The following is a 57677-nucleotide window of genomic DNA, read 5'->3' as shown; positions in this document are numbered from 1 at the left end:
TAAATCTCCTTTCCCTGGTCCCCACTATACTGTCACTCTATCACAACCCAAACATAGCCCCACAGGAAAAAAAAAAAAAATCCACCTTACTCTATCCTTTCACTGTTCTAGAAAAAAAGTCTCCTATGTGTAGCATCTAACAGAGTTCTTGCTACTTTTCTCAAGCTTACTGTCCTACTATAATCAGATTCATTCTAATCTGCAATTCTGACTGACATTTCACTCACCTGTCTTTAGTTTTTTTGGTGCTTATTTGCAATACTCATGGATCACAGTAAGAGCAAGAAGATACAAGACCTCTGTAATATACCCTCTCTGAACAACCACATTGATATCTCATTTAATCAGGCTACATGTGTGTAGAATGCTACTTCGGGTTGGTAGCAAAGGCAACACATCTCCTGAAGCACATTGCTTAAACCACTGAGAATAGCTCTCATCATCGCTGTTAGCCTCATTCTCTAATATTTATTGAATGTTTACTGCATCTCTGGCACCGTTCCTCTAATCGTTTCTGTTATGGCAGCATTTGCTGCTACAGATGAAGTGGACAAATAGGATGTTGATGATGACAAGGAAGTTACTGCTATCAATGTGTGGGCCAAGGAAACCATGACTGTGCTAAAAGTCATGAGGCTGCCTCATTATCTCTGACTCTGGTCCTTTTCTTCTCAAAAGAAACTTGTGGGCAGGGAGCCTCAGTAAAGTTCACCATTTATCGGCTGGCAAATCAGCTGAGCATGACCTGGTTATCTGATCCCCTATTTCAGAGGACTGATGGGTTATGTTCTCAGAAGAGCATGACAATTCATCAGGGAAAGGAGCGAGCGGCGGTTCCCCGAAAATGCCTTACTCGTCATTTCGAGGTTTCCATTTCACCGGAACCAAATGTTAGCTCTGGTGGTCTGGGACAGCAAGAGGGATCGTGGCCCTTTTGAGAAAGAAATGGGCTTTTCATAATTTTGAAAGTCTGTTCATATAAAATAAAATAATCATAGCCCAGATGATTGGAATAATTCAGTATTTCAATGGGAAATGTTTAGAGCAAACCCAGATTATTCAGTGTACATTAACAGACAAACGCCCACCCTCCTCTCTAGGGCTAACCCCATCACTTCAAACATCTTCTCTACAGTTGTTGTGTTAAGAGCTTTTCCTGCTTCCCAAACCAGTTTGTGTGTATGTGTGTGTGTGTGTGTGTGTATATGTATATATATTATATATGTATATATATTATATATGTGTATATATATTATATATGTGTATATATATTATATATGTATATATATTATGTATGTGTATATATAATATATGTATATATGTGTGCTGTATATATACACATATATGAATATATAATGTACATATACATATGTATATATAATATACACATCTACACATATATATACATACTGTATATATACATATATACATACTGTATATATACATATATATACATACTGTATATATACATATATATACATACTGTATATATACATATATATACATACTGTATATATACATATATATACATAATGTATATATACATATATATACACACATATATGACAATTCTGTTGATAAAATATTTTATTTGATTTCTTTTCTAGAACCACAAAATTATTCAATGAATTGAAGACTTGGTAATAAACCTAGTGGCCTAGCCAATGTCTTGATTTGATTGCAAAATTGAGCACCCTAAGGAATGAACAGAGAGATGATTTGACAGAGTTTCATTCTTTTTTCCCCAGGAGATCAATTTCAGGCAAAAATGTGAAGAGTTTACCTCTCACACATTCCCATCTCTAAGCTTCCAATTTTATTGGTTCCTTCTCTCTCCTTTCCTCATAGTTACTTTCTTGGGAGTGGCTTTCATGCGTCCAGATTCCTCTTAGTTAACACAAATAAGATAATGTTGTTGTCTGCACTCTTCCTTCCAGTACAATCTGACATTTTATTGAAAACAACAATAATGATGAACAGAAAGCAGGAAAATCTAATAACAGCATCTTACACATTTATAGCAAGACAGTGGGGATGAAATTTTTCAGCAGGACTCTTCCAAGGATCTCTCACCTCATACCAGTAGGCCATCTCCTGATTTACTTGGTCTATGTGCATGATGCCATTTAGTTCACAATCTATTACACAACTTTGGGGTCATAATAGGAGAGATTAGTAAGCGCCGCAAAGAAAGCTCTGAAATCTTCCAAGGAATTAACAGATAATTGAAATGCAATTTACCATTCCATGTCAGAAGATATAGGAGATTTGTGGGAAAGTCTTCTCATTTTCCTTCTCTCTCTCTCTCTCTCTCTCTCTCTCTCTCTGTCTCTCTCTCTCTCTCTCTCTCTCTCTCTCACACACACACACACACACACAGAAAGAGAGAGACAAAGAGAGACTTTATGAAAGAGTAATTGGAGTAGAGAATACCGGTGCATACAGACAGCAAAGTATGTGTCATTATTTGTTCAGAAACATCCTTGTTCCTTACTTCATTATCAAGAATAGTGTCTAAGAAATGGTTAGCACATAGTAGCTGCTCAATCAGTGTTTGTTAAATGACTGAAAGGTGCTTGCATATACCAAGTATTTGAAAGCAGCCTGAAGACACACTTCTTTGCCCTGGGTGCCTAGTGAGTTAGGATCTAAGGAAACTGTCATCCAAAAAGTTTAAGTGTCAGGATACCCAGGATGTCAACAATGATTTCTTCTGTACATTGCTTTGTGTGTCATATTGATTCTTATTTCTCCACCTGAAGATAAGTAAATTTTAAAAATATAAGCCTACCCAAGAGAAATGAAAACTCATGTCCACACAGCATGTCCACCTGTACACAATGTTTTTAGTGGCTTCATTTGCATTCACCAAAAACTAGAAAAAAAAAATGTTCCTCATATGCAGAGTCAATTAACTAACCGTGGTACCTCCCAACATTGCAAGTACACTACGAAAATATGCAACAACATGGATGAACTCAAAAGCATTCCACCAAATAGAAGAAACCAGAGTTCAAAGGCTGCATATTATACGATGACCTTTATAACTCTTTTGCCAAGGCAGAGCTGTAGAGACAGAATTGCCTGTGATTGGGGGCAGGAGGAGACATTGACTAAAAGTGACGGGGGGATTTGGAGGGCGTCATAGACTTGTTCTGTGTCTCAATTATGTGTAATGGTTGCTCAACTGTAAACATTTGTGAAAAGTCATGCCAAAGCATGCACTAAAAAGAATGACTTGTAAATTATACCTTAATTTATTCTAACAAAAGGAAAAGTATAACACTTCTCTGCAGCTCAGTAAGGTAGATATTTTATAGGTATTCAATTTTTTATCTTGTTAAGATCCACGCTTTTTAAAATTTGGAGCCAGTAAAGGGAGTATCTCCTTTGAAACAGGAGTACTGTGGAAACCTGGTTACCACTGAAGGGACTTCTGTTTGGAGGCATTATTGAGAAGACCGAGAATCTAAGATTTTAATAACTTCTGTATCCCCGAATATTCTAATCCACAGTGATTATACCTGTTACCTGACAAGAGTGTTATAAGGATAAATTAGTTAATGTATGCCAAGAACTTTGAAGATGAAAAGGCTCAGACGAGTTTTTGAATACCACTGTTAGCACTAAGACCAGACTTAATGCAAAAGCATTTTTGAAGCAGGTACCTGGGCGGTTTTTCTATCACTCGGCCTCATTGATTTTCAGCTGGCTTCTACAACAGCTTTAGAACTGCAACAGAGACCTCTTGAAAAAGATGGCATCTGTGCAAATGCTGTAAAAACCATGGTAAGGTCGTAACTGGGCTAACAGGAAATTTCAAATCAAAGAATAAGAATCTAGAAGTCAATATCTTAGAAGTAAACAGAGCAAACCATATTTCCAGTGATGGAAACATCTCACCTCATGGAGTTGATGTGTTTCCAAAATGCACAGCATACAAAGACGTATTCTACCAAGAGTTTAAATGGTGAAATAAAGCATCTATCAGTAATCACAACTGAAAGTATGTGATGGTTAAGTTCAGAGTTTATAAATTAAATTATTTTTAAGACGGCCAGGGTCTTCATTGGTGAGGTCTGTAGCTATGGATTGATGCATGCAGATGCCGGCATTTGTGTCTCCTTTTGTAGTAACAACAACTGAACACAGGTAACTGCAATCTGCAGATCATCCAAACCCCCATGGCATGCTTATCCTCCCACATGGCTACACTCATTGTTTTGATCTTTATCGCTCTTTATTTCCCCATTCTTCTCTGGTCGAGGTTCAAAACCAAGGAGTTGAAGGAAAAAGGAAGTGAAAAAAGGGTCATGGCTAAGTATGTGGTAGGATACCCTAGCCTTGAGTCACTGAGACTTTCCACTACAAGAGTGCTACAGATGGCCAGGCGCAGTGGCTCATGCCTGTAATCCTAGCACTTTGGGAGGCCGAGGCGGGTGGATCACGAGGTCAGGAGTTAGAGACTATCCTGGCTAACATGGTGAAACCCCGTCTCTACTAAAAATAAAAATAAAAAATAAAATTAGCCAGGCATGGTGGCGGGCACCTGTGGTCCCAGCTACTCAGGAGGCTGAGGCAGGAGAAGGGCTTGAACCCAGGAAGTAGAGGTTGCAGTGAGCCCAGATCGTCTACTCCAGCCTGGGCGACAGAGCAAGACTCCGTCTCAAAAAAAAAAAAAAAAAGAAGAAGAAGAAAAAGTGCTGCAGATGAATCTCAGGTACACCATTTAATTGAAAAAGAAGAGCACAAGGATAATCAATTTTTTCTTCTTAAATGATCAACAAAATAATTGAAAGAAAGGGTACCTACACACTTCTGATGGGCAATATGATATAGTGCAAAATTATACTGGACCAAGTATTATGAGACCTGAATTCTGGTCCCAATTCTGCCATGAAAAAAACTGTTGAGGACATTGGATAAGGCATGTGGTCCTGCTGGAACTCACTTTCTTCATATGTGAAATGAGGTTATTGCCTGAGGTAAGCTCTAAGTTTTCTTCCAGTTCAGATTCTATTGTTCTTTTTTTAAGGCTAAAACAGCTATTTTTGAATATAGAAATAGCTCCAAGATTTGTCTTTCCATTTTCCAATTTATAGAGCAAGATAACAGGAAAGAACACCACTAGTGATACTGCAAATATTAGGTCTGTTCTTCTTATTTAGAAAGGGAATCTCAGACTGAGCTTAAACTAAACCTGTCATTGAAAGATGTTCCTGAGTTTCTGAGTACACTTGGAGAAATAATAAAATGGCAAAGAATAAAAAATCTGTTTGCATAATGGCTGAGGAGACTCTTGCAGGATGATTCTTCCTTGGGGAGAATAGAATCATCATGAAAGCACACTTAGCCCAATTACAAAGACTTTGTTTTAGAGGAGCAAGTGATTCTGACGCAACTTGGTGTCTGGTACTTGGATTTCCCTGCCATCTTTGGCCCTGTAAGACTCATAGTCAACCAATGGAATGTAGGATCTCAAGTAGAGAGAGGCATCCCATAGCATTGTGTGGTTTAAGCCCATTGAGAACATAAGTAGATCTGCAGGGGTAGAGAAAGGGAGGACTTGGTTGAACTGAGTGCCTGGAAGCCATATCCAGGCAGCCAACTGTCACATTGAAACCCAGCCTTGGTACACAACAGTATACACCGACTTACTCTACCAAGAGTTTAATTGGTGAAATAAAGCATCTATAAGTAAGCACAACTGAAAGTATGTGATGGTTAAGTTCAGAGTTTATAAATAAAATTTTTAAGAGGGCCAGGGTCTTCATTGGTGAGGTCTGCAGCTGTAGATTGTAACTGTAGCAGTGCCAGAGACCCAGTGAGCAAGATGTGCCCAGCCAAGGGACAGACTGAAGCTGAATTAAAGTAACCAATCTCCTGACTCCAAGGGAAGGGACACAGATGAGTTATGTTGTGTGTGCAGGTGCAATGTCCCCAGGAACTTCTAGTTATGGGGGGCAAGTGGGGAAGGGGAGAGGAGGTAATTGGTGCAGGGGTTTTTTAAGGAAATAGGAATACAATCCAACAAAATTCAGGTTGTAGTTGTGATTTTGTTTCAATTCACAATATTGCCATAAGACTATCAGGTTCACAGAAGAAACCATAGAGAAAAAGCTACAGGCCTCAATCAAATCCACTGTGTAGGTGTTGGAAAGAGGGAGGCATGCTTCATGTAAGTAAAGACTTGAAAGAAAATTACAGAATGTCTTTTCTATTTCTCAGATTGAATGCTAGCAATTCCCTTGCCTGTATTTAGAACCTGAGGACACTCTTAACCTTATTCTTTCTCACCTAATTTTTCCTCTACCCATCTATAGCATCCAATATAATGGCATTTGAATTTTTTTCTCTCGCAAATGGTAAACACAACTGTCTCCCATTCAATTAGTATTTGAGGGATTGAGGATTTGGGATAAACTTAGTCCCTAAATTCAAAAGTATTCTAAATTGTCTATTTTGGGGGAAAAAATCAATGACTGCAAAATATAGTTACAGACCTATTTATTATATTTACAGAGTAAAGAATCAGAGAAAACCCACTGTGCTTGCTTAGAAGGAAAATTAAATCATAAAATTAGGATTGTCATCCATACAGCTGTTGTGTTGTTTTAGAACTGTAGCTTCTGTGTGTGTGTGTGTGTGTGCGTGTGTATGTGTGTGTGTGTCTGCGTGTGTATGTGTGTGTGTCCCTCTTTTGCTGTCTCCACATCCTTCCACCCTCCCATTCTTTTATTCTCCTATATTCTATGTTTCTCCAGGAAAGTCTTTTCCTAATATCACCTGGCCACTCTAAAGACGACTTCTCAAAGATTCTGAGGCATCTGCGTGGCCCAGGCTACCTCTTTCATCCCTGCACTAAGTCACCTGGTTGCAAGAAACCCTCTGTCCTCAGGACCTGAAGTAAAAGTGCAATATAAATGTTCCCCTTCCTGCAGGGCCGTCTGAGATTCCCCCAGCCAGATGTCACAATCCTTTCTCTCATTCATTCCTTTGTATTTTATTCAATTTTTTTCCCAACAAATATTTTCAGCCCAACTGTTTATGAGACAAAATGGAAAGTACGCTGTAGTTTTCTTGTGGCTTTCACCATGGTCTACTCTATTGTCCTGGCTGGCCTTTACTGAGGTGCTACTGTGTGCCAAGAACTGGGCTGGGCACTTCATGTACAATTCATTTATTCCATCTTCACAACAAATCTGTGAAGCCTGGGTGTTATTCACTTTAAATAGATAAGCAAACAAGCTCAGAAGGATTAAGCAGCACCATAGTAAATAGAAGAGTTGTGTCTGACTCCAACACCTGTTATTTTTCTAGTACATAAAATAGATAACATCAGAGCTACTCTGATTGAAGCAAGATTGTGGAATCCAGAAACCACATAGATTACCATCCCTTACTCCTGAGGAAACTGTGTCCTTTCTAGATTCCACAATTTGAAACAATTTTACTACTATATTCCTTTAATCCCTGCATAATTTGAATTTCCTCAAAGACAAGAACAATACCTTATTGATTATACTAATTTCAACACCACTTTGCCCTGTGCCATGGACATGAAGGGTGCTCAGCAGAGATGAGCTGAATTCCTCAGCACTCCATCACATACAACATTATGCCAGAGAACAGCCAGCATCCTCTATGAATTCCCACAGCCACCAAGTTTTATCATTGCTGTCTATGAGCACAAGAAAACTCTCCTTCAGGTAAGATGTTAGGACATAACTTTCTTGGAGTAGGTCTTTACATCATTAGGGATTGCCAGGGGGCAAGTCTCTACAGGAATCTTTGTAATTATTCCAATAAATGGAATGTAGGAAGAGCTCATTTCTACTACTGCTATTTTGTAGTCATCTGGAAGGCCAGTGGGCACACAGTCATGCTCCACTAATACCTATTAGGGAAAGGCAAGCTGGCATAAGAAAAATAGCTATCAGGATAAGAGACAAAGGAAAAATTCTACCTGAATGGTTTTTGGAGTTTGGGGGAGTGTCTGAAGCCAGCTTGTATAGGGCGGACATCTGGTTTCAGGCAGCACATAATCCGGTTGTTGTCATGGGGCAGGGTAGACAACATCAGAGACTCTAATCTCCCTGGGGAACACACCCCAGGGATGTGTTCTGAAGATGGTAAGAGGCAGGAGTACAAGAAGCTTCTACGAATGAACAGGTTTGGGAAATGTTGCCTCCTTCATCTTCTCTTTGACATTCTCAATGCATTTTAAAAATTGTAAGTCCAAGAAGTCTCACCCATATTTACCAAATTTCCTTAACCACAGACACCTTTTTTGAGGAACACCAATTGCCACCTTGCAGAACACAGGCTTCCATGGGACTCATTTTGATGACTGTTAAGTAGCAAAATGCCACTCTTTAGTTATGGCTACACTTTTGTCATTGGTCTCAGTCGAGGAACATGGAAGCAGGCACAGGTCTAGTTGAGGCTTGGTGTGAGGCCAGAGTAATCTAAGACTGGGATGGGCAAACTGTGGCCCACAGGCCAAATCCAGGCTGCCTCATGGCATTATAAATGAAGTTTCATTGGAAAACTCCCATGTCCAAGCATACTGACTACATCTATTTCAGTGCTACATTGGCAGAGTTGAGTAGTTGTGACAGAGATCATAAGGCCTGCAAAGCCCTAAAAGAAGTGAATATCTATCCCTATACAGAAAATGTTTGTCACTCTAGCTATCTAGATGTCAAGTCTAGGATATCTCATTCCTATTTAAATCGTGTTACACAAAAAAAATTGAATTTTAAAAACCATGCTATGAACCTATTCTATCTTCTCTTTCTTAAGTTCAAACTCTCGCACATATTTATTTTTTGCCATATTTCCAATGTGAGATCCCACACACAAGTACTATGAAAATACTGGCTCTTACAACTCACAGATTTAGCTAAATAAATGACCCAATTCATATCATCTTCTTCTCCCTTTTCCTATGTCTACTTTTGTTGAGATCTTATTCTCCTTATTTCTAGTTAATACCCCTTACTCCCTAAGGCTTTTCAGTTCAAAGGAATATTCTAGAGAAACCTACTGATTTCCACCAGACCTGACACAAATAAGACCCTTTGCAGTGCCCTCCACCAATATGAAATGTGTGCTCCAAAGCCGCTTTCTCGATATGGGGAGAGAATGGCATGATAACGTCAGCCCAATGCTAGCACTACTTGCCCACTCTCTACTTTAATGTGCTGAGGCAAGACTTTAGCAAAATAAATACAAGTTGAATCCTAATGATGTTTTTTTCAATAGATCTCTTGGGACCATCTTTCTGTAGAAGAGAGTCCCAGGACGAGACTGTTCCTTTAAGGAAGTACATGTATTGTACTTTCTTTTTCCAATATTCAAAATTAAGCCCCTCCAAATGGCTTACAAACCGAAGTTTATAACGTCAGCCTACACAAGTTCAGTGCAAAAAGATCTACAGCCTGCAGGCAGAGCGAGGAAGCTCTTTAAAGATGAATCATTTTCATAAATGAGTGCAGAGGGAGGTCAGGCCAGGGAACAGGGAAGGTTACATGTGTGCCTGAGATAAGGCCTCATCCATCCTCCTCTTACTGTCAGGCCTTGATGGGTGAACACTGCCTTGAGCTCCCATAAAACATGTTGTTTGCAGAAAACTTGCAGGTGGTTCATAAAAAAGTCCAAACTGTTACCATGAAATTTATCTTCCACTGTGGGATCTGTTTATAATAGAAACGAAGGATCTCAAATAGAAATTAAGTATCTCAGACTGACTTATATTGGCTGGGAGGATTGAAAAATTCAACCTGCTTCCCAATCATCGCACTAAAAACGTCAAAGTATTTGTATTGATGACATCTTGACAAGATACGAGTATGTTCAAAAGAAAAATAATGTCCATTGTGTGCACAGTCCTTATCCCTGGGGTAAGAATAGGCTAGGTGAGATTTTATGGGGAGAATTTAATCAGACAACTGAACTCTTCATCACATTTTATTTCTGAAGAGTGTCAAGGATCTGTTATTTACAATTTTTCCATCTGTATGGTCAAAGTGAAAAGGGCATCTCAATTTTTTTAAGTTGTTAGGAGATGTTTATTATCTCAAAGCCAAAAAGAGATTGGGGGCAGCGGTAATATTGGCCGTAATTTGAGTTATCTCCATATAGAAATTGAAGGGGGGATGCTGGGACAATTCGTGTAGATAATTCAGACCCTAAAGCTTCCAGAACTAGAAATAAAGAGATAAGTGAGGAAGATGCACTAAATTTTGCTTGTCTTTGTTTTCCCAGAACTGTGCTTATAATTGACTCAATTTATCACATCACATACACATGCACCTGTATGGTGGTGTGAAGTTGCTGAAAAGAGTTGTAGTCATAAATTTTAAATTGATGAACTTTAGCGTCTACATGGAAGAATATTATGCAGAAAACAATTCATAGAATCCCAGCAAGTTCTAGCGGGAGGGACCTTGGATAGGACATAGCTCAGAATCTCAACCCCCAACCACAGACAAGAAAGACAAAAGTCTGCAACAATAAGGAGGACTCACAAGTGCTTCTACTACTGTGACAGTAGTTGTGATCCAGGTCTTCATTCCACCCGAATTCTTCTTCTCCATTCCTTCTCACCAGGGTGGATGTGTAAGGTCAGACTACAACGTGGGCTGAGAAGCACTGTATCTAATCCAATACCTTCAATTTAAATGAGACCTGGCTTTAAAAAATAGTGACAAGTCAGAGATGTCCCACTTCAGTACCTTCTTTGTCCTACTTTTTACCTGCCTCCAATCCTGCACCTTGGACACCCAAGCCACTCTTGGAGGAATCACTGTGGCCTTCCTTCATAAAAGGTCCTGTGTGCTCTACCCAAAAAGTATTCAACTCCTCCTCATTTAATTTAAAATTAGCACTTTATATCCATGCTCTCTTCCCCTCTCTCACTGTCAAGAAAAAATATGAAATGGTTTGGCTCAGTGTCCCCACCCACATCTCATCTCTAATTGTAATCCCTAGTGTTGGAGGAGGGACCTGGTGGGAAGTCACTGGGTCATGGGGGCAGTTTCTAATGGTCTAGCACCATCCCTCTAGTGCTGTCTAGTGATGGAGTTCTCACGAAATCTGGTTGTTTAAAAGGTGTAGCATTAGCAAACAATGGGCACACACAAAAAAAGGTGTGGAGCACCTCTCCTCATTCCTCTCTTCCTCCTGCTCTGGCATGTGAAGTGCCAACTTCCCCTTCACCTTTTGCCATGACTGAAGCTGGGCAGATGCTACCATGCTTCTTGTACAGCCTGCAGAACCATGAGCCAATTAAACCTTTTTTCTTTGTAAATTACCCAGTCCCAGGTATTTCTTTATAGCAGTGTGAGAACAGACTAAGACAAGTTGTCTAAGGACTGAATAGTTCTAAGACTTAATGTTGCCCTGTTTGTGATAACAGCAAGTCAAAGTGGGTAGATAATTCCAGTCAAGTATGTTGTTCGAAAATAATGGATTTATAACACTGGAGTTTTAGGCACCATGACAAGCAGAAGAAGAGTATATTTGGAAATAAGGTGGTGTTATGGACTGAATGTTTGTGACCCCCTCCCCAAAATTCATATGTTGAACCCCTAGCCTCCATAATGGGAGGGTATTAGGAGGTGGGACCTTTTGGAAGGTAATTAGGTCATGAGAGTGGAGACCTCATGACGGGATTAGTGTCCTTATAAGATGAGATACCAGAGAGCTTGGCCCTTCTCTCTGCTGTCCACCATATGAGGATACAGCAAGAAGGCAGCCATCTGCAAACCAGGAAGAGAGCCCTTGCTAGATGCAGGATCTGCCAGCACTTTGATTATGGATTTCCAGGCTCCACAACCGTGAGAAATAAACATTTGTTGTTTAGCCCTCCAAGTTTAGGGTAATCTGGTATAGCAGCACTAACTGACTTAGACAGGGAGCTTCTCAGCACTTTAGGGACCCATTTACATATATAGCTTTCCACATATTTTTGTCAGTTCTTGTTTTATATTTCAGGTGTTGAAGTTAAGTAGTAGCTTACAATTTAAAATATTGTGTTGGAGGAATTTAGCAAATGTCATGCCCCTAAGGTTATTTAATTAATATTCTCTGAAGTAGACAGCTTGAATATAAATAATATGCTAAGAGGCATTGTCTATACTATTGGACAACTGTTATTTGCAGTTTTAAATCATGAAATAGAAATGACTTCATCTGCCCTTCAGTCTTCTCTACTGTTCTAGCAGGATTCTGTGATGACTCAGACAAGTGAACTACTATCTTAATCCCAAAGACTTCAATGAAAAGATTCACCCCCTGTCTTTTCCTCTCATTTCAGTGTTTAATATCACTTGCCATCATGGAATGCTTTCCAATCTAAACCCTTCCCATGACAAGGTTTTAATAGTTACTAAGCACCACAGAAGGCCTTGACGTACTCATTTAATAAACAAAAATCACTTGAGCAATTTCTACATCTAAACAGCATATTAAATAGTAGAGATAAGGTGTCTCATGCATGTAGCGTACAACCAAACAAAGAAATTAAAAGGCAAATGTAACTACTCTTGTAAGTCATGGTATATATAATAGTTAAAACTTACATAATGCTGATTATCATAACAAAAACTACTATGCGAAGAAGTTTACTAAAAATAACTAATTTACTCCTACAACACTATAGAGTGTTATTATCCCTATTTTATAGATGAGAAAACTAAGACTTAGGTTAAGTTACTTACTCAAGGACACAGAAAATGGAAGAGCTGAGAGTTTATCAATTAAGTGAAATTTTAAGTTTTCTAAAATATTTTCAATATTTCTCACTTCCGTGACCTCATGGAACCAATAACACTTATTTAAAAGAAAAGAAATCTATTCTACATGTAAATGTGCCAAGCAAGTGTCTCCATTTGTTATCAAACTATCTTGGTCTTAGCTCAACTTCCAAAATGATAGTTTTAGAAAATAAAGTTAAGAAGATCACTAAACTGGATTATAGTACCACTATACCAAGCACCTTGGTGTTTTGCCAATTAAGCTTTAGTGTTGAATTGTTAATATACTAATCTTCTTTGACCTAAAACAAAACCATCAAAAAAAAAAAAAAAAAAAGAATCTCAAAAAGATACTCTTTCCTGCTCAACCCAATGTGCCATGAGCTATATTTCCTCCCATGGTCACCAGTAGGCACCAGAGCTAACATTCCTGAAATTTTTTGTCCATTTAGAATTATTTAGATAAAATTGGTTTAAGCGACTCTTTGTGCCCCTTTACTTACCATTCTCCAGGCTTTTGTTGAACACTAATTATTCAGTGCAAAGCAGAGTAGAAAATAGAGGAATAAGCCCTATGCCTACCTTGCCCTCAAACTGTTGTATAGTCAATAAAGGAGATAAGATATATACATAAATAAAAAAAGATAAAGTAAAAAGTGGGAGTAGCCGTAAGAGAATAAAACTTCCAATCTGGAGAAGATCAAATGAGGCTGCGTGGGAATGAGGCTTTTGAGTTAGACCTTGGAAGTGAAGAAAAAAAAAAAAAAAGAATGCACATTCTATTAAAGTTTAAGAAAGCAAAGAGAATATTTGATGTACAGAGAGAACAAAAAGCTGTTTGATTTAACCAAAAAGGTACGTCGTATAAGATCTTATGACTGTCACACAAAGACATTTGAATTTCGTTTTCTTAGAGGATGGAATTCGTGAAGGGATTTTTAACAGGAGGGGCAAACATTAAAGTTTTGGTTTAGTATGATTGGTTCATCCCGAGCCAGCTCTCAACACTTCTTGGAACAAGAACACATTCAATTCATATTTGAAGACTTGTTTAGTGTATACAGGTTGTTGAGAGGAGAGACTGTTAGGGCAATTCAAGTGATATTTTATTAGAGCCTAAACTAGGAAGCAGAAGTGCAGAGGAGTAACAGATGAGAATAATTTTGTAAAGACACAGTTGATATAATTTGACATCAGATATCAAGATGATGGAGAAGAATGGGAAAGAATCAAATATAAATTCACCACTATCATGAGGATAGTAGTAACATTATTCAAAGTACAAAATATTAGATATATTATTTCTAATTACTCGATAAATTTGTAAATATTGTTCTTAACCTTCTTGATCACAATTTGCACACATATTCCACTTGTAATAAAACATCATATGATACAATGAACTGAAATAGAGGCAAAGATGGCAGGACATGTTTTGCCAAGGACATTTTTACAGATCAGTATTAAAATTCTCCAGTGGTTAAAGATAATGATTTGTAGAATGAGGTAGAGAAAAAGCTTACAGAGCTATCAGCTTATTATTCAGAAAAATCACTTTGCTTTAGCAAGTTGCAATCATGCTATTGAGAAAAAATAAACAAAAAAAAGTAAAGAAGATTGTTAAAACAATATAAGATGATTGGGTAATTAGACTTAATTCTAGCCTAAGAATCATATATTCTAGAAGAATGTGGGAAATATAATTTCAAACAAAGATAACCTAGTCAAGATGGAATAAAGGCATTCAAATTTCCTTCTCACCTAAAACAATAAAAAACTTGACAAAATATATGAAATAATGGTCTGTGAGCCCTTGGATATAGGAAAATAAAGGGCAATTATTATTAAAATATGGGGAACAAATAAAACGAGCCTTAAAATTGTCCAAGCTTACTTCCTCGAGAGAGTTTGCAGGCCACAGTGGAGGGAAGGGTAACTCAGATCAAATTTGGCATATTCCATGAGTTGTGAAGATGGAATTAAGGGGAGTCAAGGCAGCTAGTATTTGAAGGATAAAGCATCAAATAGGAGACAGCTACACACAGAGCGAATGCCAGGATCTACAGTATTCCCCTCTGACATTCAACTTAGTTCTGATCAGCTTATGCATGTGAAGTCCAGGAAAAGCACCACCTGAAAGGATCAGGAGGTCACAGTGCCTGGCACTCACCCAAGGCTGGGAATAGTGTCTATTTCCAAGAGCCAGATTGGAAAGCCTTGATATTCACAGGGTCCTCAGTAGAGTACACAAATCGATCTCTCCTCAGTAGTGGAGAAGATTTAGTCCTAGAGTAAGCACTGCTCCAGTTCACCTACCAAATCTGAAAAGCAAGACCCAAAAAGGATCGAACTGTTTCTAAGTAACTTGTCTACATCCCAGAACAAAGCTTAAGAATACCCCTAGAAAAGAAAAATATCCAACACCTAATAAGGTGAGATTCACAATGTCTAGCATTCAATCAAAAAGTATCAGGCATGCAAAGAACACAGGAAAAAGCCATCAATCAGACCCATAACAGACACAGATATTAAAACTTGTAGCCGACAAGGACATTAAAACCATTGTTACAAATCAATTTCATTCATTCCAAAAGTTAAATAGAAAGATGAACGGTATAGAAAAGACTCAAGGCCAACTACTAGAAATGAAAAATCAATGTGTGTGAAAAGGAAATCTCACTAGATGGGATTAATGGCAGATTAGATATTATGGAAGAAAAAAGTAATAAACTCTACAACGTAACATTGGAAACGGTCCAAAACAAAACATAAAGAGAAAAAACAATTTTTAAAAAAAGATGTATCACTGAGCTATGAGAAAATTTCAAGCAATCAAATATATATATATCCTATTTGTAATTGGAGTCTCCAAAAGAGAAGAAGGGGAAGAAAATTAATTGAAGAAATAATGGCTGAAATTTTTGCACATTTAATGAAAACTATAAACTCGTAGATTGAAGAAGGTTAACAAATCCCAGATATTAGGAACATGTAGAAAACCACACCAAGGCACACGTATCAAATTATTCAAAACCAGTGCTAAAGAGAAAACCTTTAAAACAGCCAGAGGAAGAAAGACACATTACATACAAAAAAACAAAACAAAACAAAACAAAAAAAAACAAAGATACAGGTGGCAGCAGATTTCTTCTCAGAAACAATCCAGATAAGAAGACACACTTTGAAATATTGAAAGAAAACCAAAATTGACAAAGTAGAATTATTCACCAAACAAAAAAAAAATTCCTCTCAAAAGCAAAGGTAAAATGAATTCATCTGCAGCAGATCCACATTACATGAAATGTTGAAGTATGTCTTTCAGACAGAAGGAAAATAAAACCAGATGGAAATATAAATATATACAAGAGAATCTAGAGTACTGGAAAGATTAACACTAGGGCAGGTATATAAGATTTTTTCTTATTATTTAAATTTCTATCAAAGATAATCATCTAATTAAGCAAAAATAATATAAACGTAGCATAATAAACATAAAATACTATACAATTATAGCATAAAGATGGAGGAGGGAGAAACAGAAGTCTACTATTGTAGCATTCTTATACTTATGTATGTGGAGTGGTACATGATTACTTAAAGATAGACTTCAGTAAGTTAAAGATGCATACAATAAATCCTAAAGCAACTACTGAACAAGCACAAATAAAGAGATACAATCATACGTCCACAAGGGAGATAAAATAGAATCATAAAAAATATGTAATTAACCCAAAAGAAGGCAGAACAGGTGAAAGAGAGAGAGAGAGAAGAGATGGGACACATAGAAAATAAATTGCAAGGTAATGTATTTCAACCTAATCATATCAATAATAACATTAAATGCAAGTAGTGTAAATGTCCAATCTAAAGGCAGATATTATATAAGGTTAAATAAAAAACAAGACCCAACTGTGTGCTGCTTACTTTAAATATAGATAAGAAGTAAAAGGGTTGAAAAAGATATTTTATTCCAACAGTAATAAAATGAAATCTGGCTATATTAATATCAGACAAAGTGGATTTCAGAGAAAAGAATGTTACTGGGGATAAAGAAGGTAATTTCATAACGATAAAGGGATCAATTACTAAGAGGTCATAAAAATCCTAAATATTTATGCAGCTGAAAACAAGCAAAAACGGATAGAATTTCAAGGAGAAATAGACAAATCCATAAGTAAGAGAGTGACTAATTGTTAACACATTCATTCAACAAAAATATACTAAAATCCTCCAAACACAAGACATTGTGCCAGATGCGAAGGAGACTACAAATGACTTTAGACTCCTCAGGTACATAACAAAAAATTTGTGTGATAATCTCTACTCACTCTTCCAATTCTTCCATGATTTTGTTTTTTACAAGTTCACAAATCCTTATAAAAATAATAATAATAATTAATACCTCTCAAATTTGGCATGATCTAGGTGCCCAGGTGTGATACTCAGTTTTATGTATCAGCTTTCCTGGGCTACAGGATGCCCAGATAGCTGGCTAAACATTATTTCTGGATGTGTGTACCAAGGTGTTTCCAGAAGAGATTACAATTTGAATTGGTGGACTCAGTACAGCAGATCACCCTCACCAATGTGGGTAGGCATCATCCAAGGGATTTAGCTCTTGACTAAGACAAAAACAATAATAGAGAAAGGGAAGATATTCTCTCTCTCTCTCTCTCTCTCTCTCTCTCTCTCTCTCTCTCTCTCTCTCTCTCTCGACTGCTTGAGCTGTGGGATCAATCTCCTGCCCTCATGTTTCTTAGGCCTTCAGACCCAGACTGGAATCTATACTATAGTCTCCAGCTCTCAGGCCTTCAAACTACATCACCAAATTTCCTGGGTCTCCAACTTGCAGATGGCAGATCTTGGGACTTCTCAGCCTCCATAATCATGTGAGTTGATATCTCGTAATATATTCTAATGGTTCTGCTTCTCTGGAGAACCGTAATACACCAGGATACAAAATTCAAAGTACCAGATTTCTTTGCCTTAAATCTCTTTTGAATGTAGGCAGCTACAAGTAAATAACAATAAACAAAAACAGGGCCATGTGGTAAGTATCCTAACATGGGTATGTTAAAAGACCCAACTATGCCTAGGGAGGGGAGGTAAAACTACAGAAAAAAGGTGGCATAACCTGAATGTGGAGTTTGAGGGGAACCCCTTCCCATGGAAGAGGACCCTGGGGGAAAGAAGGCCAGCACTTCCAGAGCTCAGGAGCACCATAGAATATTCAGCAAATGTTAAGAATCCTAGTCCATCTTGAAAACTGGTGTACAAAGAAGTCTGAATTTCCAACAGGATCACCCATTCAATCATGAAGAGATTTCCAAGTCATGCGAAGTAACTGTTTTTCCAATCCATTAGTAATGGGGAACAATGAAAGGGTTTATTTTTATTATAAACATAATTTGTGCATTTATGGGAAATATTAAGTATAAAGTAATAGTTTCCCTTACGTATCTACTCAAACTTCCTCCTCTCATGATAGAATTTTAAGCAGAGGAGTAATAAGCATTTATTACATTAGCATTTTAAACATATCACTATGGTAGCCACATAGGTGGAGAGGAAAATCAAAACTGGAAACATACTTGGGGTTGTAAAATCGAGAGAGTCCCGGATTGCAAAAGGATTAAAATCAATTAGATGATATAGGGCCTATTTCAGGTAAGTTCTTTTGGAGGATATCAGAGGAGATTTTTTGCATATCAGAAATGACATTCAGCCAGGTTTGGTGGCTCACACCTGTAATCCTAGCACTTTGGGAGGCCAAGGTGAGAGGATTGCTTGAGCCTAGGAGTTCAAGACCAGCCTGGGCTACATAGTAAAACTCCATCTCTACAAAATTAAATTAAATTAAATTAAATTAAATTAAATTAAATTAGCTGAGTGTGGTGGTATGCACCTGTAGTCTCAGCCACTCAGGAGGCTGAGCTGGGACGATCACTTGAGCCAGGGAGGTCGAGGCTGCAATGAGCCATGATCTTGCCACTGCAATCCAGCCTGGGTGACAAAGCAAGACCCTGTGTCAAAAAAAGAAAAAAAAGGAAGAAAGGAAGAGAGAAAGAAAGAGGAAGGAAGGAAGGAAGGAAGGAAGGAAGGAAGGAAGGAAGGAAGGAAGGAAGGAAGGAAGGAAGGAAAGAAGAAAGAAAGAAAGAAAGAAAGAAAGAAAGAAAGAAAGAAAGAAAGAAAGAAAGAAAGAAAGAAAAGAAAGAAAGAAAGAGAAAGAAAGAGAAAGGAAGAAAAAAAGAATAAGAAGAAGGAAGGAAGGAAAGAAAGAAAGAGGAAGGAAGGAAGGACATTCAAGACGTGTTCACATGCTGAAATGGGAGAAAGAGTATTTTAGTTAAAAGGACTGGCATAAGAAATGATACAGAACAAGGAAGGTGCCACGCATATCTCAAAAGCAGCAACCACTCCAGTGGGGCTTGAATAAAGGGTCCTGGCTGGGCCATAATGAGAAAGAAGGCTGGGAAGGGGAATAGGAGGAAGTCCACAAAGAGCTTCAAACAGCAGTCTAAGCTGTAGGAATCCCTTGACCATGTCTGACCAGCAGATAGGACCTGTGGTTTAGGATGGGTTAGAAAGGAGGAGAAGGGAGCCTGGTTACGAAACCGCTCATTAATGAAGAACCAAGTTAACATGGCAGCACTAGGAGCACACAGGTGCAAGAGACGTCATGGAAGCAATGAGTTCGGGGAGGTGGAAGAAAAGTTGTAGAATTTCTGGAAAGCTAGAGAGCCTCAGGCTCCAAACTATTAAGGCCCTTTTCGAGTTTCCTCTTGTTATCCATGAGTTCCAGACTGGAGTTAGTAATCTGGGCTTATTCATGCCAACATGTCCCATAAAGATACAAAAGGAGATACACACATTCACAAATAGACATATACACAGATATAAAGATACACAGATAGACTGATACCAAGGTACATCGACTCATAGATCCAGGTACAACGTATAATTGGAAGGATACCTGTTTGTTATTCCAGATCTCAACTGTGCTTCGCAAAGAGCAAGAAAATGTTCCAAAGTTTGGCTCCAAACATTTCTAAAAACTGGGTGATAGGTCAGAGAGTAAGTGGGAAGAGCAAGAGTTCTCACTTTTTCCAAACCAGTTCTCCCATTTCTCTACCACATAACATTACCAGTATAACAGGTTTGCCGGTTGATTGAACATAAAAGCACTCCTACTCCTTCCCAAAATGCCCCAAGTCTGTTGAAGTGCACACAGGACCCTTAAATTTTAAGCTGTCTTCCTAAATACACACAAACAGTGCAGTGAGTGATATTACACTTGTTGAGTCAACCATGCTAGGGCTTTGAGCCTGGGTGAAGTTCCAGGTATTTCAAAACCTCAGGCTCAGGCCACTTAAACTAGCCCTAAGGCTTTTATAAGAGCTATAATCCCCAGCTAAACACAAGCAGCAAGAACTTGATTTTGCACATTTCATGAACGCTGATCACAAGTTAAGTCACCGGGCTCTGGGTGATGCAATGACTCTTGAATAACTAGGTAGCTGCTTTGGGTATGTTAGTTAATGCTACATGATAACATAGTAATAACAATTAACTCAATCACATTCTAAAGGAAGTGCTATAAGGATCCTACACTGTGGTTTAGAAAGCAGAGGTAATTACAGCTCTACCCTATAATTTTATGGTTTATCTAGCCCTATAAGCATGCCACTTGATGAGAACAAAAGAGGTGCTATGCAACTTTCATTGAGAAACCAGGGAGCCTTGTGAAACACTGAAGACTTACCCATAAAAATCTGAATTTTTAACTTGAAACAAGAAAGTTAAGATCTTATCCATCCCAGTTTTAATTAGAGAGATAAAAGGATGTGAAAAGAAACAATGCAATTGGCAATTAAAGCTCATCTATGAATAAAATTCTTTGTTCTCCAAATGTGGTTTAGAATTGAGTGAACAGCTTCCTGTTTAGAGACTCCCATACTGGAAGGCAGAGAAATGCCCTGTGTTCCAGTGGCCTCTGTCCCGTGGTATCTGGCTATCCGCCAAAACAACTACCTCTCCTGTTCTGCAGTTCTCACACAATGATGAAAGGTCTTGACTCTAGACTTACAACTTGGGTTTGCAAGCTACCTCCCTGCCAGCTCTATTAGGTTAAATAAATGACTTACCCCATCAACCTCAGGTTCCGCACCTGTAAATTGGGACTAATAATTTATGTGAAAGATTATTGGAAAAGCATGTAAAAATGCTTTGTAAAATCTAAATACTAAAAAAAAAAAATTATCACTATGCCATATATTGTTACCTGATACACTATGAGGGTGGAAATGCAACATATTATAGAAGAAACACTAAAATGTTTGTATTTAGAAGTTAGTGCAAATGAAAACACAGATGTAATACTTTCTAAACCAGCATATTTTTAAAATGTGCTACTATCCTTACTAAAGTAGCAGCATTTCAGTTGGATAGTAATGTAGATTCTATTAAGCAAGGACGTATGAAGAAAGAGTTGCATAGCTAAGTACAAAAATATTATGTAGTCAACCATGGTTACTGCCTAGATGATGAAACAAAATATGCCCAAACTGAAATAAAAACATCACTAGTGTTGTGTTCTATAATAACCTTTCATATCCCAGGAGAGGAAGTTAAATAGGATTCTCTCACTGGTCTTAAAATATTTGTCTATCAGGTGGAAATATTCGTAATAATGTGTGGAATACTTTCTGAATGTCATTTCCTGTTATAAAGAGACAAAACTAAGCCTTGATGTCCACTTTCCCCAAACATCTGACCAAAAAAAAAGATGTTTTAAGTTTATTAACAGAAACATGAAATGAAAACTTGCAATAAAGAAAATAATGAGAGCTATCTGGGGCTGAGACCCTTTAGAAATTCTCTTAGAGCTTTGGAGACAGTACCACTGTCTGCTCAGTCCTGACTCCAAACTGCACCTCTCCCACTCCTAAGCCGACATGGATGAAAACCAGCCCCACTTTAGGCCTGACTGTGTAAGACCCTGTATTGTCATTCCAGGGCATGTTTAAGTCCTTTTAATAGATTAGGTCAGGATGGTATCCTCATAATTTAGTGTTGTGAATAGTACAAATAAAGGCTTCAATGACATCTAATCAGAACATTTTCTTTCTCTTCTCTAAGACCCTTATTCCACAGAGGTCCAGATTTCCCCAGTCTGTCAGTCATTACAACGACAAGCTGTCTTAGCGCATTTGAAAGCCATTGAGTAGCTAATTTGCCAATATAGATTTAAAAGAGATGAGACAGCTTATGGTTGTGGTCTCCCTCTAGCTTCTCCCACACAAAGAAGTCTGGAGCACATGGGGGATTTCTTTTGCTGAAGGCAGACCATTGTTTAAACATTGATTGCCTCTTTTTTCTATCATTCACTTTTTCTCTCTCCCTGTACATGGCCGCCACCAGACACAGATTTCATTCATGGCCCATCGGCTGAAAGTTACCTGCTCAACACACTGATAAATGAGCCATTTACAGGTCAGAGTGATGGGAGAAAAAAAATAACACTCATATATATTAACTAAGCCTTGAGTGAATTTTTCTCATCTACTCAAAAGACTTACAAGCTTTTTATTATGCCAATGAACTCTGGCATATACAACAGAAAATGAACTAACTCTTGTTAAAGTAATTTCATAATGCAAAAGGAAAAAAAACACCTATGCAAATGCAGGGCATTTGAGAAATATATGGCACATCTCATTTGGGACTAAAGAGACCCTGGGACAATTTTTCCCAGGCTGCTTTACACAGAGCAAGTGCACGGTGATTCTGGTCCAGGGAAAAAGAACAGATTTTAGAATCAGACCTAAGGGCAAATCCTGACTTGAGTACTTATCAATGATCATGGAAAACTTACCCAATTTCTCTGGGCCTCAATTCCTTATTTGGGAAATGGGACACTATGACCTACCACACAGGGTTGTATTCTGTGAAAATCAGAAGCAGAGGTTGTTTTTCTGATAGTAAACAATGCAGAAAGAGCAATGATAATATTAAACATGTATATAATATTGATATGGTTTGGCTCTGTGTCCTCACCCAAATCTCATCACGAATTGTAATCTCCATGTGTCAAAGGAGGGACCGGGTGGGAGGTGATTGGATCATGGAGGCGGTTTCCCCCACGCCGTTCTAATGACAGTGAGGGAGTTCTCACGAGATCTGATGGATTTAAAAGTGGCAATTCCCCCTGCACTCTCTCTCTCTCTCCTGACACCCTGTGAAAAAGGTGCCTGCTTCCCCTTTACTTTCTGCCATGATTGTAAATTTCCTGAGGCCTCCCCAGCCATGGGGAAGTGTGAGTCTATTAAACCTCTTTTCTTTGTAAATTACCAGTCTCAGGTAGTTCTTTATAGCAGTGTGAAAATGAACTAATACAAATATTAACAATGTGTCATGAAGCATTCTATAATGAAATTGAGGCACAGAGAGATAAAGTGATTTGCCCAAGGTCACACAGATAATAAGTGTGGAATCTAGATTTAGACCCAGGCAGTTTGGCTGCATAATCTGTGGTGCTAATCATCACACTCTAAAATGAATATTTTCTAAGTCCAGGAATCTATTATACTGTAGCCCTCATGAATATAAAAAACAGAAAAACATTTGAATGAACCTGAATGAGAAGAGTTGATTGTAAGCCTAACAGAGACTCTTCAGGCCATGGAAGTTGGGTTCCCAGTCATGACTCAAAGAAGCAGAACTGGACAGTAGGTCTGAATTCCAGGCAATGGCTGGAGAACTTAACAGAAAGAGCTCTGGCTTTTCTTTAGGGCCAACCAGCCATGGAATAACCTTGCTCTAGGGACTCCACCCCTTTCTCCTGTTTCTGTCTTCTGGTGGGAACCTCCTACTCACTTTACTGAATTTTTGCATTCTGTTCCCACAATTCAATTCCTCTGTAATTCAATCTGAGATTCCAAGGGAAAAAAATCAGCTATGATGCCCTTGATGGGTGGTCTCCATCCCAGAACCAGCCAAGTCTGCCTGAAGAGGCAGAATCCATGCCACAAACATGGCTGCCTGATTCTTCTTCAGTAGAAACTTTAGAGAGAGGAAGTATCAATAGGCACTTCAAAATAGACCTTTCCCATTATGACCTTGCTGTCCTCTTATCCTTCCCATCCTGGGAGGCTGAGGAATGCAGAGCTTGAACTCAGCCTTTAGAATCAGTGAGCCTAAAAAATAAATCCTGTCTCTCCCATTGCTGGCTGTGTGACATTAGACAAGTTACTAAGCCTCTGCAGAACAGTTTCCCCTTGTGTAAAATGGCAAGAATAATAACTCCTTCATACATTTATTTTGAGTATTAAATGAGATATTATATATAAGATACTTTAACACAAATCTCGGCACATAGTAAGTGTTTAGTAAATGTTATTTATTTTTTAGCACCAGTCACAGCTCAAGAGGCTTCATCCATGTACTTACCCTTTTGAGTTTTAAGGCCACCAACTCCTTTGTCCTCTTTCCTCCCAAATCTTTGCTTTTTCTTTAACACCCAAGTAGAAAAGGCATCCAAGTAATCAGAAAGGACCAGGGATAAATGACCAGGCAGGGAAGCCACTAAGTAAGTAGGTATATGCAGTAGATACTGCTGCTCATCATCCTGTTTGGTTATTCCCTTAGTAACAGAATCTTGATATTATTTGTGTTGACATGGCACCTAACACTACAGCTGATACTACATTTTCCTGCCTCCCTTGCAGCAAAGTATGGCCTCACCTCCAACATCTGGCCAATGAGCTGCAATGAGATACTTTGTGGGTTTCCAGAAAGCTCCTTCAAGGAGCTGGCTACAGGTGCATCCCATGGCCCACCCATCTTTCTTCCCAACCTACAACATGGACATTTGGCTCCTGGTCCCAGAGCCACTTTAGGATATGGAAGCTGTCTGTTGAGGACAATTCAGTGGGGAGGGGTGGGGAAATAGAAGTAGCCTGAGTCTCGGAAATCTATAGAACCTCCTACCAGCTGTAAACTACCTACCTCCAGACTTCTATTTTGTGAGACAGAAACATGTATCTTGCTTAAGCCACTGTTACTTCAGGGTGTTTGTTGCAGAATATAATCCTAACTGACCACTTGCAACAACATGGATGAACCTGGAGGACATCATGCTAAGTGAAATAAGCCAGGCACAGAAAGACAAATATTGCATGATCTCACTTCTATGTGGAATCTAATAGTCAAACTCATAGAAACAGGGTAGAACAGTGGTTACCAGGCGTGGGGAGGAGAAGGAAGTGAGGAGAAGTAGTCCAAGGATACACACCTGCAGTTATGGAGGATGAGTCAGCCTAGAGTTCAGCTTGAGGACTAGAGTTAATAATAATGTACTGCATACCACAAATTCGCTCTCAGAGTGAATTTTAGGTGCTCTTACCCCACACGAAAAGGGTAACTGTGGAAGGTGGGTGGATAAGGTCATTTGCTTAGCTGTAGTAATCACTTCACTATCTACATGCATATCAAAAACATCATGTTATACACCTTAAATATATACAATTTAAGTATATATGTGTACAATTCTAACTGATGTAATGAATCTGGAAGTCCTCAATTAATATCAAATAATTAAAATATTAAAGATGATGCATTTATCAAGACAGAATGGGTACATGGAAATGATATAAAAGAAGAAAAGATATATGGAATACTTACAATCAGAAATAATATCCCTGAATAAAAACCTGTATACTACAGCAGAATTTTTTCTTTTTTTGAGATGAGATCTCACTCTGTCCCCCAGGCTGGAGTAGAGTGCCATTGACAATGATAGTTCGCTGCAGCCTCAACATCCTGGTCTAAAGCAATTCTCCAACCTCAGTCTGCCAAGTAGCTGGGACCGCAGGAGCGTACCATCATGCCTGGCTAATTTTTTTGTTATTTGTAGAGATGGGGTCTTGCTATGTTGCTCAGGCTGGTCTCAAACTTCTGGGCTCAAGCAATCCTCCTGCCTCAGCCTCCCAAAGTGCTGGGATTACAGGTGTGAGCCACTGCACCCAGCCAAGAAAAATTATTATGACCTGGTACTCCACACTTGGATACTTAGACACCTACCTGATCCACTAAACTTCTGAATAACCCTGACTGAATGACTTGAACTTTCTCTGTCTTAAGATTTTACTTTTCTGGATGGACATCATAAGCCTTACCTGACAGAGGTAATCCATGAATTACTTAGAACATCACTCACAATATTTTACTAACATAATCATACTTTTTCTTGGATCTCTGACCAACAAGTTTCTTTCAACCACAACTACCAAATTCTCAGGTAAGTGTATACAAATGTATTAATCATATCTTTGGAGGGCACTAAATCATTGATACCTGTACATAAAAGAATGGACAATAGTCCACAACCTTATTAAAGAAGTAACAATACTACCAACCTATGCTTTTTGTGGTTTTATATTTTCTTGGTCCACATTGCAAGATGTGAGCCCCTAGATTCACTTCCAGCTGCAGACCTCATCTCAGTTCCTTGTCTGTCCACTCCAAGCTTGCCCAAGAGTGGCCCCTGCATAGGTGGCATTTGCCCTTTGGGTAATAAGTTCTTCCATGTTACATTATTCTCATTAGGCCACAGGAATGCCCAAGGCAGCATTACTAGCTTGAACCAAAACTCTGGCAATTAACAGAAATCTGATGACAATAATAGTCACATGAAGACAGACCATGGCATAACCCACTCTTTTAGGAGTTTTCAGATTATCATCTTGCAAAATTCTCATGATACATAGGGTTTCATGCCATAAAGACAAAGGCTTTTGTTTTCCTTCTGCAAAAATTGGAATGTTATTCTTATGTCTGTTGGCTCTGCCTGGGGCCCTAATGCAAGTGTAGCCATTGCACATTAACATCAAGTTCCTGACAGTGGGCGCGAAGGTGTACGATGATTGCCTTGAGAAATATAAGCAGTGCACCCAAGTGTCCAATAGGTGTTGACTTGCCTTTCTAAGCCATAGGTTTCCATGATGTGTTTGGCCTAAATGGGAGCCTTACATGTATTACATTTTCTATATTTACTAAAGATCCTTTTCACTACAAACATCATTAGCATCGTATACAAATATTTATTGATGTTCACTTGCATCCAAGGCACTGAGACAAAACATAGAATTAATGGTTACTGCCTCTAATATGGTTACCGTATAGCTCAGAAGAGCAGAGGGTAAAAGGACACCGGTGATTTTTCCTAGTTCATTTTAAAACTGGAGACTCTGACACCAGGATGGTTGATTCACCTAAACTTACAAAAGCAGGGAAACGTATCAATTAAAAGAAATAAAAAGATCATGAAGAGCCTCCATGAGATTCTTGTTGCATTGGGAAGCTTTGGTAGCAACACATTGTCACTTCAGTGAAATAAACATAATATTGCATTAAAGATTATTTCCATAGAGAGCTGTTGTCATATACGTTACACACAATATTTGTTTTAAATTTGGCTTCCATTTTAAATATAGTTGAATATAAATAATTCAATGCTCTTGGGTAGTGGAATTAGAGGAGGGCATGGGGAAAATGTATTTGATTCTTTCTGTTATATGTGTGACCGCTCTCAACAATACCTTCTCATTACAGGGATTTCTTAATTTTATTTTAACAAAATGTTAAGTAAGGGAACTCAAGGTGACCATGAAAACAGCTCCGCCTGCAGTGGAGTCTGGAAATCAGCTTAAGTGTAACCAGTGAAAGAAAAGGGCTGAAAAAACTGACCAAATCTGACCTTATATTCCACGAAGACCTTGTTCAGGAAGAACAAACAGAATTATCAGACAAATCCTAATGTCCAGAATTCACTAAGTATTCAGAGAAGTTGCATAGAAGACAGTCCCATTGGCCCAAAAGCCAAAAATGATGGCATAAAATAGAAGAGAACAAAAAAAGGGGTCTTTAAACAAGATGCCACAGCAAAGCAAAGTTCCATCAGTGCTTCAGCCTCCCCAAGGGAATTTGATCACTTCTAATTCAACAATCATAAGAACTGCAAAAATGGCCTTAGAAGTAATAATCTTGTAAGTATTTGCATATGTGTACTTATAACACCTAAATTTTGAGTGTTGGTTGATAATTTATCCAAATCAACTTTTCTGAGATAAATTACAAGCACTTACCTTGCGTTGTTAACATTATTTGGCTCTTTACTTGTTTTACTCACTATTTTGGGGGATGTGCTTTTCATTTCTTTTACTTTCTTTTTTTTTTTTTTGATTTTGTTTCGCACTTGATTCTGACAACATTCTGATCATCAGGTGGGTAATAGCAAAAGTAATATAGGAAAGACAAGCTGTTGGGGGGCTGGGGCCATTGGGAATTCTTCAGGAAGGAGGCTTCAGTATTTGGATGTGGCTTTATTTCATTGCCAATGGAAAGAGCAAGTGAAAATTTGGCAACTTGCCCCATTCACCAAAATGAAGCCATTCTTTTTTCTTTAAAAAAAAAAATATCCACCTGCTTTACAGTTTGGAGATTTCTCAAAGAACCTAAAATAGAACTGCCATTCAATCTAGCAAGCCAACTACTGGTTATATACTCAAAGGAAAATAATCCATTCTATCAAAAAGACATATGCCCTTATATGTTCATTGCAGCACTATTCACAATAGCAAAGACACAGAATCAACCTAAATCCCCATCAACAGTGGACTGGATAAAGAAAGTGTGGTACATACATGCCATGAAATACTATGTACCCATAAAAAAGAACAAAATCATGCCCTTTGCAGCAATGGAGCTAGGTGCCATTATCCTGAGAAACCTATTGTGAAAACAGAACACCAAACAGGGCATGTTCTCACGGCATGTACTCACTAAACATTGAGGACACATAGACATCAAGATGGGAACAACAGACACTGGGGGTCACTGGATGGGGGTGAAGGGGCTGAGGAACCACCTGTTGGGTTCTATGCTCACCTCCTGGGTGACAGGATTGTTTGGACCCCAAACCTCAGCATCATGCAATTTACCCATGTAACAAACCTGCACGTGTATTTTAATCTAAAATAAAAGTTGAAATTAAAAATCTACCTGCTGTAATCAAATAGCTAGGTACCTTTATCTAAAAGATGAATACCAGTGCTTATATTGTTGCTTTTTGCTTATGATTTTAGTCCCCTAAATATCAGATATTGTAGAGTAAACATAGTTTCACACACTGGACTTTAAAAGACACATAACGTCCACAACTTTAATATAAATATGGTGTCATGTAGCCACGAGCAAACATCCACCTTAAGCTGCCAATGCTTCACACAGCTCAGTCCATCTCATTAACTCTCTCTGATCTGACACCTCCCTTGAACTGACTGACTTTCCTCCAACCCACGGAAAGAGCCCACCTAGCAATTGTCCATGCTGTATGTCTCAATCAGCTGAAATAGATATCACTACTGGTAGCAGAGATACACATTAAATAGACAAAGGAGGTTTTCTTTGCACGACTTGTAAATTGCCACCACTGTCACTGCTCCTTCTGCTCATTAAGTGGGTCTCCTTGGTTCGGTCCCTCCCACTATGCAGTCTCTCTGACAGTAAAAGTATCTTCTCCTCTCGCAGCTACCATTTGAAGGAACCTATTGGTCACCTGGGGCTTTATCTGCTCACTGATTCATTTTGGATCTTGCCTCCAAGGGCACTCTATTCCCCGCACTAATCACTTACTATTACCAAGATTCTTCTCTCACCTCTTCCTTGAAGCTGAATACAAAGTCCTGGTTTGTCCGTGAACCTGCAGATGTGAAGCTGCAGGTGCTTATCTGTACGGAGGTTACCAGAAGTCAGTGCAAATCAGGGCTGTCCCTCCAGCAACAAAAATTAATATGTAGCAGAGTTCCAGGCCCCAGCAATGCTTCTTCCCACTTGTATTTACTCATTTTTATAAGGTGTGATTTTAATTCCCCGTGTTTCATGATAAACTGTACCAACGCCGCTCGGTGTTCAAATGCAATTTGTGATTCCGTTACGTGAAGAGACACTATATTAAATAAAAATTAGTCTTAATATCAGGCCCCTCTGTTCTCTAAGCGGGAAACTCATTGCCGAGCAATTCTCATTTACAGTAACACATCTTTGCTTTGAAAACCATGATAGCAGAAAACTGCATAAGGGAGAAGGAGACTGTGCTTCAAAATGTCAAACAACATCTGTTTCCCATTTCTGAGAATTACGGAGCTTTCTGTAGCCCTTTAACCCCGTAGCCCACATTGTATCTGTCCCTTCATAGTTTATGGGCTTTATCTTCAGAAGCCTTTCAGTAAGTGAAACCTAATATAGAAAGTGAATCTCTTCTTCAGGTTCTTTCTGAGGATTAGGGACGAGATTTATTAGAACAACACTGCTCGTGCTACGATGCTTTAAGGTTGTGTCAACATTTCAATTATAAACCCCTGCTTCCAGGGGTGTGCACACAATCTGTTAGAAAAATAATTGTCTAGCTTCAAATTTGGAAAGTGGGGTAGTGATTTGAAGGTCCACATTCGGCTTATGAGACTTTTTAGAAGACACATAGGATTGCCCTTTCTAAGTGTAGAAAAGTCCATCCCAGAGACTATATTTTATACTTCAGACTGTGCCCCAAGGCCCAAGCAAGAATGTCATGCTGAGATTGTAAGTAAAATTGTCGGAGCTAAAAATTCAAATATGATCATGCTAGGAAAAGGCAAAATGGGTCGATGCTTTAACATTTCTTCTGAGAACAAGGCAGAAGTTATTTTGTCGTGCGTAGCAATAGGTCAGTCACATCCTTCTTTCGAATGTAACGTTAGATCAACTGGCCATCTAGGGTTTCTTTTAAGTGATCTGCAGCAAACCTTTCTGCCATCTAGACAAACAATGGCTGAGAGGTCTGACCGAAAAGCACTGGGGAATCAAGGACAGTCGACAACAAAGCTGGGAACGTATTTGAGATTATCTCATTTATCCTCCTCCTTAGTCCTGTCTCCTTTCTCCCTCCGCTCCGTGCCTTCAGGCCGCCCTCCTCGTACTGTGGCCTCAGTCTGTCCCCCCCATTCACTGCCTTGGTGCTAAGACTCCATCTCTTCACCATCCCTGCCACCTGGCATCACCCTCCATCCTGAGCACCTGATTGGTCCAGCACCACATATCACGTTGTAAAGAACCTGCTGGGTTCTTAGTGATTTCCCAGCAGCTGCTAATTTTTACATGGTTGTCTGTCCCAAAGATGTTTATAATCTTTTCAAGGAGCAAAGCTGATGGAATTTAGGGTATCCTACAAGCACAAGAAAAAGATGTTTTTAAGAACAGGTCCTGAAAGTATTCTTCAAAGAACACCACATATGAACAGTCACTAAAACGTTTAAACAATTTCTCAGTTGTTCTATACCCACGTGGAGACTCGGTCATAAACTACAAGTTCCATAAGAGCAGGGTTTTGTAGTTTTGTTTTCCACTAAACACCTGGCACATAAAACATTGTAGATACTCAATAAATATACAGTGAATGAAGGGATAAATTAATTAATGAGCATATCAAATACCTCTTGATCAACTCAAAGCCTTCATTATAAATCACCTACAGATACATTTCCTCAATGCAAAAAAAAATCTATTGTAGTAAAGAAATGACTGCTGATATGTTGGCATCTCAAGTGAGGTGATACAAAAGACAATTTCATAAGAAATAAGTGAGTAACTAAGAGAAATAGCCCAGAGCAATGATCACCCTTTTTTCTGGCTTCTAAGTACCACTGAAACCTTTACTATGTAGAATTTGAAACTGAAAGAAAATCTAACTTTTCTGTCACACTGAGAATCTCCTGTTTCTCAAATATGAAAAATATCTCAAATTGGTATTTTTTAAATATGCAGTGATTTGCCAATTCAGCCAAATAGATTGTAAGTGCTATGAAGGCAAGCTGATACAATTTTTTTTTACATACCTGCAAAGGTCCTAATGGTGGGCTGCCCCCAGAATGCATTAAATAAAGGCATATTATGTTGAATTGTGTCTTAAGAATCAAGACTCTCTCTCTTCACCCCTCCTCTGTAGCCAACATTGTATCTAAACTGCTAATGAGCCTCAGAATCTGCTTTGATTTTCATCTACTCTCCCTTCCTCTGCCAAGGTTCAGAACATGCAAGAAAAAGAGATAAAAGAAGACGACATGGAAAGAGAAACATCCTGACAGCCAGACCTTAGGTACTTAGATGATATAATAGGAGCATTTGAAGAAAGTTCATGTATGGCTTATCTATATTTTCTAAAATAAACCAGTATTACCTTCTTGAAGAAAATGGCATATTTATTCGTTATAATGAAGTCTCATGCCACTGTTGGTTGAGAAACATATCTTGGCCACTGAACCACTTCTGGTCTATTCCTTTGCTCCCTGTCCCTTAGAACAACAGGAGCAGAAGATCCCAAAGGCATTTCCACCATGGATGATATTCCAAGCTATTGCACCTATTTTTTTTTTTTAGATGAAGTCTTGCTCTGTTGCCAGGTTGGAGTGCACTGGCATGATCTCAGCTCACTGCAACCTCCACCTCCTGGGTTCAAGTGATTCTCCTGCCTCAGCCTCCCAAGTAGCTAAGACTACAGATGCATGCTACCACGCCCAGCTAATTTTTGTGTTTTTCAGTAGAGACGGGGTTTCTCCATGTTGGCCAGGATGGTCTCGATCTCTTGACCTCATGTTCCGCCAGCCTCAGCTTCCCAAAGTGCTGGGATTACAGGCGTGAGCCACCGCACCTGGCCTCTTCTGTTATTTCTATGTGGCCTTTCTGCAGAACTAAAAATACACTGAAGTTCCCCACTTCAACTCTCTCTCTAATTCTGTTTCAATTAGTAGACAGAGTTCTGATTCCTTCCATGGAAACTAAGGGTGTTCATCTCTTGGAAGTTGCATTCTGCTAGCGAATTGCGAAGAGGGACACCCTCTATGCAGCACAAAAAAAAATGCATTGTGCTTCTAAGTGTTTGTGCCTTTAGTATTAATAGCAATTTGTTCACAAGAACAAGAAAAAAAACCTCCATGCTCTGGCACAACCAGAGTCTGATTTCATTCCAGCAACTAACAACGACAACGACAACAACAAAAGCAAACCCTTTTTTTTTCGGTTTAATTAAATTCTTTCAAGCCATGTGGAGCAATACTGCTGGGTAGATCTTGTAAGAAGAGATAATTAAAACACAAACAAACTAGTTCTTTCATTTGCAATGGCAGCGACTGCACATGCTTAGGACAGCTAGCCCTAACAAAATCCCAAAGGATTCTTAGTATGCAAACCCAGTCGGCTTTAGAAACAGGTTCAGCAGTTTGTTATAGAGCTAGAAACCCCTTCACACTGGGAATCGGGCGGGATATCTTTGGAAAGTCAGACTTTTTCTGAGACATCACCAAGGAGCTGGGCAAATGAAATGATGCCTTTGGCAACGGGCTCTCAGCAGACTCATGGGTCTCAAAAAAGAGCTTTCTCATTCTGCAGTCTTGAGCCGAAGTCAAGCAATCACGAATCTCTAGGCCTTTTCAAAGGAGAATTAAAGTGAAAGGAGAGAAAAATGTTTTCATACTCATAAATGTATTTTCCCCCAAATGCTAGTAGAAGCTGTTTTCAGAATCCACATGTTATATGTTCTGATTGGAAGTGATATCTATATCTCGCCACACTGTCTGTGATGTTTCTAGGGGACTGTCCATAGAGTTGACAACCTTATTAAACGTAGTAAAGTGTATTGACCTTGTGAATTCTCTGTGGTAACTTTGAGATAACACAGCATTTGGAGTGAGATCCACCAAAATTAGAACCGTGCCTTCTCATGTGACCTTGGCAAAGTCACAGTACTTTCTGAGCATTCATCTTCTCTTGAAGGTAAGGACAAGGATAGCTGGTCTTAAAGCAGATGTTTGTCATTCCAAACTCCTGTGGTCCAACTGACTTCAGTGCAGCTGTGACAGACAGTTCTTGACTTGTTTAAAAGTGTCCTATCTTGAGCCTGACATGGTGGCTCACACCTATAATCCCAACACTTTAAGGGACAGAGTTGGGAGGATAGCTTGAGGCCAAGAGTTTGAGATCAGCCTGGACAACATAGTGAGACACACCCCCTATCTCAAAAAAAAAAAAATGGCCAGCATGATGGTTCACACCTGTAGTCCCACCTAGTTTGGAGGCTTAGGGGGGAAGATCCCTTGAACTCAGGAGTTGAAGGCTGCAGTGAGCCATGATCACACCACTGCAGTCCAGCCTGGGTAACAGTGTGAGACCCTATCTTGAAAAGAAAAAAAAAATGGTGTTCATCCTTGGACATAAGCCCTTCTATCTGTGACTTCTCTGCCTCCTGGCTTTCTCTGAAGGTTTTGGAGGCTACTCAGTTCACGCACAAGCACAGCCTATTCCCCCTATAGGGGCAACCTTGAACCAGCGCAGGACAGAAATCAGGGGACAAATGCCCTGCCTCCCTGTTCTCCGGTAGGACAATTCTGATGTGGTTTTTCAGTGGCTTTTTTTCCTGTACCTGTTCTATTCTATACTCCCTCACTTCCAATTCTTGGGATCAATTCCCAAGAGAATGAACTACTGGCACCCAAGGGTCTTGCTTTGTCACCCAGACCCAAGTGAGTTCTGTCATCCAGGCTGCAGTGGTGCAACCCTGGCTCACTGCAGCCTCAAACCCCTGAGCTCAAGCGATTCTCCCACCTTGGCCTCTTGTTTCAGATTCTACTTTAGAGGAGACAAACTGGGATGTTTCTTAGTCCTTTCTCCATACTTGTTGCGTGGGTTAAATAAGATAACAAGTGGAAAGACTTCTTTGCAGACTCTAAATGTATGGATAAATGTTAGTTAAAATATTAAAAGTGTTTCTAGCTATTGTTGGGATCTAAGGTTAAACTGAAAATACTGATTGTTACTATTTTGTGAGTTATTTCTATTACAACATGTTGTACTTGTCAGATTTATAATAAACATGTTTGGGGCACCGAAATATGTGGCAATATAGAAAAAAATGAGTGAACAACTTTGGTGGATGGAACTACCCACATCCTATCAGGCTTCTGTAACTTCATTCTTGTTTTTTTTGTTGTTGTTTGTTTTGTTTTGTTTTGTTTGTTTGTTTTTTGCGACAGAGTTTCACCCATGTCACCCAGGCTGGAGTGCAATGGCGTGATCTCGGCTCACTGCAACCTCCACCTCCCAGGTTCAAGCGATTTTCCTGCCTCAGCCTCCTGAGTAGCTGGGATTACAGGCACCCCCCACCATGCCCGGCTAATTTTTGTATTTTTAGTAGAGACGGAGTTTCAACATGTTGGCCAGACTGGTCTTGAACTCCTGACCTCATGCGAACCTCCCGCCTCAGCCTCCCAAAGTGCTGGGATTACAGGCATGAGCCACCATGCCCGGCCCTTCATTCTTGTGTGGCAGTACCTGCCACACACTTCATTCTTGTGTGGCAGGTCCCCAGAAAGTCTGTCCTGGCCTCATTCTCCCATCTAATTCCTACTTATCCTTCAACTCTCAACTCCTTCATTCATTCATTCATTCATTCATTTGCCAGTGTTTCTTGAGCATTGCTATATGCCAAATTTAAGTATGCTTGAGCTGGAGTGCAATGGTGCAATCTCAGCTCACTGCAACCTTCACCTCCTAGGTTCAACTGATTCTCCTGTCTCAGCCTCCAGAGTAGCTGGGATTACAGGAATGTGCCACCACGCCCGGCTAATTTTTTGTATTTTTAGTAGAGACAGGTTTTCACCATGTTAGTTAGGCTGGTCTCGAACTCCTCACCTCAGATGATCTGCCCCCTTCGGCCTCCCAAAGTGCTAGGATTGCAGGCGTGAGCCACAGTGCCCGGCCAAGTCATTATTTTTCTACCACCTTTATTGTGAACCCATCTAAACCATGCTTTTGGTGTACTGTCCTCATGTTTTTTTGGCACATAACAGAAGGCACTAAAAAATTTTAAGGTCAGTAATTTTAGCTATTACCTACAGCCTCACTCCTAGGCTAAAACGAAAGTAAGTCTGAGGCCATGGTCTGCCATATATGTGGTTACTTATTACATACTTTTTATTAGCAAGTATATTGTTTTACAGGGACTACCATCACAAAGTAACACAGACTGGGTGGCTTAAACAACAGAAATTTATTTTCTCACTGTTCTGGAGGCTGGAAGTCTTATTTTAAGGTGTCAGCAGGCTTGAATTCACTCTGAGTTCTCTCTCTTTGGCTTGGGGATGGCCACCTTCTCTCTGCGTACTCACAGGGTTGTCTCTGTGTCCTAATCTCTTCTTACAAGGACATCAATCCAATTGTTTATTTGGATATGACCTCACTTTGCCTTAATTACCTTTTAAATGCCTAATCTCTAAATACAGGCGCATTCTGAGTTCCTGGAGGTTAGGACTTCAATATATAAATTTGGGGGAGGGACACAATTTAGCCCAAAACAGCAAGTAGAAGAACAGTGTGGACGCTCTATTGTGTAAGTTTGCTGAGGACCTAACTCTCCATCCTTCTAGATGCTCTGACCTCACTGCTTGGAAGATCCATTGAGGGCTGACACAGAACCATTTCAAAGGCAGTCTGCTGTCACTCTTGTTGGCACCAGACAACCAGAAATCCTTTTAAAGAATGGAGTCTTAGAGAATGATTTAGGAACTTTAGGAGAACATTCCTAACGATAAAGTCTAGACTTCATTGGATTCTATAACTTATTCTCATAAGCGTGAAGGGCATCTAAAGCATTTTGGCAAATCCACATAACCTTAATTTCCCCAAGAGCCTGTTTCTAACATCCATCATGCTAATTACAAACCTACTCATTTCCCAATAAAACCCATCCCTGCTGTTTACTTGGCTCAATAGCAGAGCTCAGGTCCTGACTAAGATTTTTTTTGAAGACAGGGTCTCACTCTGTTGCCCAGGCAGGAGTGCAGTAGTTCTATCATAGCTCACAGCAGCTTTAAACCCCCGGGTTCAAGCAGTGCTCCTGCCACAGTCTCCCAAGTAGCTGGGACTCTAGGCATGGGCCAGCATGCCCAGCTAATTTTTTTTTTATTTTTTGTAGAGACAAGGTCTCACTCTGTTGCCCAGGCTGACTAAGATATTGATGGCTGAAGTACACCATACTGGCTTCCCATGGAGTATAGCTTTTCTGATTCAATAACCAGATTTCTGATTCTATAACCGATTCTAGCTAACCAGCCCCAAAGTGTGAATGTTTAATTACAGTGACCAACAGCCGCCAGAGTTGAAGTTTAAATGAACCAGCGCGTTCATAAGACCGAGTAGGCACGTCTTTGCATAGGTGCATCACAGAACACCACTCTTCAGGCATTCTTTCCGTCCTAAATTCTACCAATCTGCTGCGCATCTTGTCGTTTTTGACCATGCTGTCCCTCAACCTGGCAGACTTAGCTTTTCCCTGGTACTTACTCCTACACACCTTCCCAAGCCCAGCTAAAATATCTCTGAGTCAGAGATTCCATTCCTGAATCCGTGGCTAAATGAATTTGCCTGTTGTCCTCATTCATAGCACCCTGTACTTTTTCTCAGCATGCATAAGACAACTTCCAGCAATTATTTGTTTGTTAAATGTCAGTCAACCATGAGGGTTCATGAGAGCAGAAGCTATGTCAGTTTTTTTCACCATTGTAATCCCAGGGCCTGACATTTATTAATTCTCATAGTTGTCCACTAAGTCATTAGATGTTATTTGAGCACCTACTATGTGCCAGAAGTGAAAATACATGTCCCTGTCTTCATGGAACTTACTGTCTGCTAGAGAAGAGGACATCTAGACATGTATAAAGACTGCCTCTGACCTTATCCCGTGGGGTGGTCAGTCCTCTGACCCTCTTATCTAAATCATATCTATCACATTGTCTGGTGTTTATTTACTTACCTCTCTCCTCCACTGGACAGTAAGTTTGAAAGGGGAGACATTTTTGGGTTTGTTTCTTTGTCCCGACTATTTGGCTTGAATGCTAGACACTTGGTAGGTACTCAGTAGGTGTTTGTTAGATAAAATCCAGTCACATATCACAGTGCTGGGATATCTAGTCATTGCAATAAATCTATCAAGAAAACACTGAATTGCTGGGCACAGTGGCTCACGCCTGTAATCCCAGCACTTTGGATCACTTGAGGTCAGGATTTCGAGACCAGCTTGGCCAACTTGGTGAAACCCTGTCTCTACAAAAAAAAATACAATTAGCCGGGCATGGTGGCGGGCACCTGTAATCCCAGCTACTCAGGAGGCTGAGGCAGGAGAATCACTGGAACCAAGGAGGCAGAGGTTGCAGTGAGCCGAGATCACGCCACTGCACTCCAGCCTAGATGACAGAGTGAGTCTCAAATAAATAAGTAAATAAAAGCACTGAATTTAGGAATGATATGTCTCACCATCTTTTTTTTCTTTTTATTGACTTTTTTTTACATTTCCACTGGAAGTGTCCATTCACAAATGCAGACATAAGGAGTAAATTAATTTAAGTGAACCAAGACACTAACATTTGCAAAAGGCTTCCAAAAGTATCGTTTCCATTGGCAAATGCATCCTGACAGACTCTGAATGAAAAATTTGGACTGGGACATACTTAACTTCAACTGTAAAGAACGTCTCCTCTTAACAATTATATGAATTTCAACTAACGTTTGTGGACTTTTTGGAAACATTGGCACCAGGCCTTGGAGACACAACCTGTCTATAGCTTCAATCCACCATAAAGACATGAAGACATATTTTTAAATTGTTAGGGAAACATTTAAGCCCTTATGGAGATACTCATATTTCCTTCCTTCCTTCTTTCTTTCCTTCCTTCCTTCCTCTTTCTCTCTCTTTCTTTCTTTCTTCCAACATTTATGCCCTTATGGAGATACTCATATTTCCTTCCTTCCTTCCTTCTTTCTTTCCTTCCTTCCTTCCTCTCTTTCTTTCTTTTCTTTCTTTCTTTCTTTCTTTCTTTCTTTCTTTCTTTCTTTCTTTCTTTCTTTCTTTCTTTCTTCTTTCTCTTTCTTTCTTCCTCTCTTTCTTTCTTGCTTGCTTGCTTGCTTTCAGAGACGGGGCCTCGCTATGTTGCACAGTGACTATTCATGGGTACAATAACAGTGCATCGCAGCCTTGAACTCCTGGGCTTAAGTGGTCCTCTTGCCTCAGCCTCCTAAGTATCTGGGATGACAGGCACTCATATTTTCTGAATCTCTAGCCTGAAAACATAATCTATCAGTGGACTTTTGTCTCTTTGACATAGTTTTATTATAAGGCTTTGCACTTTAATTAATTTGATTGCAATTTTTTTTAAAATGGGAAATTCCTAGACATTGAGACTCTTTAAGAGAGAAATGAGATTGAATATTTAAGTAAATTCTGACTTGGAAAATAATGGCTTAAATAGTCACTATGACTTTAAACCACTAAGTGAATCCCTCACTGTAATTTTTTGTACCATCATAAAGTTTGCAAATACTTTTATTTTAATTTCAGGATGGCTTAGCAAATAGATCTGGAGTGGTTTTAGGGACAGGCGGTTTGCCCAACTGCCAAAACTTACCTGCCAGATCATTTGTTAATGCCTGAAATTATACCATTAAAAATTCATCCCTTTGGTCTAAGGCTCAGTTCCCTGCTAAAATGCAAATGTCCCTGGGAAAGACAACACTTAAAATAGTGAAGTTCATTTATCCCTAACTCTTGTCTCAATGTTTAAATAGAGAAAAGAAAAGATGTGCTACTCAAACTACATGAAAGAAAAGGCTCTAGTAAATAAAATAAATAAATAAATACAAAATCTGGATGTGCTAAATTGACAGGACACTTTTTCCTAAACTTTACGCTGAAGCAGATTTGGAACATATGATTGAGCTGGGCAATGCAATCTTACTAGGCCTACATGTGGAGAATAGGAAAAAAAAAAAAAAAAGACAAGAAAATCTTTCTTGAAACACTTCTTGACGTTTCTCTCATTACTGACCCAATCATAATAAACAGCTGATAATCTCAAAGTAAACCACTTCTGATATCTGTTGCTTAATAGTAAGCTGCTATAGTTAGCATTACTACATAAATCAATTTGTTCCTGGCCAACACTGGAATTACAGAACCCAAAAGGGCTATAGGAAATTCTCCTAGGTAATTGATACATTTAGCTGAGTCAGTGCTGAATTAAATACTTGATGATGAGATATAAAGCCTAGGAGCCAACCAACCACATATGACCAAAAGAGAATCACCTGTGATTGCCTCAGAAAATCAATGTACTGAATATCCTATTCAAATTGCATCTTGAGGCTTGAAGAAGAAAGCTGAGTATAAAGTCACTAAGGGCTGGGTGCAATGGCTCATGCTTGTAATCCTAGAACTTTGGGAGGCCAAGGTGGGAGAATCACTTGAGCTTAAAAAATTAGAGTCAAGCTTGGGCAAAACAGTGAGATATCATCTCCAAAACATTAAAAAATCAAAAAATTAGCCTGGCATGGTGGCATGCACCTGTAATCCCAGCTACTCGGGAGGCCAATGCAGGAGGATTTCATGAGCCCAGGAGTTAAAGACCAGCCTTGGCAACACAATGAGACCCCATCTCTATTTATTTTAAAAAAATTAATAAAGCCACTAAGATGATTAGAAAGGAAGTTACCTGTAACCTCATTAGAGGACTTTCCCTTGATTCCATTCCCTCCCCTAGCTAAAAAGGGACAATGTCATATTCCTTCCTACTCTTCCTATGCGTGTGTCTTTTCCTTCCCTTGCAGATAGAGATGGCCACCATGAACGCTGGGTGCTCTGCTGAACCTGCTCCACACCCAGTCTTCTCCAACCGAGGCCAAGTCTCCAGACTAAGGCTTCCTAGGGCACGACCATATGTCTGTGCCGCAAGGTAATGGTTAAACGGAGTATAGACCACACGAGTTATCAGCAGCATGGAACACGAGCACTAGATAGCCACTCTGCACCCTCAGTCTCTGTTGAACAAGAAATGCTTACTGTGGTGATGCCTCACAGTAAGGTAATACAGTTTTAAATTTTCTGCTCTCAAGACAAATTGATTGTTGGTGTAAAAGCTCCAGACTTTGAAGAGGCCATATTCATGAAAATCTATTATTTAAGGAATAAGGCTGAGAAACTATATTTCTGTATCATAAAAGCCTTGATTAAGATAAAGCTATTACTTAAACAAATAGCTTAGGCTTGAGAATAGAAAAATTAATATACACATTAGTGTCATTAATACACAGCAACCTGAGACTAAGCCTTCACAGCGGCGAATGAATTACATCAGGTCAAAGTGATCCAATTTGCCATTTTGCTATCATAATTCCAAGAGAATAGCAGGTCTCATGCTTCTAGGTGCCCACTAGGTATTTTGAACACTTATTTAAGCCAGTCACAAATTAGACCACTTAAGTTCTCATTCAAGTTTGATTTAACGACAGTTGAGTGGGAATGATTATAATTTCTTACTTCCCAAAACCATCAGGTCTAATAACATTCATAAATTGATTTTTTTACACTTTGTTAAGTAAATTCAGGCAACAGCCACTTAGTAATGACATCATAGCATTTTTAAGGTGGTAAAATCATTCTGTTCCAAAAGAAAAATAAAAGAGTAGCCCTCCTCCAGGTCCCAGGGGCCTTTCCTTCTGCCTTTTAATCCAGAGTAGTTCTACTTTCTAATGCCCAAAGCACCCACTTCTCACCTTCCTCCCATGGCCCCACCTCCCCATTGATGTTTTCATATTACCCCTGCCCTCTCCAATCAAAAGGAGAAACTTTAACAACCCAGGACTATTTTAGACCAAGACTAAGGTTTGTATGCCCTAATATGCCACTCCTTCTAGAATGTTTGGAGTTGAAAACACTCTGGACCCCACTGGCCATCTCCTGGTGGGAACTGGGGGGATTCATGGATACACAGGAATCCCATCACATGGCAGCCATTGCTAGAGGAGTGATATGGTTTTGCTGTGTCCCCACCCAAATCTCATCTGGAACTGTAGTTCCCATAATCACCACGTCTTGGGAGGGACCAGGTGGAGATAATTGAATCATGTGGGCAGTTTCCCCCATCCTGTTCTCGTGATAATGAGTAAGATATCACGAGATCTGATGGTTTTATAAGGGGCTTGCGTCTTTGGTGAGCTCTCATTCTTCTCCTTCCTGCCACCAAGTGAAGAAGTACATGTTTGCTTCCCCTTCTGCTATGATTGTAAGTTTCCTGAGGCCTCCCCAGCCATGCTGAACTGTGAGTCAATTAAACCTCTTTCCTTTATAAATTACCCGATCTCAGGTATGTCTTTATTAGCAGCATGAGAACGGACTAATACAAGGTGTTTTCACAGAGATCATTTCATCTAATACTCAAAATGACTCTTTTCAGTCACCCTGAACATCTCTCTTTTTGGAGGTTAAATAAATTTGCTAAAAACACATATCCAATAAATACCAGTTTCAGGACTCCAAACTGAATCTACCTGACTCTCACTCTACTGCTTACAGACTTTTTGTTATGCCAAGCTTAACTCCAGTGAATCTCTAATGGGAGAATGTTAGCCATGGTCCAAAAGAGTGAGTGATATTGTTGATAGATTGAGTCCCCTGAGTGGCAGTAAGTCACCACCCCTGAATCTCTGCTTGAGGCTATCTTTCCCTGCTTGTGTGTTTTCTTTACCACTTTCGAGCTTCAGTGCTTTTCCCATTCCAAGCTAGACCTGTGTTTTTTAAATCCATCATTATTCAGTCATTCTTTAGAGTGGAAATCCTCTCAAGACCTCAAGGCACCGTATAGAAAAATATTGCATAATGAACAATAAACATTTTGATTACCAGGAGGGCACACGTAAGAAAGCTGCGTTCTTTCTTTCTTCTAGTCCTAGGGGAAGAAGGGGAGTTTTAAGAAGCTGAAATGGGCTCTTTTCCCATAGCTCCCACCAGTCTCCCTCTCACTCCTACTGAATATGAAGCCTCCACTGGACAGATTTTCTTACTTGGTTCCCCCCGCTGCCAACCTAGTAAAATGTAGATCTATTGCTTTACCAACATCTAGAGGATATTCCCCTGTCCCCAACCATAAGTCTTCACTGCTTCTCCAAATTAATTTAAAACATCAAGGAAACAACACATGAGGCCTCCAGAAGGCAATTAATGTGTCTCGTTAGAGCAAGCTGTCTGATGCCACCTACCTGACTGTTTGAGTTGCCTTGTTGACTGTCTCTAGCCTGATCAGAGGCAAAGCAAGAAGGGACATTAAATCCAACATGGACCACAGTGCATAGAGACATAAGCATGAAGATGAGTGGAGTGAACAGTAGAGACGGTTCCAATGTGTCTTCAGTAACCAGGCATTATGTTTCAATTGTATCTCCCTCCCCACCCCATAAATATGGGTACACTAGAGTCCTAATCCCTAGTACCTTCATATGTGACCTTATCTAGAGACAGGGTGTCTCTACAGAAGTAATCAAGTGAAAACGTCGTCATTAAGGTGTCCACAATATGGACAATATGACCATCCCTATGATGCCTGTCCTTACAGAAAGGGAAAATTTGGACACAGAGACAGACATGCATAAAGAGAAGATGATGTGAACAGTCACAGGGAGAAAGAAGATAGCCATTTACAACCCAAGGAGAGACGCCTGGAACAGACCCATCCCTCACACCCCTCAGAAGGAACCAACCCTGCCAACACCTTGATCTTAGACCTCAGCCTCCAGAACCAAGAGACAATTACCTTCGGTTGCCTAAGCACCCCAAGCCCGTGGTACATTGTTACAGCAGCTCCAGCAAACTAATGTACCCAGACACTAAGTTAACATAACTGGACAGTCGGTGAGTGCTCTCAAACCCTGAAATTATATTATATTCCCAATGCAAAAAGAATAATGGAGGGTGAATCTTCCAGCCCATTAAATAGTGTTCCTATCCTAAGAGAATGGGGTAAAGAGTGTAATTTATCCCAAGATCACAAGTTAGATGTTAGCTCCCCTATTGGAGGGCAGGGGTATAACTATGGAAAAGAGTTTGGAAACCAAAATCCACTTAAAATAAAAGCTTGTACATTATAAGAAGCATATATTCCTACATCAATGCTATAGTTTGATTCCACGAGAGAGTGGGTGAGGGAAAGACAGGAGGAGGGAAGGGGATGTACTCAGACTGCTCATGGGGTCAAGACTTCCTAGAGGGCCCAGAAGACAGCAGCAGGTTGGTTTATAACCGGCCTGGGAATGGGAATCCCTCCAATGGCAATTTAATGTTTTTTTCTTCCTCTAAATTGTGTGTCACTTCAGTTAGTATCTAAGGTGGGCTGGTAGGAGGTGGGGCAGATAACCCAAGTAATGAATTCAAGTACCTTGGAGAAAATCTTTTACTGTTATTTTACCAGCAAATTATTCTTCATGTGGGTATCTCCTTTGGGAGCCAGAGTCTGCGGAGGAGAGAGGTAAAAAGGTAGCTCTGCTCTCTATGTGAGTCCCCAGGCCACTCTGTGGAAAGGTGCTCTGGGATTACAGTGTGGACTGAGAGTCACAGTCCCCAGTGTATTTGTTGGACAGTGACCTTCATTAGTTTCAGAACCTAGTCTGGAAGTTGCTTTATCTAACAAGGATGATATTATTGAGTTGTGTCTTAAGACCATTGGCTGCAAAGTAGGTTGTATGGAAAGTAATTGCTGGCTGGACACAGTGGCTCACATCTGTAATCCCAACACTCTGGGAGGCCAAGATGGGAGGTTCACTTGAGGCCAGGAGTTCAAGACCAGCCTGGGCAACAAAGTAAGACCCCCTTCTCTACAAAAAAAAAAATCAAAAAATTAGCTGGAGTGGTGGTGCACACCTGCAGTCCCAGCTACATGGCTGAAATGGGAGGATCTCCTGAGTCCAGGAGGTTGAGGCTGCAGTGAACCATGATCATACCACTGCACTCCAGCCCAGGCTGCAGAGTGAGACTCTGTCTCAAAAAAAAAAAAAATCAAATCAAAAACAAAAAAAAGTAAACAATAAACAAAAAATAAAACACAAAGTAATTGCTAAGCAAATAGCAAACAAAGAAACTCTGATGAATCCTTCCAGTTATTCCTCTTACATATTCACTTTACGTAAAGGGGTGTATTCACTTTACACAATGTGATACTTACCCCTCTCTCTGTTCTTATCCTTTGGGCCCTGTATTTGTTTCCTGGGGCTGCTATAACAAATTAGCACAAACTTGGTGGCTTGAAGTAACAGAAACGTATTATCTCATGGCTCTGGAAAACAGAAGTACCACATCAAGCTGCTGGCAGAAGCCCACTCCTTCCAGGGGCTCTAGGGGAGAATCACTTTGGGTGGCTGCAGGTGTCCTAGGCTCAAGGCCACATCACTCCAATCCCTGCCTCCATATGCACCTTGCCTTCTTCTATGTGTGGGTCTCTATCTAATCTCCCTCCACCTGTCTCATAAGGAAACACACAAGTACATTTAGAGTCCCCCGGATAATCCAATGCAAGCTCTTCTAAAGACCCTTATCTTCTGCTCAAGACCCACATCTTCTCAAGACCCTTATCTTCTATCTCAAGACCCTCATCTTCTGTTATATAAGGTGATATTCACTCTTTTGCCATATTCACAGGTTCTGAGAGTTAGGAATTGAATATAACCTTGAGAGACCTTTTCTTTTTTCTGCCTATTACAGGTCCAAACCACCAGTCTCTTAGGTTAACTTTTGGAAGCTTATCTTTTAAAGGTCATCAATGTAGTGTTTATTTCAACGCTAGTCCCAGACCTCATGCAAAACTGCATTTAAGACTTGAAAGATTGAGACTTCACTGTTGACTTGAGTCACAGCCCTCCTTTTTTTCCTGTTTGTTTATAATATTTAGCCAGCTTTTTTTTTTCAAAAAGTAAAAATATTGGTTCTCAACCATCTTGAGATCTGATAAGGGTAGTAAGAGAAACCAAGCCTTCAATCCTCATTTGTACTCTTTCTTTTAGATTAAGCAGGGTTCTGGTCAAGGATATAAAAGCACATTTATAAGATGGCTTAGCCTTAGAAAAATTTGTACAAAGCTGTGTATTTTTCTCCTCAGTTGCCAGGACTATAACTGAGCTCTACATGTAAGTGTGCACTTTCCATGTTTTCACATACCGAGGGGCTTTAATGTTCATATATTATTTTTCTCTGAAAACATTATTGTACACATTTTTCTCTCTTTTGCTATTTTTTTGTTGGCCTCAGTCACCCCAGTCCTTTTCTTTCTAAAATCACACAGCACCAGAGAACAAACTGAAGAGAAATAAGAACTTCTAAAAGTACTCTGGAAAAAAAAAATTAACTCAAAATTGATCTTACAGTCTTGCAAAAGGTGATATTTGGGGGAATGATAGTTACTTGATCTAATATTTGAATAAATACTATCTGGCATTGAGCATAATTTCAGATTTGTTACCAAGAAATGAATACATATGTATATTTTTTCTGGTAATTCAGAGAATGTTTTAAATATGATATAGATATGTAAATATATTTAGAAGTGTCGTTCAAGACCAAGAATCATTTGCTACACTTGGAGTGGCAAGGCTTTAGAAAGTCAGTGATGCTCAACCCTAACTGTATATTAAAATCTTCTCAGAGCTTTTTTAAAAAATACCAGTGCCTGGACTCCACCCCAAAACAATCGAATCAGAATTTCTGGGAGTAGGGGTGGTGTTGTTTCTGTTGTAATTCCAAATCCCGTAGATGATTCTAATTGTGGAGCGTATGTTGGGAATACAGATTCAGTATTCCTTGTACTGATGAGGAAATCAAGACCTACGGAATGAGGTGATCTGCCTACTTTCTGCCTGTGGATGTGACCAAGAATACCAAAAGAAAAGGCTGCAAATAAGCAGCAAGAAATAGTAAATAATTTAAGATAAAATTATTGTAGAGAGGAGCAAGGGAGACTGCCAGCAGCAGCAGAAATGGCTCTCTGGCTGCCAAGGGTGAGGATTGTGAAAATGTAAATCCTGCTTAAATCCTTTATCGCCCGACTGTGTGCATACCAGCAAGCCGGCTTTAGAAAAATATATCTATGAAACTGCTTCCTAAAAGTTTGAGGTTTGCGGGAAGCCCGGCAAGAGAGCAAACTCTGAAATTCCAGAACTGACTAGTTAAGGAAATAAAAGCTGAGGAATCTCCATAGAAAGTAATTTCACCGTGTGAACTATCTTTGTGCTTATTTGTATTGTTTTTAAGTATTACTGTAATTTGCATATATTCTTATGAGAGTTGGTGAGTTGAAATAGTTATTATCTGATGACAATTATTACAACTTTCCTGTCACCATTTTCCATAGTCTTATCGTCATCATTCCTGCAAACAAAAGAAAAAAACTAAAAATTATTTTAAATTGGTGAATGGCAATTTTGTTACACGAACTTTTTCCCTTGGATGGAACAAATCACTTGATTATTACTCGATTCATATCAAAATAAGCTGTAAATTCCAGTTTATTTTTCTTTTCCCAGGTTTCTCCCCGGCCCGCTATTCTCAGGAACTTTCATCCAAGGTTTTGATGTGCTAATTTGCTCATCAGTACCCACTAGCCTTCCTTGGTTTAATTAATAAATATTTCCTGTTGACAAAGGAAGGGGAAACTGAAGTCTAATTCATGAATTTGATCATTGTGTTTCTCCCCACTGTGACCCTCACTTGAAATTGGTCTTGAGTCTTATCAGCCGCTCCATTTTAGGCCTTGTCATTTGCATATCAAATATATCATTGTAAGCAGGCTGCTCGCAGCCCTGGCCTGCAGACAGTTACAGAACCAGCTGCCCACTGGAGGGGCAGGGAAACATCTGTAAACCCACTGTGAGTACAGGAGAAGAATGAGAACAGAGGATTGCCCTACTCTCCTCTTCAGAGTCTCTCCTCCAGAAATCCAGGTCTTCTGGTACCCTGTTGTCATACACTTGGCATACGTATTTATTTACTTACGGAATTTTTAATCTTCCGTATTTACTCTTCTGAAATTAGAATGATAACACAAGATGCTCTAAACCTTCAACTTGACTTTCTTGTCTTCAAAACCTCACCTAGCCACTAAGAATACTTTAGCAGATCCTAATAGGGACATAACTCAAAAGCATTATCATTACAGAGAATTAGGATACATCAGAATGATCTGACTTCACTATATTAGCTGACTTCAATATAGCTTCCCTTGAAACCATTTTGTTTTCTCTCAGTTAAGGACAGGCTGATGATGGCTACTCACTCAAATTAAGTCCCCCCGCCTCCTTTTTTTAAGAACTTAGGAAGCTGGTTTACAAAATTACTAGCAGCACCATAATTCTATTCCCATTCTTCATGTTTGACCTGCCCACATTTTTCAATCCACCCCCTCCCTAGAATTCACCTGTTATTGTTTACATATACAGTATGTAAGATTGTTTGTAAGATTCCTCAGATGTAATATGCAAACCTCTGGCAGGGTGAAAGATGTTTCAAAGATTTTAGAATTGTGTTCCTAAGCTGTTTTATTCATATGACCCACATATCTGAAGAGCGCTTTAGAGATGTGATCTCAGGCACTTGAAAACACAATAACCAACCAAGAGCCAGCCCTAAGGCTGATGTCTAGCTTTTTTCTTTTTTCATTTTTCTTCCTTTTTTTTTTTTTTTGTTGAGATGGAGTCTCACTCTGTTGCCCAGGCTGGAGTGCAGCGGCGTGATCTCGGCTCACTGCAACCTCCACCTCCCGGGTTCAAGCGATTCTCCGGACTCAGCCCCCTAAATAGCTGGGACTACAGGTACCCGCCACCACACCCGGCTAATTTTTGTATTTTCAGTAGAGACGCGGTTTCGCCATATTGGCCAGGTTGGTCTCAAACTCCTGACCTTGTGATCCACCTGCCTCGGCCTCCCAAAGTACTGGAATTACAGGCATGAGCCACCGCGGCTGGCCTGATGTCTAGCTTTTAAGAGGTCCATGCACAGCCCCAGAAGCAGGAGTAACAGGAAAATAATGCCATGGACTATATTGATTATTTGCTTAGAAGTGGCAATATTAGAGTGGAAAGATACACGTCAGTTCTATTCACTGTGCTGAATGAATTAGGCAGGAATATTGAAAAAAAAATACTGTGGTTCTTTATCTCAGGCACTATTATCTAGTGCATTATTATGTGGCATAGTGGCAAGAGCACTCCATTTGGAGGCTGAAGATCTGAGTTTTATTTCAATTTTGCCACCAATTAAACATCTGCCATTTGAGCAAGTTCCATTCTATGTGTGGACATCCATTTCTCCATCTGCAATATGAGACACTCAGATTACATGAACATGCATTAAACTGTGAACCTCAGACATGTTACCAAGTGCTCCTCAAAAAAGATTTACGGACCAAGAAGCAGCTTCTCTGCTCCTTCTGGAATCTCAGCCTGGTTCAGCCCGCCTGCTTCCACTCCTGCCTCCACCATATCCATCAGGGTGACCCAGAAGTCAGTCCTACAACGTGTCCACCTCTGGCCCCCAGACTTTCAGCAGCCGCTCCTACACAAGTGGGCCCAGTGCCCGCATCAGCTCCTTGAGCTTCTCCCGAGTGGGCATCAGCAGTTTCCAGGGTGGCCTGGGTGGAGGCTATGGTGTGGCCAGCGGCATGGGAGGCATCACGCCATCACAGTCAAACAGAGCCTGCTGAGCCCCCTTAATCTGGAGGTGGTCCCCAACATCCAGACAGTGCACACACACGAGAAGGAACAGATCAAGACCCTCAACAAGTTTGCCTCCTTCATCAACAAGGTACGGTTCCTGGAGCAGCAGAACAAGATGCGGGAGACCAAGTGGAGTCTCCTGCAGGAGCAGAAGATGGCTCAGAGCAACATGTACATGTTGGAGAGCTACATCAACAACCTTAGGCGGCAGCTGGAGACTCTAGGCCAGGAGAAGCTGAAGCTGGAGGCGGAGCTTGGCAACATGCAGGGGCTGGTGGAGGACTTCAAGAACAAGTATGAGGATGAGATCAATAAGGGTACAGAGCTGGAGAATGAATTTGTCCTCATCAAGAAGGATGTGGATGAAGCTTACATAAACAAGGTAGAGCTGGAGTCTCGCCTGGAAGGGCTGACTGAGATCAACTTCCTCAGGCAGCTGTATGAAGAGGAGATCCGGGATCTGCAGTCCCAGATTTCGGACACGTCTGTAGCTCTGTCCATGGACAACAGCCACTCCCTAGACATGGAAAGCATCATCGCCGAGGTCAAGATGCAGTACGAGGAGATCGCCAACCACAGCCGGGCTGAGGCTGAGAACATGGACCAAATCAAGTATAAGGAGCTGCAGACCCTGCCTGGGAAGCACGAGGATCACCTGCGGAGTACAAAGACTGAGATCTCCGAGATGAACCGGAACATCAGCCGGTCCCAGGCGGAGATTGAGGGCCTCAAAGGCCAGAAGGCTTCCCTGGAGGCCGCCATCGCAAATGCGGAGCAGCGTGGGGAGCTGGCCGTTAAGGAGGCCAACACCAAGGTGTCTGAGCTGGAGGCCGCCCTGCAGCGGGTCAAGCAGGACATGGCGCGGCAGCGGCGTGAGTACCAGGAGCTGATGAACGAACGTCAGGCTGGCCCTGGACATCGAGATCGCCACCTACAGGAAGCTGCTGGAGGGCGAGGAGAGCCGGTTGGAGTCTGGGATGCAGAAGGTGAGTATCCATAGGAAGACCACTAGCGGCTATGCAGGTGATCTGAGCTCAGCCTGCGGGGGCCTCACAAGCCCCGGCCTCAGCTACGCCATGGGCTGCAGCTTTGGCTCTGGCGCGGGCTCCAACTCCTTCAGCCGCACCAGCTCCCCGAGGGCCGTGGTTGTGAGGAAGATCGAGACCCGCGATGGGAAGCTGGTGTCCGAGTCCTCTGACGTCCTGCCCAAGTGAAAGGCTGTGGCAGCACCTCCCAGCCTGCCCCTCCTGCGGCTGCCCTAAAGCCCGGGAGGAAGGCCGCAGGGGAGCACAGGGAACGGGAGACCCACCTGAGGCTCAGCCCACCTGCGGGCGAGTTTACTGCCTGGTGACCCCCCTTGCCCGTGCCTCCAGCTACAAAACAATTCAATTGCTTTTCCACCCACCGCCCCGCCCCAAAATAAAACCTCAGCTAGCTCTGGGGGAAAGAAGAAAGAGAGAGAGAGAGGAAGGAAGGAAGGAAGGAAGGAAGGAAGGAAGGAAGGAAGGAAGGAAGGAAGGAAAAAAAGAAAAGAAAAAAACTGTGTGGCCAGAGAGTTTTTGAGGATCACAGTGTTACACACATATGTACGCTTTCTCAGAGATTCACAATAAACTTTAGCATACCAAATGCCTCCATGAGACATTCTAATAAAGCTTTACAACAAACACCAATTTAACTGTTTAGTGTTTCCCAAATATATTTTACCAAGAATCCTATGTGTGTTCTAAACAGCTTGGGCAGCACTGGACAAGATTTCCTAAGGGCCTTCCAGCTCTAATTGGACCCACCCCTGGTCAGGTTTGTCAGGGTTGTTTATCAGGGACCTAGAAGTTAGTAGTTCAAAGGGGACCTCAGGTGGGGTGCCATGGCTCATGCCTATAATCCCAGTGCTTTGGGAGGCCAAGGCAGAAGGATTGCTTGAGGCCAGGGGTTCAAGACCAACCTGGGCAACACAGCAAGACCCCATCTGTACAAAGAACTTAAAAAATTAGCTAAGCGTGGTGGTGCACCCTTGTAGTCCCAGCTACTTAGGAGGCTGAGGCAGGAGGATCACTGGAGCCCAGGAGTTCTAGGCTAGGCTACAGTAGCTAGGGTCCCACCAATGCACTCCAGCCTGGGCAATAAAGCAGGACTCTGTCTCCAAAAAAAAAGCAAAGGGGAACTCAGAAACCAGACAGCCTGGGTTCATATCCATGGTTTTCTACTATCTAGCTTTGCAAACTTAATCATGTAAAATTAATTTATCTGTACTTTAGTTCCTTCATCTATGAAATGGAGACAATAATATCATCTGTTTCACAGAGTCATTGTAAGAATTGAATGTGTTAACGCAACATATAAAATGCTTAGCGGATTACGTAGCAGCTTGTAAGTGCTGTGTATGTTAACATTTGCAACATCCAAAACGCTTATCTGATGCAACAGCCTAAGAGAAGAAAGAGCGAATGAAAAAAACTGACGTTTGCTGGGGATCTACTAGTTTTCATGCCAGATGCTTTACATACATAATCTCATTAAATCTTCACCATAAAACTAAGATCGAAATATAGTCTTTCATTTTACAGGTGAGTAAAACAAAGCTCTGAGGTATTCAAGAATCTGCCTGATATCACATGAAAAAATACTAAGACAAAAAATTGAGTCTCAAATTCAAGCATCCCTGACTTCAAAACTTAAGTTCGTTCTAACACATCACACTGCCTTCAAGAGTGAAAAGTAATAAACTTTCTACCATTTTATAGATGAAGAATGAGGCATATAAACTAAAATATTTCTCAGGATCACACAGTAAGGTTTGAATTAGAAAATAATCTACTTCATGTCATTCACCTCTATAATGTATTTATTACTGGATCCTAAAAGCAAAAGGACGTGTGAAAAGGGAAAAAGAATGTATCTCTTAATTTTGATCAGGGTACAACTTTAAAAATTTAGATTATTTTATCTTTCAATTAAGCATCTCCTGCACGTATTATGTCACATTTTGCAGAGATTTCGGCCTTCCCTACCTGACTCAGATTATGTTTTTAGAGAAGCATAGGTCTGAGGTAGACATTTAAAGGTCAAATTAATTCTACTGCCTCCAGAAAGAATGGGATCAAAATAAATCTCAAATGATAATCCCTTAACCTATTCTACTTTTAAATATTCAGAGATGAAAATTCTGTGACTTTGGTTTTTAAAAATTCAAATATTAACAATATATTTAAAATGTTACAGTATGCAAGGACCTTTGAGACATTTGTGAAAATAAAAACACATTAATCAAAAAAAATGAGAAAAAGATAGAATAAGAATAATTGATTTACCATGATGGACTATAGTTTGTGCACTAAGAACTGAAATTCAGGACTAAGGACTTGGGGGAGTAATTTATTGGATATTAATCTTCTGTCTTAGCAGGCAAAGCACGGCTTTACTTAGATATCTCTGCTGCATCTAAAGTTTTAAAATATGGAGTCAAAAATATATCTCTGCCACATATCCCATCCTGCCATTCTACCTGGTTCACCTTATCACTAAAACTTGTTTTTTACAGCAATGTCAAAGATGATAGAGCTTAGAGAGATTTCCATTTCGCAAGTAAAAAAGGGCAGACAGGTGGTGCAACAGCCTGCAGTGTGCTCAGAGGATGCAGCTAGCTGCCTAAATCCCAGCATCAGAGCCTGTCCGGGGATCACAGGGCATCTCATTGATCAGGCAACTTGCAAAGAACCATAGGGATGCATGGGCGATGTGTCAGCACCTGAATTTTCCGTTTGGGATCAGTGAGTGAGAGAAGGGATGGGGACAGGCACTCTTGATTCAGCTGAAAGAAAGCAATCTCTTTCTTTAGGAGTTTATAATAATGTGAAATTTATACAGTGGGTAACAGAGAACGTATTTTAACCTACAGAGTAGATAAAGGAGGTGTATCTGCATAACCTAAGTAGAACCTCCAACAGTTTAGATTTAGAAGAGGGGTGCAGAACTACAGGGTGTTCTTTGGAAGGCCTGTTCCACCCTTTTTTTTGGTTTGCAGATATGCATTCATTAGGATGTGTGGGCTGTCCCCATACGATTGCAGAACAGTGCCTACCTGGAAAAGGAACATATTTTAGCCAAGTTTGTTCTTTGGAAGCTAGGTCTCCATTCTCAGAGAACCACTATTTTTTGGAGTGTCATAGAAACTAACTCACCAAAATGCAAAAAAAAAGGAAAATTCCTAAGATACTGAGATGTCTGTGATGCAAATTCAAAAAGAATTCTTGGCTCTGGCAATTCCTACCCTTCTACTTAAGGTTATAATTAAAGGCAAATGTAAAGCAAGTTGGTGGTTGCTGGGAGAACAATGTGCTAGAAGGACATTCTGCAATCTTGTTTACTGCATTTAATGTTCAGGATCTTTCCAGAAGCTCAACCTCAAAGGTCCAATTGAATGAGAGTGAAGAGGATGGGAGTTCTGCTTGTAATTTTCCTAGTGCTTGTTTCTTACCAGTCTTATCTCTGGTGTAAAAATGGCCACATCCATCATTGAAGAGAAATATTTCCTATTTGTCTGAGCAAAGAGTAGCTCATATTTATAAATTGCCAAACAGAAATAACCATTCTGAATCTTACCCAGGCATTGAAGAGTAAGAGGAGCTAGGAGTACTGATTTCCTAGGCTCTGTCCTTTAAGAAAATCTAGTGTGTGTCATCGTGTTTGTTTTCATTATCTTAAGTTCTAAAATATCCTGTACATCCCTCAGATCATCCACTTCATTTTTTTCAACTTTGAACTCATTGTTAAGATTCCTAAGCATAAGGCCAGGCGTGGTGGCTTATGCCTGTAATCCTAGCACTTTTGGAGCCCGAGGTGGGTGGATTACCTGAGGTCAGGAGTTTGAGACCAGCCTGGCCAACATGGTGAAACCCCATCTCTACTAAAAATACTAAAATTAGCCAGGCATGGTGGGAGGAACCTATAATCCCAGCTACTCGGGAGGCTGAGGCAGGACAATCGCTTGAACCCAGGAGGCGGAGGTTGCAGTGAGCCGAGAAGCCTGGACAAAATAGCAAAACTCCGTCTAAAAAAAAAGAAAAAAAATTCCTAAGCATAAACCCTGTTACTCTTAAAATACCACTTCCAATCACTGCAACACTTTGTGACTCCTTTTAACAACAGCAATAAAACTTACCAGCGCAGTAGCCAACCAAAGAATACGTATATTAAAGGATGATCTGGGTGTTAATAAAAATCTCTAATTTCCCCTATCTGTGTATACAAGGGCCAGGCTTTTGAGTCATTTGTCAGTTTTTTTGTTTGGGTTTTGTGGTTTTGAAACAGGGTCTCACTCTTTCTTTCACACAGACAGGAGGGCAGTGGCACAATCGCAGCTTACTGAAGCCTCAACCTCCTGGACGCAAGCAATCCTCTGACTTCAGCCTCCCCAGGAGCTAGGACTACAGGTGAATGCCACCACGCCCGGCTCATTTTTGTATTTTTTGTAGACATAGGATTCTGCCGTGTTGTCCAGGCTGGTCTTAAACTCCTGGGCTCAAGCGATCCACCTACCTTGGCCTTCCAAAGTGCAGGGATTACAGGCATGAGCCACGGAGCCTGGCCTTTGTCAGTTAAATAGTGCTATTTCAGGGTTATGCACACACACATACACACACACACACAAAACCCTGCCCCAAATCTCTCTCTCTCTCTCTTTCTCCATCTTTCTAAATAGGTATGCAATAAAGAACTTTCCAAAAAGCCCCTTTTAGCATGCAGATATGTTTTTCCCCTAGAGGGGCTGCATTTAGCCCATTACTGAGCATTAATTCAGATTAGCTTCTCAGATTAGCAGAACATCGCCCTGAGGAAAAGGCACATAGGACAGGTGAATTTCACAGGACAGGGACTAAACACTCTCTTCTCAGGGAGTATGAGGGAGAGCAAAGGAGTTTTTCTAGGCAGGCAACTCTCAGCCCAGAAATCCCAGTCAAGCAGAGAATCCTCTGGCTGTCAAGCTCCCCGCCCCAGAGTCCAGCCCTGGGCATGGTATGAAATCTCTGAGCCTGAATCCGCCGTCCAGAGAGAGCTCTGCATCTGGGGGATGAGAGTGGGGACTCTGTGGCTGAATCCTGACTCTGCCACTTCTGAAATTAAACTTCCTGTGCTTCAGTGTCTTCCCATTCTCACCTATAAAATGGGAATTATAAAAGGATTCTTTCATTGGACTATTAAGAGAATAAATGAAACCCATGTGAAGTACTTGCAAGAGAGCATGGCACGTACAGACTAAGTGTTAGCTGTGGTCAGCATCAAGAAGCAATAACTAACCACATGTTCCCAATTGTTAAACCACACACCCCTTTGGAAAAAGGTTGAAAGAATGTACAGTGAAAGTTAATGAACGTCTCTTAATAGTAAAAATTATGGTTGCTTCTTTTAAGTGTTTTTTCCTTATGCATTTTCCTAAATTTCTTACAATGAATAAGATTAGTTTGACCAAAACAATTTACAAAAGCCTAATTAATATTTTATGTAAAAGGATGATGATTTGTATCTTATTTATAATAACAAAAATAAATTGGAAACAAAAAAGTTTCTATTAATAGAGATTTGTTTAATAAAGTATGATTCACTCATGTAATAGAATTATGCACCTACAGTTTTAAAACATATCATTGAAAAGTGTTTATTGGCATAAGAAAACACTCATAATAGGGTATATAAAAATTTTTTAATGCTAAATAAAATGCAATGTCTAGTTTACCATAATATATTTTTGTACAACTATAAAAGCTATATAAAATATCAAAATGTATATATTCCAAAATTGTTAACCACAATGATGTTGACATCACAGGATTGCAGGTATTCTTAATTTCTTTTGTATATTTTTTATAAATTTTCAAAATCTTCAATAAAAATGTCTATAGCTTATAAAATGGAAGGCAAGACCAAATATTATAGAAATAAATACTCGCACCTGTAATCCCAGTACTTTGGGAGGCCAAGGCGGGTGGATCACTTGAGGCCAGGAATTCAAGACCAGCCTGGCCAACACGGCAAAAACCCATCTGTACTAAAAATACAAAACAATTAGTCAGGCTTGGTGGTATGTGCCTGTAATCCCAGCGACTCAGGAGGCTGAGGGACAAGAATCGCTTGAACCCAGGAAGCAGAGGTTGCAGTGAGTTGAGATTATGCCACTGCACTCCAGCCTGGGTGACAGAGGGAGACTCTGTCTCAAATAAATAAACAGATTAATCTTCAGCGCTTTGGTCAGTAGGCTACAGTGGAGAAGCTGAGATTCTGGCAAATAATTAATAAATAGAAAACAGCTTGTTGCTTTCAACACTGTTCCTCTGCCCATAGTTGGCAGCAACCAACTCCCACACTGGATATATAGGGACGAAGGAAGTATAGAAAGTAAGAAAGGAAACTTTTGGAAGAAACTGCAAGATGCTGGGCAAGAGACTAGAGCTGAGCCATAAGTTCCAGAGGAGAATTTTCCTACATCCATCCAGGACAAACATAGAAGAGCAAACACAACGCAGTCTACTACTCAGTTTATGACATATGGCCAATCAAATACATGCATCCAAATCAAAAGTGCCAAATGAATTCTTCTGCCAATTCTTACGATTTCTGTGCAATTTAAAGAGTGAAATCAGAGAAAAATAAAGACAAAATAACCATATTGAATAGTAAGACAGCAAGTGACTCCAGGGTCATGAATAAACCCAGAACAGCCAGTCCCTGGTGGCCACTTTAGTGACAGAGGGCAAGGGGGCGAGATCATCCCCAAAGATCTGCCCTTTGGTGCTCCTTGCAGCCTCTGCCCCTCATCTAATAAATGTGAACATGTTAAAGCATTAGGAATAGATTGTGCTGACTTTCCAAGAGACAGTGTCATTTTTTTAAGTAGTGCTCAGTTTACAAGCAAATCTTAACACCATGCAACAAATTGCTAATAATGGCATTCAAAAGTCAAAAATGACCACAACGATCTAAGTCATGGACATGGAGAGTAGAAGGATGGTTACCAGAAGCTGGGAAGGGTAGTGGGGTGGGGAAGAAGGTGGGGATAGTTAATGGGTACAAAAAAAATAGAATGAACGCAACTTACTATTTGATAGCACAACAGGATGACTATAGTCAATAATAACCTTATGGTGCGTTTTTAAATAGCTAAAAGAGTATAATTAGATTATTTATAACACAAAGAATAAACGCTTGAGGGGATGGGTTCACCACTCTCCATGATGTGATTATTACACACTGCATGCCCGT

The 57677-nt window shown here is 40.1% G+C and overlaps 2 pseudogenes, besides 1 other annotated feature; both read left to right on the top strand.

The window, feature by feature from the left end:
- Positions 20736 to 20939: a silencer, noted in NCBI's record as "fragment chr10:8585341-8585544 (GRCh37/hg19 assembly coordinates)". NCBI's record gives its function as "represses an EF-1alpha promoter that drives an FKBP-Casp9 reporter gene in an ReSE screen in K562 erythroleukemia cells {active_cell/tissue: K562}" and the evidence as "EXISTENCE:reporter gene assay evidence [ECO:0000049][PMID:32094911]".
- KRT8P16 (keratin 8 pseudogene 16) lies at positions 21716 to 27581 on the top strand (annotated as a pseudogene).
- On the top strand, positions 49110 to 50818 carry KRT8P37 (keratin 8 pseudogene 37; annotated as a pseudogene).

This window comes from Homo sapiens, chromosome 10, assembly GCF_000001405.40.
Source record: "Homo sapiens chromosome 10, GRCh38.p14 Primary Assembly".
NCBI lineage: Eukaryota > Metazoa > Chordata > Mammalia > Primates > Hominidae > Homo > Homo sapiens.
This window is presented reverse-complemented; position numbering and strand designations above follow the sequence as displayed.